This window comes from Apodemus sylvaticus, chromosome 3 (genome assembly GCF_947179515.1).
Source record: "Apodemus sylvaticus chromosome 3, mApoSyl1.1, whole genome shotgun sequence".
Taxonomy (NCBI): Eukaryota; Metazoa; Chordata; class Mammalia; order Rodentia; family Muridae; genus Apodemus; species Apodemus sylvaticus.
In genome coordinates this window covers 52,560,449-52,632,537 of record NC_067474.1, presented here as the reverse complement: position 1 = coordinate 52,632,537, position 72,089 = coordinate 52,560,449, and positions in this window count along the sequence as shown.

Sequence of the window (72,089 nt, the reverse complement as noted above, 5' to 3'; positions counted from 1 at the left end):
CAGATGTCCATCAAATGAGAATTCATAAAACACGTTTATTATGCATAGTAATAAGTTCTATAAATTAAAGCAACACATATGAAACTAAAAATAATAGTGAAGTTGTACCATGAAAATTACCTAACAAGTAAATTGAAGGTAAATATGTACAATAATTATATTTTTGTAATTTAAAATTAATGATGGTAAGCAAGTGGTTATCAAAATTGTAAGTGTCCAAAAAATAAGCATCGCGATGTTTGTGAGAGTGCTCAATTTTGTAAAAGTTGGGGAAAACCTGTGGAGGAAGAACTGAGAGGGGTCATAACATGGAGTGAAAACTTGCTATTTTTGGAGGTGGGAACAGAAATACTACTCTTTTAATGTATTTGAAGTGTCCCTCTGGATTTTACTTTTTGTTTTCAAAATGAAATGTAATAGATTGAAGAAACTACATTGATACTACAGACTAAAGCAAATTTTATTCATAAGAGTAAAGTGTGGAGGACAAAAGTCACATACACATAAATGTCATTAATAAATAATCTTATTTTTGTCAACATATTTTACAGATGTCAGCATATAATATTAGCTGAATTGTTTCTGTCAGTCTTCTTGGCAATGTTTAGATTCCAGGATGGATCATGTAAACTTCCTCTTGTGCTCTTCCCTAATGTATTCCGAGTCCACAATATCTTGTCTAATAAACCAAAATTATGTAGATTAATATATAATACATGAAAACTGAATTATAAGTAAGAGGCATAATATGTTAAGTTCTATCTCCTTTTGTTGAAACTTGTACCTTATTATAGGGATATTTTTTCCATTAAACAAAGATATGTGTGAAAAAAAAGCTTGAATGGAACTCCTTCAACAAAATGTAAGCCACAATAACAAAGTCAAACATATTAAAGGGATAAGGCAGAAGTTACAAGCTTAGTTTGCTGACTTTTACAGCTGCATTTCATAGTTCTCTTTGAATTATAGCACAATTTAAGGAAGGCATTAGACTCCTGCAATGTCTGCAAAAATGTCTTTCTGCCATAAAACATTAAAACATCCCATATTTTCCTGTGGGAAATATTATTTCTCAATTTGTTATTGCAATAACAGAGACCATAGCTGCAAGTGATAATATCAGAATTGGGAATAAAATTATGGGTAGTTTTTTCTTGTAATGATAAATGGCTTGCCAAGAGAGGGATTTTGTCCCTTTGCAACAGTAGTACCAACTCATTGCACTGCTTATCTCTGTCAGAAGTATTCTAATGGTTTCTGAAAATATAGTATGATTTCTGCTTAGAAGCCCAGTAAAGAACTCGGTACTATGTTCAGTTGTAGCAATAATTTACGAGCAATTAGAGACTCTCAAAAATGCAATCTCACAATCCGTTCTCTAGTTTATTTTATTAAATGCCTATTCACTCATTCATTCTTTTAGAGAGAAGAAAGAAAGGACAGAAGGAAGGACAGAAGGAATGAAAGAAGAAAGCAAGGAAGGAAAGAATGAAGGAAGGAAAGAATGAAGGAAGGAAGGAAAGAAGGAAGGAAGGAAGGAAGGAAAAGCAGCCACTGCTTGATATGATTTCCATACTCCTTAATGTTATAGCTAACTATGATTTTAGACCCTCTGTTTAGACTATTAAAGAATGTAAAGTTTCTTGTCGTGGTCATGATAACAGAATTTTAACACAGAAATTAACATGGCTCTGTTGTGCTAATTGTGCACCAAATATACTAAAGAGGTTATGGTTCACTATTTAATTAAAAAAACAAAACAAAACAAAACAATATTATGATCTAGGAGGTATCCTTGTTTCATACACTTAGAGCTACTTATGTTTCCTCCTTTTCCCTGCTGCCATCCACCCTTGTTCCCTTCCCTATGTCATCTTTCTGTCTTCAGCAGTCCTTCATGCACTTTCCAGTCCCTTGCACTATCCTACCTTCCCTCATGATCTTGACATCCCCCTTATGATTTTAACTTCTGGGAGTTTCTTTTTAAATCTCTCTCATCAGGGCTCATTTCTATATACTCATGTATATGAAAACCTTATAACCTAAGTATTTTTGAGAGAGGACACGTTTATCTTTATTAGTCTTGGTTGTCCTTCAAGATAAAAGCATAAGTAATGATATTCTGGTTGGGATAGTAATATCTTGGAAAATAAAGAGAAGACATAAAATTAAAAAAAATAAAAACAATGAAAATACATTTGCAAAACAAAGAAAACAATCATAGGAATCAACCAAAAAAAAATAGGAGGAAAGTCTTTCCAATCATTCAAGTTCCCATGAGAAGAAATAAAAATGACATTACTTCAGTTTAAACTATTAAAGATGTGGAAGAGTGGGCTGTATTTGATATCTTATTAAAGTTAAATAAATGTTTTTCTCTCTAAATGATTTGTGACTTGAAGTAAATATATAATTTTCTTTTTACTTTACAAACTTTGAAATTTTATTTTATTGAATGTCTTTTAATCATGCACAAATGTAAGAAATGCATAAATTGCCTGAGACCTCTGGCAGGAGCCTTCAGATCTCCGCTGCGGGATCCAGAACAGCCTGGGCTGCAACACCATATCTCCAGATCATGCAGGAGGTCAGAGGGACACCTGGAGGCCGGTTGGCGGGGGGGAAGTCAGTGTGCTCTGGTGAGTCCAGCAGGCCCCTGCAGGAGCATTCAGGTGTCTACTTCTGGATCTGAATGGCCTGGGTCACAGCACTCGGTCTCCAGGAGGTACAGGAGGACTGGTGTGCACCCAGAGGTAGACTGGGAGTGCACGGCTTGTTCCAGCTGCTCAGAGCTTAGGTTCCAGTCCTGAGACCTCTGGCTGGAGCCTTCAAATCTCCACTTTGGGATCCAGAGCAGCCTGGGCCACAGCACTCGGTCTCCAGGAAGTGCAAGAGGCCTGGTGTGGACCCAGAGGCAGACTGGGAGCACCCAGCTTGCTTAGGCAGCACGGAGCTTAGGTTCCAGTCCTGATATCTCTGGCAGGAGCCTTCAGATCTCCGCTTTGGGATCCAGAGCAGCCTGGGCTGCAACACCACATCTCCAGATCCTGCAAGAGGTCAGAGGGGCACCCGGAAGGCTGGCTGGGAGGAGTCAGTGTGCTCTGGTGAGTCCAGCAGGCCCCAGCTGGAGCCTTCAGGTGTCTGCTTCAGGATCTGAACAGCCTGAGCCACAGCACCCTGTCTCCAGGCAGTACAGGAGATCAGCTGTGCACCAGAGGCCACCTGGGAAGAGGCAGCTTGCACTGGTGAGTCCAGCATTGACAAGACCAACTAACACCAGTGAGAACTAGATGGCAAAAGGCAAATGCAGGAATGTCACTAACAGAAATCAAGGCAATATGGCAGCATCTGAACACAACTCTCCTTTAACAGCATGTCCTGGACACCCCATCACTCCAGAAAAATAAGATTTGGATTTAAAATCACTGGTCATGATGCTGGTAGAGGAATGCATGAAGGACATACTTAAAGAAATTCAGGAGAAAATGGATAAAAGTTAGACGCCCTTACAAGGAAAAGACAAAAATCATTGAAAGAAATTCAGGAGAATACAAAAGCCAATAAGGAAGAAACGCAAAAATCACTTAAAGAATTACATGAGCTCTTTGGTCAACAGGCTGAGGTCATGAAAGAGGAAACACAAAAATATCTTAAAGAATTACAGGAAAGCACAAACAAGCAAGTGATAGAGCTAAGCAAAACCATCCAGGATCTAAAATCAAAAGTAGAAACAACTAAGAAAACTCAAAGGGAGACAACTTTGGAGATAGAAAACCTTGGGAAGAAATCAGGGGCCATAGATGCAAATATCCACAACAGAATACAAGAGATAGAAGAAAGAATCTCAGATGCTGAAGATACCATAGAAACCATAGACTCAACAGTTAAAGAAAGTGCAAAATGCAAAAAGCTTGTAACCCAAAACATCCAGGAACTCTAGTACACAATGAGAAGACCAAACCTAAGGATTATAGGCATAGATGAGAGTGAAGATTTACATATTAAAGGGCCAGCAAATATCTTCAACAAAATTATGGAAGAAAACTTCCCTAACCTAAAGAGAGAGATGCCCATGAATATACAAGAAGCCTACAGAACTCCAAACAGACTGGACCAGAACAGAACTACCTCCCATCACATAATAATCAAAACACCAAATGTACTAAACAAACAAAGACTATTAAAGGCAGTAAGAGAAAAAGGCCAAGTAACATAAAGGAAGACCTATCAGAATCACATCAGACTTCTCACCTGAGACTGTGAAAGCTATAAGATCCTGGGCAGATCTCATGCAAACTCTAAGAGAACACAAATGCCAGCCAAAACTATGATACCCAGCAAAACTCTCAACCATAGATGGAGAAAATAAGATATTCCATGACAAAACCAAGTTTACCCAATATCTATCCACAAACCCAGCCCTACAAAGGATAATAGGAGGGAAACAGTAATACAAGGATGGAAACTTCACCCTGGAAAAAGCAAGATAGTAACCTTCTTTCATCAAACCCAAAATATCTTCAACAAAATTATGGAAGAAAACTTAACCTAAAGAGAGAGATGCCCATGAATATTCAAGAAGCCTACAGAACTCCAAACAGACTGGACCAGAACAGAACTACCTCCCATCACATAATAATCAAAACACCAAATGTACTAAACAAACAAAGAATATTAAAGGCAGTAAGAGAAAAAGGCCAAGTAACATAAAGGAAGACCTATCAGAATCACACCAGACTTCTCACCTGAGACTGTGAAAGCTATAAGATCCTGGGCAGATCTCATGCAAACTCTAAGAGAACACAAATGCCAGCCAAAACTACGATACCCAGCAAAACTCTCAATCACCATAGATGGAGAAACTAAGATATTCCATGACAAAACCAAGTTTACCCAATATCTATCCACAAACCCAGCCCTACAAAGGATAATAGGAGGGAAACAGTAATACAAGGAGAAAAACTTCACTCTGGAAAAAGCAAGATAGTAACCTTCTTTCATCAAACCCAAAAGAAGTTAAACAATCAAATTTAAAAAATAACATCAAAAATGACAAGAAATAATAATCAGTATTCCTTAATATCTCTTAACGTCAATGGACTCAATGCCCCAATAAAAAGACATAGACTAACCGAATGGATACGTAAACAGGATGCTACATTTTGCTGCATTCAGGAAACACACCTCAGGGTCAAAGACAAACACGACCTTAGAGTAAAAGGCTGGAAGACAATTTTACAAGCAAATGGTCTCAGGAAACAAGCTGGAGTAGCCATTCTAATATCAGATAAAATTGACTTTCAACCCAAAGTCATCAAAAGAGACTCTGAGGGACACTTCTTGCTGGTCAAAGGAAAAATACAACAAGAAGAACTGGCAATCCTGAACATCTATGCTCCAAATGCAAAGGCACCCTCATTCATAAAAGAAACGTTATTAAACTTCAAAGCACACATTGCACCTAACACAATAATTGTGGGTGACTTCAACACTGCACTTTTCTCAATGGACTGATCAGCAAAACAGAAACTGAACAGGGACACAGTGAAACTAACTGAAGCTTTGGACCAATTAGATTTAACATATATATATATATAGCATTTTATCCTAAAGCAAAAGAATATACCTTTTTCTCAGCACCTCATGGTACCTTCTCCAAAATCGACCATATAATTGGTCACAAGACAGACGTGAACAAATTTAAGAAGATTGAACTAATCCGATGCTTCCTATCAGATCACTATGGAGTAAAAGTGGTCTTCAATAGCAACAAAAACAACAAAAATCCCACATACACGTGGAAACTGAAAACTATTCTACTCAATGATACCTTGGTCAAGGAAGAAATAAAGAAAGAAATTAAAGACTTTTTAGAACACAATGAAAATGAAGACACAACATACCCAAATCTATGGGACACAATGAAAGCAGTGCTAAGAGGAAAACTCATAGCCCTGAGTGTCTCCAAATAGAAAATGGAGAGAGCATACACTAACAGCTTAATGACACACCTGAAAGCCCTAGAACAAAAAGAAGCTTTCACCCAGGAGGAGTAGAAGGCAGGAAATCATCAAACTCAGGGCTGTAATCAATCAAGTAGAAACAAAGAGAACCATAGGAAGAATCAACAAAACCAGGAGCTGTTTCTTTGAAAAAATCAACAAGATAGATAAACCCTTAGCCAGACTAACCAAAGGGCACAGAGACAGTATCCAGATTAGCAAATTTCGAAATGAAAAGGGAGATATCACAACAGAAACTGAGGAAATTCAGAAAATCATTAGATCCTACTACAAAAGCCTATACTCAACACAACTGGAGAATCTGGAAGAAATGGACAGTTTCCTAGACAGATATCTGACACCAAAACTAAATCAGGATCAAATAGATCATCTAAACAGTCCCATAACACCCAAAGAAATAAAAAGGGTCATAGAAAAGTCTCCCAACCAAAAAAAGCACGGGACCAGATGGCTTTAGTGCAGAATTCTATCAGACCTTCATAGAAGATCTAACACCAATACTCTTCAAACTATTCCACAAAATAGAAACAGAAGGAACACTACCCAACTCGTTCTATGAAGCCACAATTAGGCTGATACCAAAACCACACAAAGATCCAACAAAGAAAGAACTTCAGGCCAATTTCTCTTATGAATATTGAAGCTAAAATTACTTAATAAAATTTTTGCCAACCGAATCCAAGAACACATCAAAATAGTCATCCACCATGATCAAGTAGGCTTCATCCCAGGGATGCAGGGATGGTTCGACATAAGGAAATCTATCAATGCTATCCACTACATAAACAAACTCAAAGCAAAAAACCATATGATCATCTAATTAGATGCAGAAAAAGCATTTTACAAGATTCAGCATCCTTTCATGCTAATAGTCTTGGAAAGAACAGGAATTCAAGGCCCATACCTAATCATCGTTAAAACAATTTACAGCAAACCGGTAGCCAACATCAAACTAAACAGAGAGAAACTTGAAGCAATCCCACTAAAACCAGGGACTAGACAAGACTGTCCTCTCTTTCCATATCTTTTCAATATAGTACTTGAAATTCTGGCTAGAGCAATTAGACAACATAAGGAGGTCAAGGGGATACAAATTGGAAAGAAAGAAGTCAAATTATCACTATTTGCAGATGACACGATAGTCTACTTAAGTGACCCTAAAACCTCCACCAGAGAATTCCTACAGGTGATAAACAACTTCAGCAAAGTGGCTAGTTATAAAATCAACTCAAGCAAATCAGTTGCCTTCCTAAACTCAAAGGATAAGCAGGCCAAGAAAGAAGTTAGGGAAATTACACCCTTCACAATAGCCACAAACAATATAAAGTATCTTGGTGTGACTCTAACCAAACAAGTGAAAGATCTATAAGACATGAACTTCAGGTCTCTGAAGAAGGAAATCGAAGAAGTCTTCAGAAAATGGAAAAATCTGCCATGCTCATGGATCGGCAGGATTAATATAGTTAAAATGGCCATCTTGCCAAAAGTGATCTACAGATTCAACACAATCCCCATCAAAATCCCAACTCAGTTCTTCACAGAGTTAGAAAAAGCAATTCTCAAAATCATCTGGAATAACAAAAAACCCAGGATTGCTAAAACTATTCTCAACAACAAAAGAAATTCTGTGGGAATCAGTATCCCTGACTTCAAGCAATGCTACAGAGCAGTAGTGTTAAAAACTGCATTGTATTGGCACAGTGATAGACAAGTGGACTAATGGAATAGAATTGAAGATCCAGAAATGAATCCACACCCCTAAGATCACTTGATCTTCAACAAAGGAGCTGAAAACATCCAGTGGAAAAAAAGATAGCCTTTTCAACAAACAGTGCTCGTTCAATTGGAGGTCAGCATGCAGAAGAATGCAAATTGATCCATTCTTATCTCCATGTACGAAACTTCACTCTAAGTGGATCAAGGACCTCCATGTAAAACCAGACATACTGAAACTAATAGAAAAGAAACTGTGGAAGACCCTTGAGAACATGGGCACAGGGGAAAAGTTCCTGAACAGATCACCAATAGCTTATGCTCTAAGATTAAAAATTGACAAAAGGGACTTCATAAAATTATAAAGTTTCTGTAAGGCAAAGGATACTGTTAGAAGAACAAAACAAGAACCATCAAATTGGGAAAGGATATTCACCAACCCTACATCTGATAGAGGGCTAATATCCAATATATACAAAGAACTCAAGAAGTTAGACCCCAGGGAACCAAATAATCCTATTAAAAAATGGGGTACAGATCTAAACAAAGAATTTTCACCTGAAGAAATTTGGATGGCTGAGAGGCACATTAAGAAGTGCTCAACATCATTAGTCATCAGGGAAATGCAAATCAAAACAACCCTGAGATTTCACCTCACACCAGTCAGAATGGCTAAGGTCAAAAACTCAGGAGATAGCAGTTGTTGGCGAGGATGTGGAGAAAGAGGAACACTCTTCCACTGCTGGTGGGGCTGTAAGATGGTACAACCACTTTGGAAATCAGTCTGGCAGATAGTGTTAAAAAACTGCATGGTATTGGTACAGTGACAGGCAGGCGGATCAACAGAATAGGATTGAAAACCCAGAAATGAACCCACACACCTATGGTCACTTGATCTTCGACAAAGGAGCTGAAAACATCCAGTGGAAAAAAAAGATAGCCTTTTCAACAAATGGTGTTGGTTCAACTGGAGGTTAGCATGCAGAAGAATGCGAATTGATCCATCCTTATGTCCTTGTACTAAGCTCAACTCCAAATGGATCAAGGACCTCCACATAAAGCCAGACACTCTGAAGCTAATAGAAAAGAAATTGGGGAAGGCCCTTGAGGACATCAGTACAGGGGGACAGTTCCTGAACAGAAGACCAATAGTATATGCTCTAAGATCAAGAATAGACAAATGGGACCTCATAAAATTACAAAGTTTCTGTAATGCAAAGGACACCATCAAAAGGACAAACCGGCAACCAACAAATTGGGAAAAATTCTTCACCAACCCTACATCAGATAGAGGGCTAATATCCAATATATACAAAGAACTCAAGAAGTTAGACCCCAGAAAGCCATATAACCCTATTAAAAGTGGGGTACACAGTTAAACAATGAATTTTCACCAGAAGAACTTTGGATGGCTGAGAATCATCTTAAAAATGCTCAACTTCATTAGAAGTTAGGGAAATGCAAATCAAAACAACCCTGAGATTTCACCTTACACCAGTCAGAATGGCTAAGATTAAAAATTCAGGAGATAGCAGATTTTGGCGAGGGTGTGGAGAAGGAGGAACACTCCTCCACTGCTGGTGGGGTTGCAAATTGGTACAACCACTCTGGAAATCAGTCTGGTGTTTCCTCAGAAAACTGGGCATGTCACTTCCGGAGGATCCTGCTATACCACTCCTGGGCATATACCCAGAGGATTCCCCAGCAGGTAATAAGGATACATGCTCCACTATGTTCATAGAAGCCCTATTTATAATAGCCAGAATCTGGAAAGAATGCAGGTATCCCTCAACTGAAGAATGGATGTAAATAATGTGGTATGTATACACAATGGAGTACTACTATTCAGCCATTAGAAACAATGAATACATAAAATTCTTAGACAAATGGATGGAGCTGGAGAACACCATACTTATTGAGGTAACCCAGTCTCAAAAGATGATTCATGGTATGGACTCATTAATAAGTGGATATTAGTCTAGAGAATTGGAATACCCAAAACATAATCCAAACATCAAATGATATACCAGAAGAACAGAGGAGTGGCCTGGTTCTGGAAAGATTCAGTGTAGCAGTATAGTGCAAAACCAGAATAGGGAAGTGGGAAGGGGTGGATGGGAGAAGAGGGGTAGGGAAGAGGGCTTTTTGGACTGTTGGGGAGTGGGAGCCAGAAAAGGAGAAATAATTTGCAATGTAAATAAAAAATATATCAAATAAAAAAAAACAATTACTTTGTATGCTAATTGAAAGTAAGCCCAAATAAAAATAGAAATATAAAAATAAAAATAAAAATAAAAAAATAAAAAAAAATACGGTGGAGCTGTGGGTAGATGAGAAGGTATGGCCCCCAAGCAGACTGTAACTTATGAGAGCAAATGAAGTCTTAACATTGGCCACATTCTAAGCATATTGGACACTTTAGGATAAGACCTGACTCTAGAAGTAGAGGGACATTGTGGGGTATTTGACTTCTTATGAGTTTTCCTGGTATTTTTTAACTGGAGTTCTCTTAGAAGCTGGAGATCTTCTGAGTTATCATTGGTCTTTGGCTTTGAGAGAGGGAATGTCTTGAGGGAATGGTGAGACTCAAAATTCCTACTTCCTGCACATGGTGAGATTTTACTCTACTCCCTGGAAACAGAATCTTCCCTAGTGAAAAGTATCTCTGATCTCATCAAGTCAGGAAACCGGGCCCTGTACATGAAATGGACACATGCTCAGTGGCGTCCTGGAAAATATTGTGGAGTTTTGAGCTTGGTTTCTTACTCCCAATCTTGTGCCAGAGAATCTTTGTATTATGGAAGATGTGGAGCCGTGTGTCCACATCTTCAGAGGAATTCTTTTCTCATTACTGTGAAATAAAATATGTCTCTGTATGTACTTTTTATCCAAAAAAGAATATAGTAAATAATAAAAATAAAGAAAAAAAGAAAAAATCTTCATTGCCATAACCCAAAAATAAATATTTACAAATTTACAGAAAAGCTTCAGAACATTTCTTTAAAGCATAAAAAATTTCTAAATCCAATTAAATCCCATCTTCGTGACCTGACTTTTAATTTTCTTTTCTTTTCATATGTTAATGATGTACCCTGATTATTCACACAGTTTTCTTTACCTAGGTGATTCATTCTTTATTGTTTCTGTTTTTTGATGTGATGGCATTTCCAGTTAGGGGAAAATTACTGAGTACAAGCATAGCAGGCCAGAAATTAGGATATGTTCATACCACAGCTGTACTACCATTATACAAATGAGAAGAAAGTATAAGATTTTCTCTTCCTCTGATCATTATGAGTTATAATCCACATCAGCTCAGAAGGTTTCTAGGGAATGACCAGGGTTGTGTAAAATGCAATGCATACATCTCATGGCACAGTAAATTTCTTCCTGTTACTTTCCTCTCTGGCTTCCCACTCTCATCAGTCAGTGATAATATCTCAAGTGAAATATTTGTACAAATTTTTGTCTGATCTTCTATCACTAGACTATCCCATATTATGATGGAGGGTGAGAAATATTTTGTTTTTCTTATGCATTTTATACTGATTCTTTTATTCTAAGGTAATATGCAACAGTCATGCTGTTATTTGGTATTCTGAAGCTTTTCAGGAAAAAAGGAATATGTGACAAAGTATAATCTATGTTGTGAGCATCATGAATTAGTATACTTGTTTGTAAAAGAGTACATAGCTCTTCATCTTTACCAACACAAACTCTTCTTGTTTTTATATCTAGCTCCTGACCATGCTTCCCCATAACTAAATTGTGGGCCTTGTTACTTTAGATTTGCAAAAGTCACTCTGTGAAAACAACCACAAATTCAATTGGTTTGCTAAAAGGATATGCTTGTTGGTGTGTGTGTGTGTGTGTGTGTGTGTGTGTGTGTGTGTGTTTACTACTTGTCCAGCTTCCTTTAAATAGTTGCTATATCTTCACATTCATCCCCAGAGAGGTACAAATGGGAATTGCAAGGAAAAGCTACTCTTAGCTCTCCAAGAGCAGGTTTTCAGGATTAGTTTATAGAGTAGATCTGTCATATACTAAGCATAAACTCAAAACCAAAGTTTTTGTTTATGTCACTTTTTATAATTTTGTACTTTTACCAATACTTTTTGTTTGTTTTTCTGTATATATGATCTTCAAATTCTCAGGAGGACTAGCTCTGGTCACATTCTATCATATGCACACAGACTTTCAAAGGAGTTGAGTGTTTCCCTTCAAAAAGTACATATTACAATAAAAACCAATAGCCATAGTAATTAATAATAATAATAATAATAATAATAATAATAACAATAACATTATACAGGTTTTGTAAGAGAAGTATCAATTATTTTCCATTGACTTGCTGTTACAAGTTTATCACAGAACCAACAACATTCCACTCAAATAATTTAGTCATGCCTCTGGCACTAGAAAACTAATTACAATTTTTCTAATACTTAATAAGTCTCATAAATCATAATGTTTAATTTTTAGCACAATATTTCATCTTATACTCAATAAACAAAAGTACGCATAGTTTCTCTTAGCACAAAAGTATTGTACCAGAAATGTTAGTAAATTAAAAGTCACTACTGTATAGAGCCACACTATCAAATTCTTTCATTTCCTTGGTGACTTGCGGTTACTGTGTATATTCTCCTCTACATCTTTCTTTGAAGCTAAAGTTCTTTATTGAAACTAGGATGTAACTAGAATTCACAAGTGGAACTGTAGGAAAATTTAAGACAGCTACCCCCATTTTAGCTGAGCAGTTCTGTGTGTGTTTGTCTCTGTAGGCTCGTTGATGAATTTTAAAGTAAGGCAACCAAAGTCCTTTAAAACACAGCTTTGAGAAAGAGAGAGGCAGCAAGCTTTTAAAGCCCACATTGAAGATATTTGAGTGTATAGGGAGTGACTGCTTGGGATTTGTGTGGGTTTGAAGTATTCACAACTGTAAAATTTTTGAGATAATTCAGAATAGTTTTAGTATAAGTCCACTAATAATTTGATTTATGCTGCCTTTTATTATTGCACATATTAAACATTTAAAGCTACTATTTATATATTGACAAATACGTTTATTCTTGAGCTTAAGGAAAGTATGAATTGCTATATTTCTTATTTAATTATAAAGAATCTATAGCCTTCAGACCTAATGCACACCATTACTTGCTTCAGTGAAGAATTAAGGGACCAAAACCAAATGACCCCACCCTGTGTTAACCATGCTTACCACAGTGACAGCAGTGAGTGATAGCTTCTAAGATGAATCAATCCACAAAACCTACAAAATCAGTCATTTGGTTACTACAAGAACGTCTTCACTGAATCATGGTTCATTCAGTCACACTTAGTATGCATGGATAGAATTGTATAAAGTCAGTCTATAAAGTGAGAAACCTGGACTTCAATTAATTTTAACACTTTTCTTACAATTTCAAAATGGTAACTCCATGACTCAACTTGATGAGGAATTGTTTTAAACTTCATATTTTTTCACCTTCAAAAGCACAAAATTTGTCTAGTACAGCCATGCCATTAGAACACCTATCCTTGTCATCATATATATATAGGTCCTAGTAACCAGTGTCTGTTTTATTTAGAATTAGAAAAATCAAAGGCCAAATATAACTAAGATATAAACTGATCTGATTGATATGCCTTATTTATATAGAAGAGTTATTGCATTTCATTAGTCAATGGATGCTGTCCAAGTGTTTCCACTGACTCTGAATTTATGATTCCTCAACATCAAATATGCCAACTCAGCTTTTGTAAGTTTGTCTGTAACAGCCAATGAAACATTTTTTAGAGTGAATTATTGTCATCTGTATTATTACCATTCTGATTATAATTGTCTTTTTTTCATAAAGCATGATCTCCATGAGAAAAATTCGTGAAACATTTATTTGTTTGCATCTACCCAATTTTTAATTCTACATTTCCTATTAGTGTATTAATGATAAAGAATTAAAATTATGAATGTGGAAGGTATACTTTATAGATGAAGGAGAATGATTAACTTATAATGACATACAGAAAATAATAAATGATTTATTGAGAACATTAAATTTTAAATACACATTGAAGAGAAAAATGACAATTTCATTCTTCTTATTATTATTATCCTTACTATTAAACATATAAAACTCAATTTTCCCTCCCTCCTTTCTCCCAACCCCTCTCCCTACTCTTCTCTGCTCACCCCTTCCCCATCAATTCCTCTGTTTCTCTTCAGAAAAGGGCAGGCTTCCCATGAATGTAATCCAAACATTACATATCAATTTGCAGTAAGACGAGGCACTTCTACTTGATTTAAGGCTGCTCAAGGCATCCTAATATGAGGAAAAGGGTCTCAACTGCTAGTAAAAGAGTTAGAGATAGCCCCTCCACCCACAGTTAGGAGTCTCATAAGAAGACAAAGTTATACAACTGTAACATATATGTCAAGGACATAGATTAGTCCCATGAAGGCTGAAGACATTTTTGTTGTTGGTTCAGTCTCTGTAAGATCCGATGAGGACAAGTTAGTTGATTCTATGGATTTTCTTGTGGTGTTCTTGACTCCTGTTTTTCCGCAATTCTTTCTTACCTTATTCCTTAGGATTTACAAACTCTACTTAATCTTGACTGGGGCCTCTGAATCTACTCCAATAAATTGCTGGATGAAACTTCATTGATGTCAATTATGTTAGCCTCTAGCCTATGGCTCTAACAAAGTATCGTTAGGAATTATTTCATTGATATTTTACTATTTTTATTTTTGCCTATTTGGTTCCCTCATATGTGTTTGAGTTGTGTAGCTTCAAGCTCTTGGCCCTCCAGCCAAGTTCAGAGTTGAGCACCCGCTCATGTCATGGGTCTCAAGTTAAACCAGTCAATGCTGGGTCACTCCCACAATTTATGCATTACCTTTACCCCAGAATATCTTTTAGGCAGAAAAAATTTTAGGTTGAATGTTATTTGGCTAGATTGGTGTCCCAGTCCTTCCATTGGAAGACAAATCTGGTCACAGGAGATGACCTACTCCATATTCCTTACTACTAGGAGTCATAGTTAGGGTCACTTTCATATATTTCTGAGAGTTTCCATTACACTAGGTTTCTAGCTTATTCCTGAAATCCTATCTTACACCTGTCAGAATGCTATGACAGAAAACAAAAGTGACAGTTTTTAACGGTGTGGACATGGAGCAAGTAGAATGATCCTTCATTGCTTGTGGGAGTACAAATTGTACAGCCACATTGGAAATCAATATGGAATTTTCTCAGAAAACTTGTAATTGATCTATATCAAGACACAGCTATACTATTCCTTGGCAAATCTACCCATAGGATACCCTATGATGCTGCAAATATACTTGTTTAACTATGTTCATAGAAGCTTGATTCATAATATCCAGAAATTAGGAAGAGTGTAGATGTTACTCAAACAAGAATGGATAGCGAAAAATTGTTATATTACACAATGAAGTAGTACTCAGCTATTAAAAGCAATGACATCATTAAATTTGAGAGTAAATGGATGGAACTGGAAAACTTGATCCTGAGTGAGGTAACAAGGACCAAGAAAGATAAAAATAATAAATCCTAGGCATAAGTGGTTACTAGCTGTAAAATAATTGATAACCATTCTGCAATCAACAGACCCAGAGAATCTAAGTAAGAAGGATGACACAAGGGGGATGCTTAAATCTTCCTGGGAAGAGGAAATGGAATAGACATCAAGGGTGGAGAGGGTAGAGGGGGACAAGGGGGTACTGATGGGGGTGAGCATGGAAAAAAGGACAATTTCAAAGTAGAAAGCAAAGATGTGATTTGAGTGAGAAACTTAGAATCAGAAAAGCCTCATGTGCACACAGAAAGACTGGGAATGATGCAGGAAATAGAAACAGAAGAACATTATTCAGTTTAAGAGAGGTGGGAATTAAAGACTAAATTAAAGCAGGAGGAGGAATACAAAGTGAAAGACACATTGTAAATGCACTTTCATACTTTATAATCTTATTTCTAAAGGATCAGTAAGTCACAAGTATATTTTAAATAGTGAACTGAAATGATTTAATTTTTAAATAAATTAACAAAATTCAGTCTAGTCATTTTGAGACTAGCCTGGAGACAGAGATTGCTTAGACCTGAGAAAGAGGATGCTAGAAATTGAAAGCACACAAAAGAAAAGGTGGAAGAACTAAAAGATCAGGTGTGGAGAACATTTGATTTGTGAAATTGCCTTTAAACAAAGTAGACCCTGTAGTTCATTACATTGGAGAAGTATCTTTTCAGATGTGCTTCCTACCTAGTCCTATGAGACAGATTTTAGGGAGCCTAATCATCAATGGTCCCTTCTCTCTTCTCTACTACTCCAGGACCTGTATTCTGATGGTTCATAAGCCTTTTGATTTAGACTTTACACATCCCTAACTAGGTATTAGTAGGCTGTATTGTGTGTCTCATAATATTAAGCATTCTAAGCCGCTGTTGAGATTCAACAAATGAATTAATAAAAGACTAGCAATAATTTTGTCAAATATGAGATATAGGTTTGTTAGTATAAGTAGTATGGTTACTGTGTTGAATTCTTTTCAGATTAATTGCTTTACTTATGTTTTTCTGTAATGATTTGCTATGATGCTGTTTTTCATGATTACTTTTCACAATTAATTATTAATTTTTATTTAATAAGGAACATATTGTCTTTTAAGTGCTACATCAGCAAAGCCTGATACAGATTCAGCTATGAAAATTTAATTAACTTTCTCTCATAAAGTTGTCTCTAACTCTTGTATGGAAGGTCACTGTTACAGGACAGATTGTAATAAAGCAGCGTTCAAAATCACAGTCAATTTGATACCAAAAGACAAAATGGAATTTTAGGAAGATATTGCTTGTGCCATTATGCAATAAGCATGTGAAAAATTCATAACTTATGAACAACGAGCAAATACAATGTTATAGATAGCATTTAGGAAATACCATGAAAGAGTGCAGGAATAATTGTGAATTATGGAAGAATAAAAATATACATATACAAAACAAATTGTAAATACTAACAAAGGCATCTTACTTGTAGACAAGTAGAACTATTGGGAAAAATAAAATGATACCATGTAATATATACCTACTGAAAATATATTGAATCTCATTTTTTACAATTTTGAAGAAAAAGAAGAAAACCTGAAATTGAAATTGTGATACTCCATGAGTGTTAAAAATGTATAATATAAATACTGTTTTATATTAAATAAAATTTGATACACAACAGTGAAAATTCATGACATTTCACATATTTTAAACATTCCCAAGGGAAAAACATATCAACTTATTGGAATATTAAGTTTTAAAATCTTTATGTCAGCCAAGAGACAGGAAGATATTAGAAAATCAACTGTGGTTATTTGCATTTATTGTTCATTGCACCTTTTAAATTGTGACCCTCATCTTCCTTAAGCATAAGTACATAGACTTTTTGAAGTTTAACCATGGTGGATATTTCAATGTGGAATTAAACTTCATTGTTGACAAATTGAACACTGGTTTCATGCATCATCTCATTTTATTTTTTCCCTCCTTTTAGACACAAACATGTTTTGGTCCACATATAAAAGTTTAACCATTGACACATGGCACCATCTTCAGTACAGCCTTCTCATAACCCTGAAAGCCCAAGTCACCATTCTATGATGCCTTGGAAAACTCAGGATTCACTGATTGGTGCTGCAAAAGTCTATGTAGAAGTCCTGTATCTGAACAATAGCTCATCTCATATATTCTTGCTGCATCACACTTTTTGACCTCTAAATTTTGTTTAAGATGACAGTCATTCAGATTTGGCTAAAGGACAGTAAAATAAGGAAAGTACATATATGCGGCAGTAAACATTAGTAGTCAGTGGAAATAAACTACTTGGATGAGTCATTCTTAAAGATTTCCTCAAAGAAATTTATTGGCATTTGATGTTTTCTGGCAATTGATAAGCAAGTCAAGTCCTTTTAGAAACCAGATTTAAACATAATTGTACATGGAGTATATATAAAGATCTTTCATGGACCTTTAATATTCTGCTGCACATATATTGCTACAGCATATAATACAATATTTTTAAAATTAATTGTTTTATAAGATTTATACTCATTTGAAAATATAACTTTCTATTATTAGCTTAATTTTGTTATAACAATCTTTATTCTGAGTGTAGTGGTGTGTATTTATATTCTACTTCCTTTTAATCATAATACATATCACACACATACATACATGTATATGTGTTTGTGTGTCTGTGTGTGTGTGTGAAAGAGAGAGAGAGAGAGAGAGAGAGAGAGAGAGAGAGAGAGAGAGAGAGAGAGAGAGGAGAGAAAAAGTGGTGGATCAAATGTGTCATATAAAACTGAAATACCCATCACATGTTCTTCAGGTATTAACAATCATGTCTTTACCGTCTTAGGTTAGAGAATATCTTGGTGCAGTAACCATGACAACAAATTGGTTATTCATAGCGAAGCAATACTCCCTAGGTCTATTTAAATCATAATATAAATATTGATATCTCCAGTAGAATGGGAAGGACACACTCTATCTCTGCCTCTTTTCAAGTGATTTTTAGGAATGTATAAAAACTAGAATCAGGATTCATGATGCAGTTTTAGTGAGGTCTTTCATTACAGGCTTGGATTTTTTTGGTCCTTAAAACTATTCTGCAATCATCCAGACACTGGTAATAATCCCTCATACAGAAAGGCATTTCTTTCATACTAATATAAAAGAAAATCTAATTAACTAAGTAGCTAGCCAAGTTGTACTTTGATGTAATCATTAGCTTGCTCTGTGGTGAGTGTCCAAATATTTACTTTGACTCTCTGGGGCAAGTAGGTGCTTGTTTACTTTGCACCAGTAGAAATAATGCCAGAATAAAGTATACATATGTACCTTTTCCACCAATAGCCAGTTCAAAATTAATTCATTTAAGTGTATAATATATGGTTATATATGATATATAAATGTGCACATATATACACACATGTATGAAGTTTATCTGGAATTATATTCATTTGACTGATGGTTAAATAAATGTTTATCAAATTTCAAGAAAAACTGTATTTATGATTATTCATCGTACATATGAATTTCCTTAAACACAATAGTTTTCTCACACAATAATTTCCTCAACCAGAAAAGGCTTAGTTGTAGATAATTATGCTTGCTATAAATTGAAATAGTCCATTTGACAATTTCTAGCTACTTTCACTTTCTTAGAGTTCCAAAATAAATATCCTTTCAAAGCAGACTTTCTAATGTGCCTGTAACTGGCACTTTATACTAGACAGGGGACTTATAATCTGAGAAAATAACATTGTCCAACATAATGATGGTGGATAGCCTCTTAATGAATTGAAACGCTCTGCTACATTGCAGACCTTGAGAGATTTCAAAATATGCAACTTTTCACAGAAACACTAAGTTCCACAAAGGCCTTTCTTTCTCAATGACCCCACAGTGCCACATCAAAATGTGCAGTAACATGCAGAAATGCTGTTTGAATTGCTTTGGGATGTTTGTTTCACACAGTTCCTACATAATGACCTCATTTCCTCCTCCTTAAGTCACTTGCTAGTGAAGATTAAGGGACCACAGTTTCCCCAGTCCACATTCTCTTTTCATTTGCAGGATATGTCTGAAAGATATTTACAAGAATCCTTGGCTATTTTATTTAATCAGTGGATGCCACTTAATCAAATTTTGGAAGATGGAGAAAAATAAAAACCAACATCTTTCTGCTTTGGCTAAGACAAATAGATAATTCATAGCTTCAGCAATTCCTTTTGTTGAGTTTGGAGTCATTTTCAGTTATTTTGTGACCATGGGTCTGACATAAAGCAACTAAATAAAAGAAAGGCCTACTTGAGTCGTGTTTTAGAGAGCATAGTACATCATGACTAGGAAGACATGTCACAGCATAAGCTCCTGTTAGTGCCCATAGGAAGCAGCTTGCTCATGTTTCTGTAGGTCAAGATTCAGGGAAAGCTGGTCCGCTCTTGGATTTCTTATTTGTTCCATTTTATTCTGTCTAGGAAGCTGGCCCAGAGGATGGTACTGTTCATAGACAGTGCAAGGTCTTTCCCTTGGAAGTTACCTCACTCATACCTCATTAACCTCATTAATAGTCCCTGTGTGCTTTAATTCAACTAAATTGACAATAGAAGTTAACTGTCATGCGTTCCACTGAGAAGTACTTATTCTAGACAGGCCGCTGAAACTCCATACACCCTCATCAGTCAAAACTGATGATTACCTGCACTCTGAAGGATTTTTTTGTTTGTTTGCTTTTGCTTCTGCATGTGTTTTGTTTTCTTTTGTTTTGTAAAATCTTTCATGATTTAGAGATTTGAGTTTACTGACGCAGAAATGTGGGTAATTCCAACTTTGATATTTTTTAAAAGCATTCTCCTGACATTTTCTCTTCCCAACCCCAAAGTTGTATGGATATATCTTTTTTTGTACATACAAAATCATTTTCTCCTTCCAATGTTCTTTTGTGATCAAACTGTGGCTGATACTATCAGTTGTGCCCTAATTGGGAAATAAAATGAACTTCCTATCTGAATTTTGATCTCATGACACTAATAGCATCCTATTTACCTTCACTTTCTTCCAAGATTACTCTTTTAGTCAGTTTCCATTGTCAATGCAAAACTAATTAAATAAAATAACTTTAAAAAGGAAGAGATTGATATGACTTGTGATGCTCAAAGTTTTAATTCTTCCTGAATAAATGTCTTGTTTCTAGGTTTTGCTGATGAGGAATATGGTGGCAGATGGATGTGGTAAAGTAAAATTGTTTCTCCACAAGCAAGAAGCAAACCACAGCTAGAGAAGATAGATTTCTCTTAGAGAGGGCAAGCTGAATCATCCACTTTTTTCCTTTACCTCTCCAGCCTGACTTCTTATTGTGGCCCACACTCCTTGCAGACCTTATCCCCTCAGATGCTCCTTAGGTGTTGCTATTAATCCCTGGAGATTCCATTATACACACAATAAGACTTGTGCTTCTCTAAATCTTTAGGTAGGTCTTAATCCAGTCAAATTCACAATCAGGATTAACCATCAAATTATGAACTCTTGAAGCTGGAAAGAACCCAGGTGTCCTTCAACGGAGGAATGGATACAAAAAATGTGGTATATTTGCACAATGGAGTACTATTCAGCCATTAAAAACAATGAATTCATGAAATTCTTAGACAAATGGATGGAGCTGGAGAACATCATACTAAGTGAGGTAACACAGTCTCAAGAGATCAATCATGGTATGCACCCACTGATAAGTGGATATTAGCCTACAAACTTTGAATACTCAAGACATAATCCACAAATTAAATGATGTCCAAAAAGAATGGAGGAGTGGCCCCTGATTCTGGAAAGCCTCAGTGCAAGAGTATAGGGGAATTCCAGAACAGGGAAGCGGGAAGGGGTAGATAGAGGAACAGGGGGAGGGAAGAGGGCTTATGGGACTTGTGAGGAGTGGGTACGCAGAAAAGGGGAAATCATTTGAAATGCAAATAAAAATATATCAATAAATAAAAAAATTTATGCACTCTTCTGGGTGTTCAACTCTTCATGTGTCATGTAACTTGCTAATTTCATGAATTAGAGTAAGTTTATTGAATATTTGTTTGTTTACTCCACATGTATATGATCCCTGAAATGAATAATAGGCTTCTATTTTTCTCTATATGGAATTAGATACTTATTAGATACTTAGGTTTACTAACATGTTTCTTTAAACATATTTTAATAAAAAGAATAAAACCATTATTTTGGCTAAATATTTCAGTTACTTGGATTTAAATTATTGTCTTTTTATTAGAAATAAACAATATATAACTTTTTATACTCAATATAATACTAAACCAAGTCAATGGACATTACATACAAGTGACATTTACAGAATATAATTTATAATAAAATGTGATTTTTCTTTATATTCAGAAACATTAGAATAGCCTTATCTGATATTTTAAATAAAAAAGTAAGGGAGATAGATTTTCTTTAATTTTTCTAGTTAAAAATTTGTTTTCCCACAGTTATTAATTCACCATCTGTAGAAGGACATGCCCACATGTGCAGTGCTGGTTGCATAGCTGTATTGCCAAATATAAGTATACAACAAGAATTAACACAGCATAGTTTATTGTGAGGCTCTAAAAATGTCATAGTCAAAATTGAAATATTATTTTAATACTAAAGTATAAATCAGTAAAAGTCATTAAAAGCATTTTCTGTTTTTCTGGACAGCATAACTTCAATATGCAGTAATACTTTTAAAAATTAGAAGTACTGACCTTAATAATTCTAAGTAATATGGATATATTCGTATTTAATGAATTTTTATGTCCTGTAGATTATGAAAAAATACTATTAAACATCACAATTTAAATGAAAATTACATCTAAAATATTTTAAACTTTTTACTCTGATAAAAGAAGCTATTATTAAACAAGACAATCAGTTTGATTATTCTATTGACTCACTTAATTATTTTTTAGCAATTTTCTCTGTAAGGCTCAAACATCATTAGATTGGGACTCTGCAGTGCTGGGCTACAGGTTCTTGGAATTCAAGTTCTTGTCCATACTTGGCAGGTAACTGAGCCACTATGCCAGGCCCAAAGTGTGTTCTTCTTAAGCAGTACATTGCTACAGCAGGAAGTCTCTGTAATTAGCACCTTTGCCACTTATGTGATGATCTATTAAATGCAAAGGCTAATGCTATAATGGACTTGGATAATGAAACGGCAGATGCATAAATGGATTCTAAGTTGAATAAATGATAAAATTAGGGAAAATTGCTATCAAGTCAACATTTGTTGAAAAATATTTTTAGTGTACATCTGTGTAAAGAAGAGTATTTAAATGAGTATAATTATGCCTGATTGAGTGCTTTATTGCCTTTTGCTTAACCAAATATTGTCAAGTCTATAAAATATGTCCAAGGCCTTAAGGGATTCATTAGCCTAATCATCTTTGTACAGTGGTATAGCAAACAGTGCTCAAAATTATTCTATCTTATCACTGGTCTATAAACCTTCCTTATATTTGTGTGTTTGTACACACACATGTTTGTTTGTGTTTGTGTGTGTGTGTGTGTGTGTGTGTGTTATTTGGCTAGTTTTATTAGCGTTTGAAGACAGAATTCTTTTTTTTATTATTATTAGATAAATTCTTTTTTTGTCTTTTTTTTATTTGATATATTTTTTATTTACATTTCAAATGATTTCCCCTTTTCTAGCCCCCCACTCCCCGAAAGTCCCATAAGCCTCCTTTTCTCCCCCTGTCCTCCCACCCACCCCTTCCCACTTCCCCGTTCTAGTTTTGCCCTATACTTCTTCACTGAGTCTTTCTAGAACAAGGGGCCACTCCTCCTTTCTTCTTGTACCTCATTTGATGTATGGATTATGCTTGGGGTATTCCAGTTTTCTAGGTTAATATCCACTTATTAGTGAGTGCATACCATGAGTCACCTTTTGAGTCTGGGTTACCTCACTTAGTATGATGTTTTCTAGCTCCATCCATTTGCCTAAGAATTTCATGAATTCATTGTTTCTAATGGCTGAATAGTACTCCATTGTGTAGATATACCACATTTTTTGCATCCACTCATCTGTTGAGTGATACCTGGGTTCTTTCCAGCATCTGGAAATTATAAATAGGGCTGCTATGAACATAGTAGAGCATGTATCCTTATTACATGGTGGGGAATCCTCTGGGTATATGCCCAGGAGTGGTATAGCAGGATCTTCTGGAAGTGAGGTGCCCAGTTTTCGGAGGAACCGCCAGACTGATTTCCAGAGTGGTTGTACCAATTTGCAACCCCACCAGCAGTGGAGGAGTGTTCCTCTTTCTCCACACCCTCTCCAACACCTGCTGTCTCCTGAATTTTTAATCTTAGCCATTCTGACTGGTGTAAGGTGAAATCTCAGGGTTGTTTTGATTTGCATTTCCCTAATGACTAATGAAGTTGAGCAAGGACACCATCAAAAGGACAAATCGGCAACCAACAAATTGGGAAAAGATCTTCACCAATCCTACATCAGATAGAGGGCTAATATCCAATATATATAAAGAACTTAAGAAGTTAGACTCCAACAAAAAACCCAGGATAGCTAAAACTATTCTCAGCAACAAAAGAAAGTCTGGGGGAATCAGTATCCCTGACCTCAAGCAATACTACAGAGCAATAGTGTTAAAAACTGCATGGTATTGGTACAGTGACAGGCAGGAGGATCAATGGAACAGGATTGAAGATCCAGAAATGAACCCACACACCTATGGCCACTTGATCCTCGACAAAGAGGCTGAAAACATCCAATGGAAAAAAGATAGCCTTTTCAACAAATGGTGCTGGTTCAACTGGAGGTCAGCATGCAGAAGAATGCGAATTGATTCATCCTTGTCTCCTTGTACTAAGCTCAAATCCAAATGGATCAAGGACCTCCACATAAAGCCAGACACTCTGAAGCTAATAGAAAGAAACTGGGGAAGACCCTTGAGGACATCGGTACAGGGAGAAAGTTTCTGAACAGAACACCAATAGCGTATGCTCTAAGAGCAAGAATTGACAAATGGGACCTCATAAGGTTACAGAGTTTCTGTAAGGCAAAGGACACCATCAAGAGGACAGATCGGCAACCAACAAATTGTGAAAAGATCTTCACCAATCCTACATCAGATAGAGGGCTAATATCCAATATATATAAAGAACTCAAGAAGTTAGACTCCAGAAAACCAAACAACCCTATTAAAAAATGGGGTACAGAGTTAAACAAAGAATTCTCACCTGAAGAACTTCAGATGGCGGAGAAGCATCTTAAAAAATGCTCAACTTCATTAGTCATTAGGGAAATGCAAATCAAAACAACCCTAAGATTTCATCTTACACCAGTCAAAATGGCTAAGATTAAAAATTCAGGAGACAGCAGGTGTTGGAGAGGGTGTGGAGAAAGAGGAACACTCCTCCACTGCTGGTGGGGTTGCAAATTGGTACAACCACTCTGGAAATCAGTCTGGCGGTTCCTCCGAAAACTGGGCACCTCACTTCCAGAAGATCCTGCTATACCACTCCTGGGCATATACCCAGAGGATTCCCCACCATGTAATAAGGATACATGTTCTACTATGTTCATAGCAGCCCTATTTATAATTGCCAGATGCTGGAAAGAACCCAGGTATCCCTCAACAGAAGAGTGGATGCAAAAAATGTGGTATATCTACACAATGGAGTACTATTCAGCCATTAGAAACAATGAATTCATGAAATTCTTAGGCAAATGGATGGAGCTAGAGAACATCATACTAAGTGAGGTAACCCAGACTCAAAAGGTGAATCATGCTATGCACTCACTAATAAGTGGATATTAACCTAGAAAACTGGAATACCCAAAACATAATCCACACATCAAATGAGATACAAGAAGAAAGGAGGAGTGGTCCCTGGTTCTGGAAAGACTCAGTGAAACAGTATTTGGCAAAACCAGAACGGGGAACTGGGAAGGGGTGGAAGGGAGGGGAGGACAGGGGAAGAGAAGGGGGCTTACGGGACTTTCAGCGAGTGGGGGGGCTAGAAAAGGGGAAATCATTTGAAATGTAAATAAATTATATCGAATAAAAAAATTTAAAAAAAAAAGAAGTTAGACTCCAGAAAACCAAACAACCTTATTAAAAAATGGGGTACAGAGTTAAACAGGGAATTCTCACCTGAAGAACTTCGGATGGCGGAGAAGACAGAATTCTTGTTTGAGATATTTAGTGGCAGGAGAAATAGATCAAAAAGGAAGAGTATGTAGTGCTCTTTCAAGGATAACAAGGTTTCGTTCCCAAGACACACATGCTGTGGCTTACACCAGAGGGTGGCTTCAGATCTGCACATCTGATTCTTGGGCTGCCAAAGGAGCTTGCTCACATTCGATGCACATAAACTTGTACAGACATATGCACTCCAAGTTTAGTTTTTAAAAAAAGATTGATTGTCTGAAGTAAATGACTCCTGTTGTCTCTGTGCTTCTTAAAGAGAATGTGGAGTCCTCAGGCAGATATAGCATTAGCAGATGGAAAGAAGTGTAGTGGATTTGGACTAATCCTGCTTGAGTTCTAATGTTAATTTGAGTCCCCAAAACTGGAAGTAGCTTCAGGAATCCTGTCTCCAGTTGGTTCTGATTGGTAAATAAAAATGCCAACAGCTGGGAAGGACAGAAAGGTGGGGCAGGTATTGGGGGTTGGAATTTCCCAGTTTGGGACAGGGAAATTGAGGAAGAAGGAGAGTTACCATGCTTGGAGAGTGTGGAGGAGGGGAGAGACACCATGCCTTAGAAGAATGCAGAACAGACATGGCCATCATGTGAAGGAGGCAGGAGAGCTCAGCCCAGAATCCAGCCCATTCAGAACAGCCAAATTAGAATAAAGTTTAGTAAGAAATATCTCAGGATTATTGGCAGGGGGGAGATTAACCACTCAGAGATTAGGCAGTGGCCCAGCTATTGTGCTGTTAAAGGCATTCAAAATATGAAGGTTATCAGCGTATCTTTCATGGATCCTAAACAATCGAGGCAAGAAGCAAATCCACCACCAGGATTTATTATATATTTAATCCTACAGAGAACCTACATCATGAAGGATCCTGAAGATAGACTTCTTTTAAACCCAAATTGAATTTCAGAAAATGGGAAGTACATTTCTATTGTTTGAAATGACAGGATGGAGGTCATATTTCCATGGCAATTGAACATATTTTTATGCATATTTAAAACATTACTTTTTTAAAAATGTATGCCTTCTTTGTTTACATTCCAAATGATTTCCCCCTTTCCCTGTTTCCCCCTCCCCGTAAGTCCCATAAGCTCTCTTCTCTCTGCCCATTTCCCTATCATCCCTCTCCCACATCTCTTTTCTGGTAATCCCCTATATTGTTACATCAAGCCTTTCCAGGACCAGGGCCCTCACCTTCCTTCTTCTTGGGAATCATTTGATTTGTGAATTGTGTCTTGGGTATTCAGAGCTTCTGGGCTAATAGCCACTTAACAGTGACTGCATTCCATGTGTGTTCTTTTGTGAATGGGTTGCCTCATGTAGGGTGATATTTTTTAGTTCCAACCATTTGCCTAAGAATTTCATGAATTCATTGCTTTTAATAGCTGAGTAGTATTCCATTGTGTAAATATTCCACATTTTCTGTATCCAAAAGGGACATCTGGATTCTTTCCAGCTTCTGGCTATTATAAATAAGGCTGCTATGAACATAGTGCAGCATGTGTCCTTATTACATGCCAGGGAATCCTCTGGGTATATACACAGGAGTGGAATAACAAGGTCCTCAGGAAGTGTCATGCCTAGATTTCTGAGGAACTGCCAGACTGATTTCCAGAGTGATTGTGCCAGCTTGCAATTCCACAAGCAGTGGAGGAGTGTAAAATGTCATTTCTTAGATTTAGGCCAGTAATTCATAAAAAAAATGTAATTTAACTGTGTTCTCCATTTTTTAATAGGGTTATTTGGTTCTCTTGAATCTTACTTCTTGAGCTCTTAAAATATATTGGATATTAGCCCTTTATTGGATATAGGATTGGTAAAGATCTTTTAATCTGTTGGCTGTCTCCTGAAAAGTTGTGCCAGAGCCTGACAAATACAGAGGCAGATGCTTGCAGCCAACCATTGGACTGCGCGCATGGGGTCCCCAATGGATGGAGGAGTTGACTCCAGCCATCAGCTGCTATTAGCAGTAAGCAAATGTTCTCTATTAACATTATCAAACATGAATTGAGAGGATGACCAGAATATTGCCTTTATCCTGTTAACCCCCACATCACATTGGTTGTCACAATTCCACAAATTCTGGGTCATTCTTTATTCTCTGTGTGGACCCCACCTGACTGTGCCAGACAATCCTGGGAATGTATTTCTGATCTTGGTTTGGTAGCATTTTGTTAATAACATTTGCATTAATGAACATCTGAATAACTACTTTAGTGTTTAACTTTCATGACAATTTCCTGAAAACACTAAAAGAATTATAAAAGTTTTTAACTACACAAAAAAGAACACTGATTTAATGAACATTTTAAATAGGAAAATTAGTCATTTTAAAAAGCATTCAAACTTCAAAATATATGTAATACATTAAAATTTCATGAAATTATGTCAATTTAGAAAAAATAAGAAGAATTATCAATTAAAAAGTGGTTTGCACGTGCTTGGGACTTATTATTTTGTGAAAAGTTAATTACAAATGCAGCAGGTTTTTAATGTTTTGAGTTGAAATAGAATTTTTTCTATTTCACTAGTTTCAATCATGTACATGAACACACGTATATAAACACATACATTTTTGTTGGTGGTGTGTATGTGGTTTCAAGGCACATACAAAGATTTTCATTCTGCATTGGGAAACCATAATGGAGGAAGATAATTCTCACAGAATTCATTAATTGTCTGTGCTTCTTAGTCTAGTGGTGGTAAAAATATTCCCCTTCTATGTTATCATGTCCATTGATATTAATATGGTTTTATACAGTCAATTCTAGGAGGAATTTGTATTCTGGATCTTACAATCTTTAGACTCCCTCTTCTTGAGAGGTCACCTGAGCAGTAATATGGGAAATGACTGTAGTTATATTCTTTGGAGCTGAGCTCCCCATGGTCTATTCCTCTCTTTTTGAATGTCTTGTTGTTTGCTATCTATACCAGTGATATAAGTATAAGATTTAGAATGTGCTAATCCAGAACTGTGGTATTTTATTTTATTTTATTTTATTATTACATTGCAAATGATTTCCCCTTTTCTGGGTCCGACTCCCCGCAAGTCCCATAAGCCCTCTTCCGTCCCCCCTATTCTTCCATTCACCCCTTCCCACATTCCTGTTCTGGAATTCCCCTATATTCTTGCACTGAGTCTTTCCAGAACGAGGGGGCACTCCTCCATTCTTTTTGGACATCATTTAATTTGTGGATTATGTCCTGGGTATTCAAAGTTTCTAGGCTAATATCCACTTATCAGTGAGTGCATACCATGATTGATCTTTTGAGACTGGATGTCCTTCAACGGAGGAATGGATACCAAAAATGTGGTATATTTACACAATGGAGTACTATTCAGCCATTAGAAACAATGAATTCATGAAATTCTTAGACAAATCAATAGAGCTGGAGAACATCATACTAAGTGAGGTAACCCAGCACTGTGGTATTAAGTAGATTCTTTTCTAAGTTACAGAATGCCACCAGACCCAGAAAGTCTGACTAGATTTCCTGTAACAGACATGATTTTCTTCCTACTGAGTGAACACTGAGCCAAACTGGACAGCTTGCAGTTGCAGTTGTATGTATATCTTGACATGGTACTAATTGCCCTGGTTCATAGGTGTTGCAGCAGGATAGGATTATTTAACAGCTTCTTTCTCTTGACAGCTTGTTTTGTATTTTCTGGAACCATAGAAGGTAGACTACAGGAAGGAGGCTTTCAGATCATATCCAGATGGCATCTTTTGAGACAGGTTCTAAATGGTTGGTTTCCTTATCAACAGGGACCTACCTTTAATACCTGAGAGACAGTCAAGGACTAAATGAGTTATCCATATTGTTTTGAAACCACTTGGATTAATCTATCAACCCTAAAAGAGAGGTTACTCATGTCTGATACAGGACTTTCTGTTAGTGTACTGTTCTTGTAGTAAACATTGTTAGCCAACAAGAATTTTTTGTAAGATGCATATGTGTGTTTCAGTGTGTTTGCTTCATATAATTAATACTAATTCTTGAGTTTTTGCAGCATCATTCTGGCCAGCAGGGAGCCTACATTTCTGGCCACCAGAGGCCCATGATTCATGAGTTGATCAACCTTACTCTGGGCTAGTACATTCTGGTGGGTAGTGCCTACCTTCCCAGTGGGGACTGTCAGTTCCTGGCCCCATGGCATGCCTGATGCTGCTCTTGGCATTAATATAAGATTGTAGTGATTTGGCTCTTTCATGAAGGTGTTGAAGGTATGACTTCAGGCTACTAGGCTGGTGGTGATGCTGAATCAGAAGCTGCCCCAAGCCCAGGTAGTGTAGAGAGTACTGTCAGAACCTGTTCTGGCACTTGGAAAGCACCTGCTGTTTATGACCATCATCTATAGTGACATTTCAAGTCCTTCTCTCTGTGTTACTTTCAGAGACCTGCTGGTATGCTGGTCTTTCTTTTCTGTGAGTTTAGTATTTGAACTGTTTTCTGGAACTCTTGCAGCACCCTTCTTTTCATTGTCCCAGTTCTTCTTGGATCCAAGCTTAGGTATTTACTTAACAACTGTTTATCCAATTGGCTTTGCTTTGTCTTGCCCTTATGGAAAAGCTGACTGAGACAATGTATGATTTAAACATCAGTCTTGTTTTCTTCAATCATTGCTTCAGCAAATTATTTTTGGGCAATTTCACATCTAGAAAATGGATGTTTCAGAAAACTGAGTTTAAGGGAATTGACCTGCTAAGTTTTTTTCTCTTTCTACCACTAATGACCATCATTGACAAACAGAGAATTGATAAAACATAACTAAATTTCTCTAGTTACCTGATTTTATATAACCAATTTCAATTATCACAGCTAATTTACATATAATTTAGGAGCATGTCAGGTGGAAAAAGGTAGAGAGGAGTCCACATGCTTACACTCATTCACTTAGAAGCCATAATTTTATTGTTTGACAGATCTATATCTCAAGGGTTTGAAAGGAATGTTGAACATATTTGAAAAATCCAACATAAAACAAAAAACAGCCACCATCATTTTCACATGATGATGATGATGATGATGACAGTAAAAGCATCACTTAGCAAATAGCATAAATACCATAATGGCAAAACATTTAATCTATCCTGACATTGACATTCTTGAGATCCTGGTGTAACTAAACACTTGGGATCATGAGATCCTGGCATATTAGTAGTGGAGCTTCCTCTTCATGTTTTGTACTGGCTGTGGAATTTGTGCCCAAGTTCTGTACAGGGCACTGGCCCAGACCAGAAGGGAACTGTGCCACTGGTTAGGCAGTGTTCCTTTGCACCTGGGTCTAGGTGGTCCCAGTTACTTCTGGTGTTAGGACAGATGTTGTGTCCTATGATCCTGGGAATGTTAGAGAGCCTGTGAGTAGAGCATCCTCTGGATATTGTAGGACTGGCTGCAGGGTTTGCACCAAGGTCTGCTCAGGGCGCAGGAATCAATTTTATACTGTGCCTAATTTTTCATAGTAAGAAACGTGGGTTCTTACCTATAACCTATATTCTTTCTAGTCAAAATTTATTGGCGGCAATATCAGGGTCAGATATGGGTTTTAATTTGTCTAATAGAGCTTAACTTCAATCATAACCTGGCTAGTTATGTTGATAATGCCTGTGTCACTATTGCACCAAAAGACATTTCTTGCCAGGCCAGTCATCCATTGCAGATTGATTTGTTTGTTCACAAATGCGTAAGAGATGTTATTGCTTTTCACAAAAATGTACAGCAATAGCAAAAAACAAAAACAAAACAAAACAAACAAACAAACAAACAAAACAAAACAAAAAAAACAGTTGACTTCTAAAGGACACATAGCAAAACATAAAATTGTTGCATATTCTTAAATAAAAATTTTGGCATAAGCTGCTTTGTCCCTGTTGTCTATCCACTATAATTCTGTCAGGTATTAGTCAGGGTGTTGGGGTGAAGAAAGTTAGTAAGGGTCTTTTCCTATTGTGTATCTGTGTGCTAGAAATAATCAATGATATGTACATATGGTGATTTAAATGAGAAATGCTATTCATAGACTCAGGCAGTTGAACATTTCAACAGCTGGTGGAACTTTTTATGAAAGTTTGTGAAAAGTTTAAATGGTGTAGAGGTGCTAGAGGAAGAATGCAGTTGTGGATACCTTGTAGAGCTGAAAGGTTCAAAGGATTTCTAGTTTGCTCTTTCTACTTTGTACTTGATATAATTAAAGCTTATGAGTACTCAACTTCCTGTTCTGCTGCCATGTCTTCTGCCATATCATCTTACCATTATGACTGTAAATCTTAGCCACTGTAATCTAAAATGAACTCTTTCTTCTATAAGTTGCCTTGATCATTGTGATTTATTACAGGACTAGAAAAGTTAATGTAATGACGGCAGGCCATGGCCATGCATGCAATATTGGTAGGAATGTTAAAGGAGTAACTGTTTTCAGACTGGATTTCACGCTTGCTCCACAAGAAAAAAGTCATGGCATATAATGTAAATTTGGGCAAGTGTCTATGGTTGAGAGCTCATAGGTATTCATGATTTATATTTGACTATCTTTCTGCTACTTGGGAATATTATCAATATTCCCTTTAAATTTATATATTTCTAGATAAGTTTAGTTAAGGTTTTAAACCCAATCAAAGCAATTTTCTTGTACTATAGATAGTCATTAGCATAGAAGCTCACAACTGGACAGTGTGCAAATAACAAGTGTTAGTGAATAGCTCCATCAGTAATAGGACATCAATCAAATAGTTCTTCAGCATGGGTCAAGGACAATAGCAATAGAGGTGGCAGAAATATATTAAGAGGCAGAAATTGTGGTGTATTGGAACAAAACTGAATCTTATGGACATGACCAGACCATCCTACTTAGGAACTCACAGAATCTGTGGTTATCTGCATAATACTTGCCTAAGATCAAACTAGGCAATAGTATAGCATGGAGTAGAGATGTGTCCATGAGATTTTAACCAATACAGACGAGTTATAAACCACAAATTACTTCTAGGGGAAGGAGAAGCAGTTTCATCATCACTGGTTCCTAATGGACTGACAATATTTGAGTAGATGGAGTAATACTCAGAAATTTATATGAAGCTCAGAATAGAGCCAATGACTAATAAAGAAGGAGGGGAAGGAGCATGGGAAGAGGAAAAGGAGGAGGAAAAGGAAGAGGAGGTGGAGGGAGAAGAAGAAAAAGAAGAAGAAGGAGGAGGAGGAGGAAGAGGAAGAAGAAGTAGTAGTAGTAGAAGAAGAAGAAGAAGAAGAAGAAGAAGAAGAAGAAGAAGAAGAAGAAGAAGAAGAAGAAGAAAAGTACATGAAGTTTTGAGGGTAAGCTGGAAATTAATCCTATAGAGGTCTGTTAATGGAGTTTGTGAATTTGATCATAATTTATCATATGACTTTCTTGAAGAATCAATGCAAACATTTTTGAAATAAAATTGAAAGTTCAGATATGATTCAGGCACTTGGCCAAAATCAATATCCTTTTCCTAAGATGTCTGACACTCCATTTACCATGGAGTGGCCCATGATTCCTGTCAGGAATCAGACTGAATTCTGTGCTCCTGGTGTATGGGGATCAAAAGTATACTCAGATGATATATCATCCATTACTTGTTTCAATGGGCACAATTATTTCAAATTCTAAAACTAATTAAACAATTTGCCCATTTCAGAATGCAAATCAATGTGCAGTAGCTTTAATATTCCTTGTTCTTGACCTCTATGTGATATTAGTTCAGAGAAAGAGTTGGGAGGGGATTTTCCATCATAAATATAAAATAAATATGCTCTTAAATAAGTATTTCTTATTATAATAATAGCCTTTGAATTGGTGTGGTAGCTCAGTTCTCAGTGTCTGCCACACAAGGATGAGAACACAAATTCAGATGCCCAGCACCTACATAAATCTTTTGTATGTTAGTATGTGTCTAAAACACTATCACTAAGGAAGCAGAGATAAATTGATCCTCACTGGATAATCCACTATAGCTAATAGGCAAACTCTGGTTCATTGAGAGAATATATTTTGAAAAAAAGGCATAAACAAATAAACAAAAAACAAAGTAAAACTTAAGATATCTAAAGTAAAAATTTTGCCTTCATAAACATGTCCTCAAATATGTTTACACAAGAACACACATACACTACATACACTACACTAAAGTATAACAAACACACATACACACACATAAAGATAATAAAAAAATGAAAAAGAAAAGCTGTCTTCAAGTCTTCAACCAAATTAACAAACTAAAATTCCAATTGAGCTAATAGGAAATAATAGAGCTTTTTAACATATTATTTCTTGAAATATTGCTTTATCCAGGAAAAGGGGCTGAGACAGGGACCTGCCTGTTTTTCTCATGTTGTTCTCTCCTTATATTATTATTTTTATTATTACTATTATTATTATATAATGTGACCATATAATTTCTTGGAAAACTTTCTCCACATATATTCTAAATGACAAAGTGTAAATCAAAGCAGAAGCTACATGAATTATACAGTCTAATACCCTGAGGAAATGAATATATATAATAATTAAGGATGTTGACAGCCTTGTCCCATACACTTTTACATTCTGCTATGAACCTTAAACCATCAACTCTGTACTCAGTGCAAGGGGAGAGCAACATGACTCAGAAAGTGAGGTCCCCTTGGGAGTGAGCAAAGACTTCCATGGTCATATCTCAGAATGCCTTTGGGCTGAATTTCTCTGAACAAACCATATCACAGAAGAAATCAAAGTGGAGCCAAGTAGAAGGTGGTCAAAGCTGTTTTTACAGGGCGTAACTTTGTTTCATACAAGGTGCTTCCACTGTCTCAAGCCTCTGCACTTCTTTTCACTTCCTTATTCTCTTTGAAAGTTTGAAAGTATGTGTTCTGTTTACAAAAACAAAACAAAACAAAACAAATCTCGAATTGCTGAAGCACAGTTAGAATTCTCTTTACTGATCAGAGCCTTGCTCTCTGGACACTTGACTTTATAGTCGGTTCTTGGTCTTAACCACAGCTTTTTCATAACAATGTATTACCTATTCTCTTAAAGGTAGAACACATCCTTAAAACATTATTTAGTATACATACATTTGTTTCATGAAATATGCAAAATGGTATATTAACTCAGAAAAAAATCCTCCTACTTAAGTTGCTGTTATATTACAAGAAGAAATTATGCTAAGTATAGTACAAAAATTGTGGGACAATTTCTGTCATCAAAAATATATATTAGTACTATATTTAAATGATTATAAAATGAAATGAATTTGTAAAATAAATAAATATTTCAAAATAAAAAGTTATCAGCTATAATAATAATAAGAAATGACATCTTTTTTGAAACTTGGTGAAATGTAGTGAATTTGAGGACATCAACCTTCATTCTCTGCACATAATGAATATCCCTGTAAACTCTACCAAGATGTACAATTAAATATGATAGAAATAAAATGAACTACAAAAATTATCACTAGAATTCTGTTCAATGTTATACCTAGAAAATTAAAACCTATATAATGCAATATATTTATAATTATCATATGAGGATTACTAATTTTTTACATACATGCCCAAAAGAGGCTTTAATGAGATAGAACATTAATCTCTAGAAGATTATGAGAAAGCCTGCTGAGGATTCATTACATGTTTTTGTTTTGTTTTGTTTTGTTGTTTTTGTTTTTTCCTGTTCTCTTCCTCTTAAAAGAGCAGAGGTACAGCAAATTTTTTTTTTCTAACTGGATTCTCATTAAAGTTATAGCATTAACAACCTGGCTTTGTATATGTTACAGATACTCCTTTCCTTATATGACAAGCTCCCAGATGTATATGATCACCAAATGCCTGTATCATGTTCTGGATCATTGCCCATCAACAACAGTTCTCAACCTTTCTAAAGCTGCAGAACTTTAGTAGAGTTTCTCTTGTCATGATGCCCCTAAAATAAAATTATTTTTATTGATAATTCATAACTGTAATGGGGCTAATTTTATGAATTATAACAAATATTTGTGTTTTTCAATGGTCTTATTCAACCCCAATGAAAGGGTAGCAATCTACAGTTTTAGAACTACTAAATTAGGTTTTATCATAGTCTTTTAGATAGACACTTTGGAGGCACCTTGACTGCTGTTCCTCCATCTTTGAACCTTTCTCAGATCAAAGCGAAAATGATGACTTCATGGAAGGTTATGGAGCTTTAGTAGCAGGGGGAGGCGGGGACGAGTGCTGAGAGACCAAGAGTTAGACAGACTCGTTGGTAAGCAAACAGATAGGGAGAAGGGCCATGTTAGGTAATAAGGGTACTCACCTTCTTGACCTAATATAGAAACCTAGAAGCTTACAATTTAAGGTCTTCTAAAGCCGTTATCTACAATCAGCAGGATAGAGTGGCTCAACAAGTTCATGGTCAGATCTGGACAGGACAGGTTACATACTAGTAGTATGTCAATAAATCAGCCTGTTTTTCTTCAAACTGATCAACTATAGACTAAGGCAGGAAAATTTTATTGAAACCATAAAGCCCATTTCTGATATGAGGTTATATTTATACGGTATTTAATTTTGAAGTTCCTTACACATTATGTTTATTAACTCCTTGACTGAAGGGTAGTCACTGATTATTTGAATCCTATTATGTAATCTATCAAACTACTAGTAGTTTCCTTTACTGTGTTGTAACATTTTAATTTTATGAAATATCAGATGTTATTTTTTGTGTCTATTTTGTCCTATGTTATTAGAGCCTTCTTACGAACACCTCAACCTTTATATAAATATTGAATATGTGCTTTTATTTTTCCTTCAGCAGTTTCAATTTTCAAGTTTTAAATTAACTTATATGAACACAAGTGATTTATTTTGTTTGTGTCCATGGTAAACAATATAAATTGAGTTTCATTCTTATACAGTTCTTCAACAAGATTTTTGTAAAATCTTTTCTTTTTCAGTGTATACTTTTTACACTTCTGTAAAAATGTAGATGTTGTTAGTACTTGAGTTTATTTCCTGGTGCCCTAAATTGTTCGATTAATATATATGTCTGTTTATGTTGAGGTGTCATGCTGAGTGTTCCCTATAGCTCTGTAGTATAATTTGGAATTGAATTCTATGACACACTTGCAAAAGATTGGTAGAGTTATTCAGTCTTTTACATTTCCAAATGGTATTTGTTTCCTTCAGTGAAGAATGTAATTGGGATTTTATAAGGGTTACATTGAAAATGGCTATTACTTTTATTAATAGACACATTTTCAATATATCAACTCAGCCCAGGCACAGCATTTTGTTTAATATCCTTTTTGCGAAATCATAAAATTGTTAGTATGTAACTTTTATATAGCTTTCATTTTTCTAGTTAACTTCATTTCTAGACACTTTATAATTTTTGAAGAACTCTTTATATTTCTTCTAATATCTTTCTTAACACATTCATTTATGAAAGCTATTGATTTTATACATCGATTGTTTTATGGATTTTATATCCAGAAGCTTCATTGTATATATTCATTTAATCTAAGAGTTTTCTGGTGGAGTCTGCCAAGACTTTTAAGTGAAGCAATATGACATCAGAGAATAAAAGTAATTTCCATTATTCTTTTACTTTTTTGATATCTTTATATTGTCCAATTTTTAATGTAATTCTTTGAACACTCTAGTGAATAATAGTAAAAACAGTAGAAATCCTTTTCTCATTTTGTCATAACAAATGCTATTCTAGAAAATAGAAAGGAAGAAAACACTAACAGAATCATCTTATAAAGTCACCCTCATATTGATAACAAAATAGATACAAAGCAAAACAAAATATTACCAACCAATCGCTTTGATAGACATAATAAACTCTCACTAAAGCCACAAAAACTGAATGAATACACAAACTAAGAGTATCGTTATGCCATACTGAACTTTATCAAGGGATGAAGGCTTCATCTACATATGCAAAATCATCAATTTACTAGATTATTTGAACATAAAGATATAATTCAGATGATCATTATGATAGATGTACAAACAGAATTTGTCAAATTTTAACATGTATTTATGATAAAAACCTACAAGATATCATTTAATAATCTGAACACATCTCAAAATATTTCAAAAATAATAATACTCATGCTTCATAACCTTACAAACAATGTTATATAAAATGTGGAAAATCTCCCAGTTTTGTGATAAATGCAAACAAATGCAGAAAGATAGGGAAGCAGGCTGTTCAACCACATATTTGTAAAATAAATAGCTAATCACATAAAACATTATCAAATGTGAAAAAGTAATCAAATTATTTTATTTTTAAATTTTCTGTACTGTATGTTTTTTATATGTACTAACTTGAAGTTTTATTTTGAAAACCTTTTATATAAATGATTTTGTATAAATTTTGGATAAATGTTACATGTATAAATATACAGACAGCTACATCTAAGTAAACATCATCAAAAAGGAGCAAAGCCACTAATGCTTTTAGTAGAGAAAGCATTAGTGGTTTCTCTACTTGAGTAGAATAGAGACTTGAGTAGAGAAAAATTTTAGATGTAATTTTGCCTTTGATTTTTTTCAGTTAAAATAGCATAATTCTTTCCTCTGAGCATGGAGTAAGCAAATGGTGTTATTGAAAATAAATCCATGAATTGGCAGACAATATTGTACAACTATGGAACAAGGAAAAACCACTGTTTGCAATTAGAGAACATATAATTTTTAGTAAAGAGAAATTAAAAGTTATTTTAGAATGCATAGTTAGAACAATAACACCACTAAATCTTAATATTTAAGTTTAGCAGGGCAAATAACTTTTACATTTGTTTTCTAGTTTATTTTTAGTTCATTAAAAAATAGAATGATTTTTTTTCTGTATATATTTACAAAGATAGCTAGGTTATCTTAGCTATGTACAAGGTTATGTACAAGAACTTTCTCATGTGATTTTCATGGTAGTAGTTTAAATAAGAATAAGAAAGTACAGAAGATAATGAAGAAGACAAGAGGGAGTGTTGTAAGGGAAATTTATTTTTTACACAGTCTTACCTATTTAAGCTTCTTGCTTATTGCTATGACATTATATCACAATATATTTGACCTTTCTACTCTGTTTGTGTTCTGGCACTTTATCCTTCTAATCTTTTTTAATTGTGGCATTTTTTAAAACAAAGCTTCATTCTGTGTTTGTTAGCATATGTTTCTTGTTTAATTTCTTTCCAATCTGTCTCTTTATATGTGAAATGAGGTCACTTTCCTCACACCTATGCAATCATAGTGTTCACCCTCAATATTTGTACTTTAATATAAATGGAAAAGAGCTTTCAATGAAATAAATGTAAATAATACCACACAGAGAGAAAAACTGATATGTTAGTCCTTCATTAAATAGCAATTTATCTGGCTGGCAACATTTTCCTCATGAGGTATTAAACAATTTCTAAGACAGGTACGAAAATAATATATAATAATAACTTCTGGGTATATGTAAGAGTCATTAATTTATTTTTCTTCAATACATTTATTGCACACCTTAATGGGTCAATAATTTTAAAGTTAGAGAAACAAGTGGCTATATAATGTTCTGTGCTTCAAAATGTACACACACCAAGAACCAGACACCCAACACAGACAACATGTGATTAAAACAACAGAATAATTATTTCATGCAAACTGTCAAAACAAAAGAAACAGTTAAATCTTAGTGACAAATTAGCCTATAGCAAAGAAGAAAAGACTAAATATTAGTTGGACAGTGATCATTCTTATTGTGTTTTACACTTATATTACTAAGGTATGATTATAATTATGTGAGTTAATGTTGCTTAACAAAGGTTCCTTAAGTGTCTTTAAGACATATGTGTTTTTTTAAACATAATATTTTTTATTTGATGTATTCTTTATTTACATATCAAATGATTTCCCCTTTTCTGGGTCCCCACTCCCCGCAAATCCCTCTTCCCTCCCCCTCTTCCCTCCCCCTGTTCCTCCATCTACTCCTTCCCACTTCCCTGTTCTGGTATTCCCCTATACTGTTGCATTGAGTCTTTCTAGAACCAGGGGCCACTCCTCTGTTCTTTTTGGAGATCATTTAATATGTGGATTATTTCTTGGGTACTCAAAGTTTCTAGGTTAATATCCACTTATCAGTGAGTGCATACCATGATTAATCTTTTGAGACTGGGTTACCTCACTTAGTATGATGTTCTCCAGCTCCATCCATTTGTCTATGAATTTCATGAATTCATTGTTTCTAATGGCTGAATAGAACTCCAATGCGTAAATATACCACATTTTTTGTATCCATTTCTCCGTTGAGGGATACCTGGGTTCTTTACAGCTTCTGGCTACTACAAATAGGGCTGCTATAAACATAGTGGAGCATGTATCCTTATTACAGGCTGGGGAATGCTCCGGGTATATGCCTAGGAGTGGTATAGCAAGGTCCTCTGGAAGTGCCATGCCCAGTTTTCTGAGGAACCTCCAGACTGATTTCCAAAGTGATTGTACCATCTTACAATCCCATCAGCAGTGGAGCAGTGTTCCTCTTTCAAGACATATGTATTTATTTTACTAAATGGAAAAACATAATTATTTTCTGTAGGTTGTCTACATTTGCTCCATTTGTTGCCAGAGGAAGCCTCTCTGATTATGAGTGGACAAGGCAGGCATCTATGACTATAGGAAAATGTAAGTAGGAATCCCTATAATTGTTTTATTTTTTTGTTTTGGTTTGTTTGTTTCCACCCATGTTTGGTTCTACTGTAGTTCTCAGAGCTATCCATGCTCTGGTTCCTTGCAATTCAGGCAGTGTAGGACATTTCCTCTGCCTTGAGATGTGGACCACAAGTTGAAACAAATATTGCTTGGCCAGACCTTCAAGTTTTGTGCCATTATTGCCACATCTTGCAGCTAGGACAGATTGTGATAAATGGATACTCAACCCTGATACACAATGTTATACTTGTTTAGATGACACAAAAAGAAAAAAAAACAAAACAGTTCATAGATAATGAAGTATTTGAGTGGCCTAGAAAGATGGCCTTTGGAATACTTGTTGCTCTGGAGAAGCCTGGGTCCTGCTACCAGCAATAATCCGGTGGGTCACAACAAGCTGTACTCTAAATTCCAGGGGATCTAATCATCCCTTCTGTCTTTTGTGAACACTGCATTCAAATTGCATACACACACACACACACACACACACACACACACACACACACACATGCACACACACTTAAAAACATAGGCAAATTCTCATAAACATGGAATACAATAAATAAAATCTAATAAATAAATAAAGCAAGCCAGAGATTAATAGCACTGTGAATATTAAATTAACCAAAGTTTGAAAGAGTATACTGATGCTGTCATTGATTATCTGAGTATTTCATGCCAGTGTATTTTCTACTTTGGAGTCCTTCATACACAACTGCATACTCTTTATACTCAAAATTATTTTACTGCATTCATGGATGTTTTAATTGAACATAACATGTGATCATATTTATGATGTAGGCTGTTTTACATTTTTTATTTCTTTGTTTTTTATTATATATATTCTTTATATACATTTCAAATGATTTTCCCTTTTCTGGCTCACCCCACCAGAAAGTCCCATAAACCATCTCCTCTTCCCCATTCCCCAATGAACCCCCTCCTGCTTCCCTGTCCTGGTATTCCCCTACACTGCTGCATCGAGACTTTCCAGGAGCAGGAGACTCTCCTCCTTTCGATGTCCAACAAGGCCATCCTCCACTGCTTATGTGTCTGTGTGTTCTTTTCTGATTGGGTTACCTCACTCAGGATGATATTTTCCAGTTCCATTCATTTGTCTAAGAATTTCATGAATTCATTTTTTAATAGCTGAACAGTACTCCATTGTGTATATATACCACATTTTCTGTATCCATTCCTCTATTGAGGGACATCTGGCTTCTTTCCAGGTTCTGGCTATTATAAATAGGGTTACTATGAGCAGAATGGAGCATGTGTCCTTATTACATTCTGGAGAATCCTTTGGTTATATGCCCAGGAGTGGTATAACAGGGCCTTCCAGTAGTATTATGCCCATTTTTCTGAGGAATCCCCAAACTGATTTCCAGAGCAATTGTACCAGCTTGCAATTCCACCAGCAGTGGAGAATTGTTCCACTGTCTCCATATCCTTGCCAGCACCTGCTGTCTCCTGAGTTTTTGATCTTAGCCATTCTGACTGGTGGGGATGAAATCTCAGGACTGTTTTGATTTGCATTTCCCTGATGACTAAGGATGCGGAACATTTCTTTAGGTGATTCTCAGCCATTTGATATTCCTCAGGTGAAAATTCTTTGTTTAGCTCTGTACCCCATTTTTAATAGGGTTATTTGGTTTTCTGGAGTCTAAGTTCTTGAGTTCTTTATATATCTTGGATATCAGTCCTCTGTTTAATGTAGGGTTCATAAAGATCTTTCCAAATTTGTTGTTTTCTGTTTTGTCCTATGGACAGTGTCCTTTGCCTTACAGAACCTTTTTAATTTTATTATGTCCCATTTGTCAATTTTTGATCTTAGAGCATAAGCTATTGGTGTTCTGTTCAGGAAATTTTCTCCTGTGTGCAGGTGCTCAAGGGTCTTCCCCAGTTTCTTTTCTATTAGTTTCAGTGTGTCTGGTTTTATGTGGAGGTCCTTGATCCACTTGGACTTAAACTTAGTACAAGGAGATAAGAATGGATCAATTTGCATTCTGCTGCATGTTAGGTGCCAGTTAAGCCAGCACCATTTGTTGAAAAGTCTATCTTTTTTTTCCCCCCACTGGATGGTTTTATCTTCTTTGTCAAAGATCAAGTGACCATAGATGTGTGGATTCATTTCTGAGTCTTCAACTCTATTCCATTGATCTACCTGTCTGTCAGTGTACCAATACCATGCAGTTTTTAACTCTATTACTCTGTAGTACTGCATGAGGTCTGGGATACTGATTGCCCCAGAAGTTCCTTTACTGCTGAGAATATTTTTAGTTATCCTTGGCTTTTTGTTATTCCAGATGGATTTGATAATTGCTCTTTCTAACTCTATGAAGTATTGAGTTAGGATTCTGATGGGGACTACATTGAATCTCTATATTGCTTTCAGCAAGATGGCCATTTTTACTATATTAATCCTGCCAAGTCACGAGCATGGGAGATCTTTCCATCTCCTGAGGTATTCTTTCATTTCTTTCTTCAGAGAGTTGAAGTTCTTGTCACACAGATCTTTCAATTGTTTGGTTAAAGTCACACCAAAATACTTCACCTTGCTTGTGACTATTGTGAAGGGTGCCATTCCCCTTCTTTCTTTCTCAGTCTGCTTATCCTTTTGAGAATATGAAGGCTACTGGTTTGTTTGAGTAAATTTTATATCCAGCCACTTTGCTGAAGTTGTTTATCATGTTTAGGAGTTCTCTGGTGGAGTTTTGGGGGTCAGTTATGTCCCTTCTCCCACAGCATTGAGCTGGGCTTCTCAGCCCATTCCATCAGTCTGCCTGGTCACCACCACCAGCCTTTTGCTTGTGTTATCCCTGGCCTTTGTTCTTCTGAGAACCATACAGCTGTTTTCACCTGGAAATCAAGGCTGCCTCAGGGCAGTCTCACCTGGAAACATCCTGGGACCTGTAAGACATGAAGTACTTTAATCCCAGCAGGTGCAGGTGACCCCCTAAGAAGAGGAGCAAAGGATTTCTCAGTTATCTCCTTGAGTCTGGGAGGAAGGGTTTGCCCAAACTGTTAAAAGGTCTGACCTACATTAAAGTTCAGGTCTTGATCAGTGAAACATTGTCCTGGCCTTTTTTCTTTTTGCCCCTTCCCTATCTATCCCTAAGCTTCTGTTCCAGCAACCCAGTTCGTAATAGCTACAGGCAGCTATGGAATCCAACACAGTTAAATATAGTGTAAGCAAGCCACTACTGGTCAGTTAAGACCACAGAAATGACTTGGAAGCTGAACTACAACTATGAAGAGAAATTTACCTAGCTTATTGAAACATGATAACACAAAGCAAGGGGTAGTTGGGTAGTTGTAGCATTATTCAATCATATTTTGACATCAGGGTTTAAGCAAGAGAGTTTTCCCTTATCCAGTTTGCCAAGGATCAGCCTGGGCTTTGGAGGGAGTTTCTGAGGAAGGGATGTTCAAGGGCAGCAAGTAAAATAGAACAAATTAAAATCAAATTATGTGTTTCCAAGCTCATGATGATATTCTGCTCAAGAAAGCTGCCTGGACATCTCTCTCCAGACAGTTCTCTTACAATTCTAAAAGCTCTCTGGATACTTCATTGGATCCTTGGATTTATTTACATATCAATTTAATCATTTATTTCAACTTTCCTATGGATTATTACATTAATGAGCATTCCATGACCCCAGCTCCTTGATTTTTAAAGGAATAGCAAGCACAGATTTTTTAAACACACTGCAAATAAATTTAGAGATATGCCTGTCTTTTTAAAGACAATAAAGTAGCTGCATGGGATCTCACCCTGACATTGCCATTCCTATCACAATGTATCTAACATTGCTCTGTCCCAGGCTGACCTTGAACTCAGGAATCTATGTGCCTTTGTATATATCTTCTGCTTTTTCTGCATCTTTCTGACAAGCTGGCTCATAGTACAGCTTTTTCTCTTCTTTTAGGTTCCTGAAGTCCCCATATAATCCTTATTGCATCCTTATATTTTACATAGTAGAGACATTTTGTAATTTTGAACTCATATTTTCATAGTTCCTTTTCAAAGCCTTAATAGCTGTCCTAACGATCTAAGTGTTTATTAATTTGCTGAGACAGTAGCCACATCTTCCTCTACCTGACTCATGCTTCTGACTTTCTTAGAGTCATTAACCTTGGCAGAGAGGACATTCCTCAAAGGACGAACATAAAAACATGTGTGCCATTATACAAAGACACTTTTGATGCCTACAGCAATCATCAACATGAGTAGAGGCCCATGCCCTGCTGGCTCTGTTTCAGGGGTGGTAACCATGTCACATTGTCCCTTGTATATTCAGCTCAGAATTGACACAGGTTAAGTTCCTGGACCTATGAACATGAACTTAGATTGACCCTTTCAGCAAGATGGAGAGGTAATCTTTGATATATCTGTACTTAGACATCTGTTTCCTTATAATAGGCATTGTTTAGCTATTGAGAAGTTCTTAGCTCCTCTAAGGCCTGAGACCTTGAATTTAGTATGAATTTAGTATCTCTGTGATTAAATGGAGACTGAAAACAAAATGGGAGCACTTAGAATAAGTTTCTTTTACAGGTTTGCCAAAAGCTATATTTAGCATTGAATGATTATTAATTTGTCTCATATGATTTTCTGAGTGTAACACACTGAATTAAAATTTCAAAATCAATAAAAAAACAGAATTAGGTTTCGTAATTGGTAGCAAGTATAACAAATGAATTATTGACAACTGTGCCAAACTACTTAATACCCACAAATATTTTGCTATCCTATAATTTTCTTATTCAGATTTATAGTAGCAACATTCTATATTTGATAAGGCAGCCAAACCATTTTCTTTATTATTTCTGTAGTGAAGAAAGAATAGATTTATTTGGGAAAATTATTAAATAAAATGTTATTTATGCTATTTATAATGCTTCTGTTTCAAATATCTCTCCGACTGCTAAAAAACATAAAGAAAAATGTATCTTTCTTTTAATTATTTCAAGATAACTGAGGAATGAAAATCATTCTTTTTCAACAAATGTGATAAATTAGCCACCAATCACTGGAAGGCAGGATTTTTGTCTCTCTAAATTGCCTAGATCAAAAGATAGTGCTGTTCATATTGACTCATGATTCTACTTTTGTTAATCATTCTTGACTGAGTACTGCTGAAGTATTGCTGAACTAGAAAGGAAAAATCAAAATACTAACAATATAATGTGTTTCACTACAACTGTTTACCTTGACTCTTTTTGATCAAGTAATTATTATATCAGCAAGATAGTGCAGTATGGATATTGATTATTAAAGTTTAACCTTAAATAAATTAGGAAATTACAAAGTCACTACATGTCTCTTGCCTAGTTTAGAGCTGGAATTAATAAATCAGTGTTTGATCTATAAAGCAAGCTAAACCCTGCTAATGTCCTCCTGGAAGTTGATTTTAGAGTACACATCTTTCACTCCTAGACCAATTAATCTAGCCACTGGACTAGCTCTAGGCCTGTAAGAGACTCAGTCTTAAAAGTAAAAATCTGAAGAATGATACCCATGGCTGATTTTTGCCCTGTATATATGTGAATGTGCATCCGTATACACATATGCTCAGAGACACATATACACCCAACAATACATAAACATAAATGCTTACAAAAAGTATATGAACAAGCCTATTTTGCTAGTGCCAAATCTATTCTTTCAGAATAACATTTAGCATGTGATGAAAAGTCTTCTTTCCATAAGTTAAACGACTTTAGGAGCTCCCATATTTATCTTCAGAAATATCACAGAGAATTATATTTACTTGGTTCTCTTGATTGAAGAGTGTTTCTAGACATACAGAAAAGATATTGATCCAATTTCTAGAATAAAAAATTTCTCAAGGCAAATTAATGTACTTAGAAGATCACAAGCAATTTTATTTTATTTTACTTATTTATTTATTTTGAATTTTTAATATTGTTGTTTTTTCTTTTTTTTGAAAACACTTTATGATAAAATTAAAGATTTACATGGAAAATATTTCAGATAAAATAGAAGAGATACATAGAAAAACATGTTAAAATTGACAATTTTCATGGAAAATTAAAGAGTAAAGTGGTAGACATGTAAATCATTGTTTAATTAATTGAAATATGAAATAGAAACATTTTATGGTAAAGTCAAAGATTGACATGGAAAATATTTCTGATAAAATTGTAGAAAAACTTAGATGCTAAAATTTTAAGCATGTTAGAATTGAAGATTATCATGGAAAATTTTATATAGATGTAATAATGGTAGGCATAAAAGTATTCCTAAGTTGATTGAAAGTGTAATTATAAACATTTTCTGATAAACTTAAAGATTTACATAGAAAATATTTCTGATACATTTGAAGTATATAGAAAAACATGTTGAGTCAGGAGAGACTCACCTCCATCTTGATGTCGGACTCCAGAGATCGGACAGACTGAGGTACACAAACATAATCCGAGGCCAACATCGCAGGGGTCTGAGCCCGACGGGCGTTGGCCTGCACCCAGGCCCTGGGCTGTTCGGGTGGCCATCGGGGTGCCAACCCAGGCAGGAGGTTTTTTTTGCCCTGGCCAGCGCACGCGCCGCCATTTTGCCTACAGGACCCAGAGTGCTCGGGAGGGCAGAGACGGCTAACAAGCGTAGCCTGAGGCTAACAAAACAGGGGTCTAGGCCCCAAAAGGCACAGGACTGACCCCAAGAACTGGGCGGCTTGGTGGGCCATCTGTGTGTCAACCCGCCCAGGAGGTTGTTAGCACAACAGACTCTCCCGGTGCTTTCGGGAAGCGTGGACGCGCACACCGGCCATCCGGGTCACCTGGCGGACCCAATTAACAGTCATAGCCCTAGGGGAACTTTGCTCGGACCTTGGCCTCCCAGGCTTTTGCCTGGACTCAGGGCCTGAGCGACCAGGCTAACCTTGTGTGCGCCAGCCCGGTTGAGGAATCGGCTACCCAGCGGAGTGAGCGGAACACAGGGGAGGTCACAGCAGCATACACCTTCGGCGCTCCCTGGGTGTGCACACGGGCTCCATCTGGTCCACAGACACAATCGGGGGCAAGGCCTCAGGCAGAAGCCCTCAGCTCAACTCTCCTCTTCAGATCAGCCTGGGCGGCCTCACCACATCTCCAGGTCCCTCAAGAGGCTAGCTGGGGCTTCCGGGCGGCCAGCTGGGAGAAGTCAGTGTGCTCCGGTAAATCCTGCGGGCCCCAGAGGGAGCCTTCAGGTGCCTGCTTCGGGATCTGAACAGCCTGGGCAGCAGCACCCTGTCTACAGGCAGTGCAGGGTGTAAGCTGTGCACCAGAGGCCAACGGGGAAGGGGCAGCTTGCACTGGTGAGTCCAGCACTGACAAGACCAAGTAACACTAGCGAGAGCTAGATGGCAAAAGGCAAACGCAGGAACATCACTAACAGAAATCAAGGCAATATGGCAACATCTGAACCCAATTCTCCTCTACCAGCATGTCCTGGATACACCATCACACCAGTAAAACAAGATTTGGATTTAAAATCACTGGTCATGATGCTGGTACAGGAACACATGAAGGACATACTTAAAGAAATTCAGGAGAAAATGGATCAAAAGTTAGAAGCCCTTGCAAGGGAAACACAAAAATCATTGAAAGAAATCCAGGAGAATACAAAAGCCAACAAGGAGGAAATGCAAAAAACACTTAAAGAAATACAGGAGAACTTTGGTCAACAGGCTGAGGTCATGAAAGACGAAACACAAAAATCTCTTAAAGAAATACAGGAGAACTTTGGTCAACAGGCTGAAGTCATGAAAGAGAAAACACAAAAATCTCTTAAAGAATTACAGGAAAGCACAAACAAGCAAGTGAAGGAGCTAAGCAAAACCATCTAGGATCTAAAATCAGAAGTAGAAGCAACTAAGAAAACTCAAAAGGAGACAACTTTGGAGATAGAAAGCTTTGGGAAGAAATCAGGGGACAGAGATGCAAATATCAACCTCAGAATACAAGACATAGAAGAAAGAATCTCAGATGCTGAAGATTCCATAGAAACCATGGACTCAACAGTTAAAGAAAATGCAAAATGCAAAAAGCTTGTAACCCAAAATATCCAGGAAATCCAGGACGCAATGAGAAGACCAAACCTAAGGATTATAGGCATAGATGAGAGTGAAGATTTACAACTTAAAGGGCCAGCAAATATCTTCAATAAAATTATGGAAGAAAACTTCCCTAACCTAAAGAGAGAGATGCCCATGAATATACATGAAGCCTACAGAACTCCAAACAGACTGGACCAGAACAGAAATACTTCCCGTCACATAATAATCAAAACACCAAATGTTCTAAACAAAGAAAGAATATTAAAGGCAATAAGAGAAAAAGGCCAAGTAACATATAAAGGAAGACCTTTCAGAATCACAGCACACTTTTCACCTGAGACTATGAAGGCTAGAAGGTCCTGGGCAGATCTCATGCAGACTCTAAGAGAACACAAATGCCAACCAAAACTACTATATCCAGCAAAACTCTCAATCACCATAGATGGAGAAACTAAGATATTTCACGACAAAACCAAGTTTACCCAATATCTATCCACAAACTCAGCCCTAAAAAGGATAATAGGAGGACAACACCAATACAAGTAGGGAAACTTCACCCTGGAAAAAGCAAGATAGTAACCTTTCATCAAACCCAAAAGAAGTTAAGCAATCAAATTTAAAAAATAACGTCAAAAATGAGAGGAAGTAACAATCACTATTCCTTAATATCTCTTAACATCAATGGACTTAATGCCCCAATAAAAAGACACAGACTGACTGGATACGTAAACAGGACCCTAAATTTTGCTGCTTACAGGAAACACACCTCAGGGTCAAAGACAAACACTACCTTAGAGTAAAAGGCTGGAAGACAATTTTACAAGCCAATGGTCTCAGGAAACAAGCTGGAGAAGCCATTTTAATATCAGATAAAATTGACTTTGAACCCAAAGTCATCAAAAGAGACTCTGAGGGACACTTCTTGCTGGTCAAAGGAAAAATACAACAAGAAGAACTCTCAATCCTGAACATCTATGCTCCAAATGCAAGGGCACCCTCTTTCGTAAAAGAAACTTTATTAAAACTCAAAGCACACATTGCACCTAACACAATAATTGTGGGTGACTTCAACACTGCACTTTCCTCAATGGACCGATCAGGAAAACAGAAACTAAACAAGGACACAATGAAACTAATTGAAGCTTTGGACCAATTAGATTTAACAGATATATATAGAACATTCTATCCTAAAACAAAAGAATATACCTTTTTTTCAGCACCTCATGGTACCTTCTCCAAAATCGACCATATAATTGGTCACAAGACAGACCTCAACAAATATAAGAAGATCGAACTAATCCCATGCCTCCTATCTGATCACTATGGAGTAAAAGTGGTCTTCAATAGCAACAGAAACAATAGAAAACCCACATACACGTGGAAATTGAACAATACTCTATTCAATGATACCTTGGTCAAGGAAGAAATAAAGAAAGAAATTAAAGACTTTTTAGAACACAATGAAAATGAAAACACAATGTACCCAAATCTATGGGACACAATGAAAGCAGTGCTAAGAGGAAAACTCATAGCCCTGAGTGCCTCGAAAAAGAAAATGGAGAGAGCATATATTACCAGCTTAATGACACACCTGAAAGTCCTAGAACAAAAGGAAGCTATTTCACCCAGGAGGAATAGAAGGCAGGAAATCATCAAACTCAGGGCCGAAATCAATCAAGTAGAAACAAAGAGAACCATACAAAAAATCAACAAAACCAGGAGCTGGTTCTTTGAGAAAATCAACAAGATAGATAAACCCTTAGCCAGACTGACCAAAGGGCACAGAGAAAGTATCCAAATTAACAAACTTAGAAATGAAAAGGGAGACATAACAACGGAAACTGAGGAAATCCAAAAAATCATCAGATCCTACTACAAGAGCCTGTACTCAACACAACTGGAGAATCTGGAGGAATTGGACAATTTCCTTGACAGATACCAAATACCAAAATTAAATCAGGACCAACTAGACCATCTAAACAGTCCCATAAAGCCTAAAGAAATAGAAGGAGTCATAGAAAGTCTTCCAACCAAAAAAAGCACAGGACCAGATGGTTTAAGTGTAGAATTCTACCAGACCTTCAAAGAAGAGTTAACACCAATACTCTTCAAACTATTCCAAAAAATAGAAACAGAAGGAACACTACCCAATTCCTTCTACGAAGCCACAATTACGCTGATACCAAAGCCACACAAAGATCCAACAAAGAAAGAGACCAATTTCCCTTATGAACATCGATGCAAAAATATTCAATAAAATTCTTGCCAACCGAATCCAAGAACACATCAAAACGATCATCCACCATTATCAAGTAGGCTTTATCCCGGGAATGCAGGGTTGGTTCAATATACGGAAATCCATCAATACAACCACTGCATAAACAAACTCAAAGAAAAAAACCACATGGTCATTTCATTGGATGCTGAAAAAGCATTTGACAAAATTCAGCATCCTTTCATGCTTAAAGTCTTGGAGAGAACAGGAATTCAAGGCCCATACCTAAACATAGTAAAAGCAATATACAGCAAACCGGTAGCCAGCATCAAACTAAATGGAGAGAATCTTGAAGCAATCCCACTGAAATCAGGGACCAGACAAGGCTGTCCCCTTTCTCCTTATCTTTTCAATATTGTACTTGAGGTACTAGCTCGAGCAATTCGACAACATAAGGAGGTCAAAGGGATACAAATTGGAAAGGAGGAAGTCAAACTATCATTATTTACAGACGACATGATAGTCTACCTAAGTGACCCAAAAAACTCCACTAGAGAGCTCCTACAGCTGATAAACAACTTCAGCAAAGTGGCAGGTTATAAAATCAACTCAAGCAAATCAGTGGCCTTCCTATACTCAAAGGATAAGCAGGCTGAGAAAGAAATTAGGGAAATGACCCCCTTCACAATAGTCACAAACAGTATAAAGTATCTTGGGGTGACTCTTACCAAACATGTGAAAGATCTTTATGACAAGAACTTCAAGACTCTGAAGAAGGAAATGGAAGAAGCCCTCAAAAAATGGGAAAACCTCCCATGCTCATGGATCGGCATAATCAATATAGTTAAAATGGCCATTTTGCCAAAAGCAATATACAGATTCAGTGAAATAACCATCAAAATCCCAACTCATTTCTTCACAGAGTTAGAAAGAGCAATTATCAAATTCATCTGGAATAACAAAAAACCCAGGATAGCTAAAACTATTATCAGCAACAAAAGAAACTCTGGGGGAATCAGTATCACTGACCTCAAGCAATACTACAGACCAATAGTGTTAAAAACTGCATGGTATTGGTACAGTGACAGGCAGGAGGATCAATGGAACAGGATTGAAGATTCAGAAATGAACCCACACACCTATGGCCACTTGATCCTCGACAAAGAGGCTGAAAACATCCAATGGAAAAAAGATAGCCTTTTCAACAAATGGTGCTGGTTCAACTGGAGGTCAGCATGCAGAAGAATGCGAATTGATCCATCCTTGTCTCCTTGTACTAAGCTCAAATCCAAATGGATCAAGGACCTCCACATAAAGCCAGACACTCTGAAGCTAATAGAAAAGAAACTGGGGAAGACCCTTGAGGACATCGGTACAGGGAGAAAGTTTCTGAACAGAACACCAATAGCGTATGCTCTAAGAGCAAGAATTGACAAATGGGACCTCATAAGGTTACAGAGTTTCTGTAAGGCAAAGGACACCATCAAGGGGACAGATCGGCAACCAACAAATTGTGAAAAGATCTTCACCAATCCTACATCAGATAGAGGGCTAATATCCAATATATATAAAGAACTCAAGAAGTTAGACTCCAGAAAACCGAACACCCCTATTAAAAAGTGGGGAACAGAGTTAAACAAAGAATTCTCACCTGAATAACTTCAGATGGCGGAGAAGCATCTTAAAAAATGCTCAACTTCATTAGTCATTAGGGAAATGCAAATCAAAACAACCCTAAGATTTCATCTTACACCAGTCAGAATGGCTAAGATTAAAAATTCAGGAGACAGCAGGTGTTGGAGAGGGTGTGGAGAAAGAGGAACACTCCTCCACTGCTGGAGGGGTTGCAAATTGGTACAACCACTCTGGATATCAGTCTGGTGGTTCCTCCAAAAACTGGGCACCTCACTTCCAGAAGATCCTGCTATACCACTCCTGGGCATATACCCAGAGGATTCCCCACCATGTAATAAGGATACATGCTCTACTATGTTCATAGCAGCCCTATTTATAATTGCCAGATGCTAGAAAGAACCCAGGTATCCCTCAACAGAAGAGTGGATGCAAAAAATGTGGTATATCTACACAATGGAGTACTATTCAGCCATTAGAAACAATGAATTCATGAAATTCTTAGTCAAATGGATGGAGCTAGAGAACATCATACTAAGCGAGGTAACCCAGACTCAAAAGGTGAATCATGGTATGCACTCACTAATAAGTGGTTATTAACCTAGAAACCTGGAATACCCAAAATATAATCCACACATCAAATGAGATACAATAAGAAAGGAGGAGTGGTCCCTGGTTCTGGAAAGACTCAGTGAAACAGTATTCGGCAAAACCAGAACGGGGAACGGGGTGGGAGGGAGGACAGGGGAAGAGAAGGGGGCTTACGGGACTTTCGGGGAATTCCTTCCAAGGCTTTCTATCTCCAGAGATGTCTCACTTTGTGATTTCTTTATAGTTCCTACTTCCTCTTTTAGATCCTGGATGGATTTGTTCAGTTCCTTCATTTGATTGTTTGTGCTTTCCTGTAATTCTTTGAGGGATATTTGTGTTTCTTCTTTAAGGCTTCTGCCTATTGACCCATGATCTCCTGTATTTCTTTAAGGGATTTTTGTGCTTCCTCTTTAATGGCTTTCACCTGTTGACCCATGTTCTCCTGTATTTCTTTTGCTGTTTTTTAAATTTGTATTTTCTACATTCTTTGTTTACATTCCAAATGATTTCCCTTTTCCTTGTTCCAACCTCCCATGAGCGCAATAAGCCCTCTTCCCTCTGTCCATTTCCTGATCAAACCCCTTTCACTTCTCCTGGTAATCCTCTGCATTACTGCATCAAGGCTTTCCAGGACCAAGGTCCTCTCCTTCCTTCTTCTAGAAGCTTTGAATACCTGACACAATTAACATGCCAAATGAATCTCCTGTATTTCTTTAAGTGAGTTATTTAAGTCTTTCTTGAAGCCCTTTATCAGCATCATGAGATACGATTTTAAATCCAACTCTTACTTTTCTGGTGTGTTGGGGTATTTGGGACTTGATGTGGTGGGAGAACTGGGTTCTGATGTTGCGATGAAGCCTTGGTTTCTATTGGTAGCGTTCTTGTGCTTTCCTTTTGCCATCTGGTTATCTCTGGTAATAGTTGGTATTGTCGTCTCTGGCTGGAGTTTTTCCTCCTGTGGACCTGTACGCCTGTGTCCTCTGAGCTCAGAAGTGGAAGCACTGCTGGGAGATAACTCTCTCCTTGTGGCTGTGCATAAAAGGCTATGGAGTCTCCAGGCTCCATGGTGCCTATGGTGGCAGGAAGACTTCTGTCCCAGCTACTCCACTGATCTGAGTACCTGTGTGCTCCTAGCTGTTCTCCTCCAGAGAGAAGGTGGAGATCTCACCTCTGTGCTCAGAAGTGAAAGCATTGCTGTGAGATCACTCTCTCCTGATGGGCTGTGCACAGAAGGCTGTGGAGTCTCCTTGCTCCTGGTGCAAATGAGAGCAGGAAGCGCACATTGGATTTTAAAGTACGCTTTAAAGTTTGGCAATTTCAACTCATTATTTTATGAAATAATACTCTATGATTATAATCATTACTCATGTATTAAATAAAATAATGCTAAACTAATTATAGTATCAAATGTATCTTTTTAATTATATCTTTTAAAACTTAATTCTCTCCACATAAAATGAAGTATTATATTGAAAGAGCAATCATAGCATGTGACTATAAGTATTACTACCTATTTTAGTTTAAATACACTTCAAATATATACTTGTTTCATTTTGAATAAATAAATTTAAGATTTTCTATTAATTGTATATGTACTTAATATTGTCCCCACTATATATTTTGTCTATTCTAACGTAAATGTAGATGTAGTACATGACAGTATGGTATCAACAATTTATTAATGATCAATAGTTTCATATTTCTAGTCCATTAATATTTCATTCTAGCATCATTTTGAGTGAGACTGAAGAGCATTCCCATCTTGTAGCTTGTGGGACATGCGACTTGTCTGTGATTTTCTTTTTCCTGTCATGATAAAATATGAAAGTTTTGGAGAGGAAATTCAAGTTACCAATTTTACTTTTTGCTTCATTCCAATTACCCATGCCCATTGCAGTAGTCTACTGTACTTCTGAAGATTTGTTTTTCTGGCTTATTTACTCAATTCAGATTAACATTACACCTTTCAAACATCTTTGAAGCCTCTTAATTTCTACACACATTATATGTGTGATATATATTTTGGTCAGGATTTCTGAGAGATGAGAAAATTCTGGTTATTCTTTCTTCCCTCCATCTCTCTGAAACACTCCTATTCTTCCATTTGGATTTATCATCTGTTACCCCTTTTCCCTTCTATTCTTCTCTCTCCTCTGTCTATTGTCTAATTATTTAAATGTGTATGGAATCTGCTACTAAGAATTCAGCAAAATGGGAAGCAGTTTAGACAACTATGTAAGCATGTATGTTGCAGGAAATGTACCTTAAATTTAAGTACAAGCTCCAGTTGAATTTTTTCATTACCATAGACTCCCACATACTTGACTTTGTATTTGGTAGCCTGTTACTGATCAGAAATGTATTTCATATTACAGAAACATCATTTGCTACTTCAAATTCTTTTATTTTAAGTTTAATCCTATTTTAAATAATTTCCCATTTATATTGAAAATTATGCATGTATCTAGAAGTGTAGTGGCTTAGCCAAGATGACACACAAATTAGCCATCACAGAGGTTTGGGATTTTACTTAATCACTAGAATTTCTATCTTTTTATATAGTTTATTTATTTGTCAATTTTAGTAATATTTAGGGAAGAAAAATTAAAGGATAAAGACTATTTTATGAGTATATTAGAATGAAACTGTCAGTTTATACATTACACTACTCATTTAGAGTTTTTATACATAATTAAAATTCTAACGAAAATAATCACCTATTATATAAATTAAATACTTGTATTATTTATGAATTCTTAATCATCTTAGTATTTTTGATGAGTAAATGAACTGTACACCCATAAGCTTTAGTGTTTGAACACTTAGCCCTCAAATTATGGGACTAACTTACAAAAAACAGAGCCATTAGAATGTGTTCCCTCAGCGGAGGAATGGTGGTGTCCCTAAGTCCAGCTCTTAAGGCTTTAATAGACATCCCTGATATGTCTTCTCAAATACATCCATTCTTTTGTCCTTCCTTCATTTCTCCCACCTTCTTTCCTTCCACCCTCCCTTCCTCTCTCTCCCTCCTTTCCCCATGTCCTTCCTCCAATCAGTCCCTTTCTTCCTTTCTTCCTTCCTTCCTTCCTTCCTTCCTTCCTTCCTTCCTTCCTTCCTTCCTTCCTTCCTTCCTTCCTTTCTACTTTCCTTCCTTCCATTCCATCCTTCCTTCCTTCCTTCCTTCCTTCCTTCCTTTCCTTCCTTCCTTCCTTTCCTTCCTTTCCTTCCTTCCTTCCTTTCCTTCCTTTCCTTCCTTCCTTCCTTTCCTTCCTTCCTTTCCTTCCTTCCTTCCTTCCTTCCTTCCTTCCTTCCTCCCTCCCTCCCTCCCTCCCTTCCTTCCTTCCTTCCTTCCTTCCTTCCTTCCTTCCTTCCTTCCTTCCTTCCTTCCTTCCTTCCTTCCTTCCTTCCTTCCTTCCTTGTATTTTCCCCTTTCTTATTTTAGGTATATGAGTATCATGCTACCTTGTTTGTTTATGTACCATGAAATGCCAGGTGTCTGAAGAATCAAGAAGAGGACATTAAATATCTTGGAACTGGAGTTATAGATGGTTTTGAGCATCTATGTGTGTACTGGGAATTTAACCTGTGTGCTCTGGAAAGGCAGCCTATGCTCTTAACTACTGTGTTCTCTCTTTAGCTTCTATCCATGTGTATCACTTTTATTCCCATTCTGTTTCTTTATTGCCAGTGACATATGGTTTGCTTCCTTCTATCTTCTTTTTCTACCCTTTCCAGGTCCTCTATGATTTCTCCCATTATTGAGTAATGATTCCCTCAAGTTGTAATCCAGGACAAAGCTTGTCTTTTAAACTTAACATTATTGCATTTCTTGTTATTGTTGTTGGTTTTTTGTCTTCTTTTATCTATCATTACAACAGTGAAAAGAACTATTCTAGAAAATCAGTTCTAGAAAGCCAGAACCATAGTTCTTAAATATTTGGAACTGTTTTGTTTAAGGACATGGAAAAGTTTGGGAGTTTGGGACTTTTTTCTAGAAAATCATTTGAATTACCTAAAGATATCTTACTGGGATATTTTGATGGGCAGTTGGGAAGACCAGAATGTTAAGGGAAATGTTGGTAGTGGAGTCTTAGGATGTGAGATTTCAGAGGGGAGCAAGAGTTCTCTGGAAGACCATTGGGTTATATACTGCCAAACAATCATCTTGAATTTTGCCTAAAGTTGTTGTGAAGCTGAATTTAACACAGGTTAAATTCCCAGTAAATAGAATAGTACATATAATGAACTATTCTATTTTGTAGCGTAAATGTTTGTGTAGTGCAGCATCCAGTCTGCATCAAGAATATTAATCATCACACTTATTCTACAGTAAAAGAGAACATCATATGGCACAAAAAGACATGAAATAAATGGATAGTTTTAGATGAAAATAACTCAAAGAGGTTCATAGTTACAGCTAAATAAGTAACCTAGTAGAAACATATCTCAAATTTTTATATTGTGACATATTACCTGTTTAATCTCGGCTTTCTGAATACCAGTGAAAGGTATCCAGCTCCTTCAAATACATGTCTTCCCTGGCATCATGAGAGAATGGTAGCCTATGCTATAGTCTTAAATGTATCCTTACTTTAGATTTGAAATTACCAGCTGTTGTAATTGTCTTTATCTAAATTATCTATTAAAGGTTCTCAGTTATGTCCATAGTTTCTAATCAGAATGTCAGACTTTAAGATAATATATCATTATCTTCAGGTTAGTGCAAAATATAAAATATCTTCATTCAGGTCAAATGAGATGAATATTATTAACCAACAAAAGCAAATAATATGTTATAAAGCCATAATAAAAACAAACTTTTATGGCTTCAATGTCCATTTCTTTGGGAATGTTGTAGGAGCTCTTGGTTTCATAAGCCTTTGACAAATATTTTTTTCATTAATCTTATTATTTATTCACTTTACCTCTCAATATCCAAAACCCTTCCTCCTAGCTCCTCTCAGAGCTGAATTCCCCATACAGCTCCTCTCTCCTTCCCAGTCCCATTCTTCTCTCAATAATAGAAGAATTGCATGAATATCACTCAGTCATGACAAATCAAGTCACTGAGGACTGATTGCATCCTCTACTACTGAGGCCAGGCAAGGCATCTCTGTTATGGGAACTCGTTCCAGAGTTTGCCAGCAGGTTCAAGAATAGCCTTTCTTAATAAATCACAAGCCGCTTGAGCTGCATCAAAATGTAGAGGCTCTGCTTTTTCTAAATTAATATTTTCTTGGTGTAATTTTAATAAGTCCAAAGACAAATTTGCATAATTCCAAATACCTTGAAAGTGTGATTGTACATTCTCCCAACTATATATAGCACCATTAAAAATTTTTATCATTACATTAATCCATTGATCATTTGCATGCCATCTAAATCTAGTATTCCTGTTTGTAAATACATGTGCTGCATCCCTATATTTTTTTATTTAATGTCCAGATTTTATTCCCCTCCTGGTCCACTCTCTGACTGTTACACATCATATATCTCCTCTCTACTCCCCTGTCTCCATGAGGGGACATGTCCCGACCCCCACCCCCATACCACCAGACCTCTAAACTCTGTGGAACCTCCAGGCTTTTGAGTGTTAGCTTCCTCTTCTTTGACATAACCCAGACCCAGCAGCCCTCTGATATATATCTGTTTGGGGCCTCATATCAGCTGGAGTATGTTGCCTGTTCCAGTATCTGAGAAAACTCAGGGGTCAAGGTTAATTGAGACTACTGGTCCTCCTAGAGGGTTTTCCTCCTCAGCTTCTTCCAGCTTTCCCCTAATTCAAACACAGGGGTCAGCAGCTTCTGTCCAATGCTTGGTGCAAATATCCACATATGACTCTTTCAGCTGTTTGTTGGGTCTTTCAGAGAGCAGTCTTGATAGGTCCCTTTTTGTGAGTACTCCATAGCCTCCTTAACAGTGTCAGGTCTTGCGGCCACCACTTGATCTGGATCCTATTTTGGGAATGTCGCTCGCTGGATTTTCTTTTACTCAGGCTCCTATCTGGCAGTTCTTTTAGACAGGAACAATTATGGTTCAGAGGGTTTTTTTTTTCTTCTGGTTGTTGTTGTTCTTGATCATGTTTGCTTTTTTTTTTTTTTTTTTTTTTTTTTTAGGACAGTTGCACGGTTAGTTTTCTCCTAGCCTGCACTACTATAACAGAGCATTGCTGTTGTTTTTATACTTGGTATAGTATTGCTCCTCTGTTTACTGCTGCCATGTGTCCTTCAGTATACATTATTACATTTTTTATATCTGAAGAGTCGGATACATAGCTTCCATGTAAAATCATCGTCCTCTCTAGTTTGACTAAATATGACCAATGATGAATAAGAGGGTTCTTGAGCTCCTCTCAACCCAAGACAGAACATACATTAATGCTATATATGATGGGTAAGAAGAAACAATACAGACACCAACCTAAGACAGGTATATTCGGCTAGAGCATCCTTTATTAAATAAAATAAAACAAGGGCAACTATGGAGATCCAGAGTGCTGCTGTGAGAGCAGTGTGTATAGGCAAGTTCAGAGCATAGTGAGTGCAGCCAGGAGGAACTCTTATCTATATTTAGTCTGTTGAGGAACTTTCTCAAGAATAGCTTTGTTTGCTGAAATGCCTGTAAGCTGGAGCTACAGGAATAAAATTTGAGTCTTGAACGGGGTCACACAGGAAAGAATAGCCTCTCCTCCGGTTGTAGGCAGACTTGCATGAAGATCAAAGTGCACATCTATTAAAAATATTCGTGGGTCTTAGGTCCAGGCCATGCTCACTGGTTGTTAGTTCAGTGTCTGGGACTCCCCAAAGGCACATGTGAGTTGTCTCTGTCCATCTTTCTGTGGAGGCCTTATAGTCTTCGTGCTGTTCAATCCTTCTCGCATGACTTCCACAAGACTCTTTTAGCTCCATCTCATATTTGGCTGAGGGTCTCTGACTCTGTTTCCATTGGCTCTTAGGCTAAGCTACTCTGAGAACAGGTAGGCTAGGCTCATGTCAGCAAACATAGAAAAATGTCAGTAATATTGTTTGTGATTGGTTCTTGCCCATGGGATATTTCTCAATTTGGGTTAGTCATGGGTTGGCCATTTCCTCGGTCTCTGCTCCATCTTTGTCCATGCACATTTTTGGTCAAAGGTTTTGTGTGTGAGTTGCTGTCCTTATTCCTCAACTGGAAGACCTTCCTGGATATAGGCAATGGCCATATTGCATTCCATAGAAAATACTGCTAGGAGTCTTTTCTAGACTTCCTGTGGCCTCCCCAAGTTCCAGATCTCTGGCACATCCTAGAGACATTTCTCCTTGATTCTATTCTCTCTCCCCTTCTTTTTTTATAACTTATTCCCTACCCTGTTCCCTGTTCAATTCTCTATTTAACTAAGATTCCATGTTCCATCCACCTCTGATATCTATTTTATTTGCTCTTTAAAAAAGGTCTAATCATTCTTCCTAAAGCATTCCTTGTTATTTGACTCCTTTGTATTTTATGATTACTGTCAAATTATAAGTAAGTACATACCATATATGTCTTTTTGGATATATGTTACCACACTCATAATAATATTCTCAAGTTCCATCCATTTGCTTGAAAAATACATGATGTTCTTGTTTTTGATAGGTAAGAAGTATTCCTGTATGAAAATGAACCACATTTTCTTCATCCATTCTTCAGTTGAGGGATATCTGGGTTTCTTCCAGTTTGTGGTTGTTACCAATAAAGCTGCTATGTATAAAGTGGAGTAAGTGTTCTTGTGTGATGGTGGAGAATTTTTTAGGTATATGCCAAAGGACTGTATACCTGAGTCTTAGGTAGAACTACTTCCAATTTTCTGAGAAATCTCCATATATATTTCCATAGTAGTTGTACAAGTTTGAACTCTCACCAGCAATCAGGAGTGTTCTTCTTGCTTCACATCTTCTACAGCATGTGCTATCACTTAAGTTTTTTGTTTTTTTTTAAATTTATTGATATATTTATTTACATTTCAAATGATTTCCCCTTTTCTGGACCCCCACTCCCCGAAAGTCCCATCAATCCCCTTCCCTCCCCCTGTTTTCCCACCCAACCCTCCCCACTTACCTGTTCTAATTTTGTTCTATACTGCTTCACTGAGTCTTTCCACAACAAGGGGCCACTCCTCCGTTCTTCTTGTACCTCATTTGATGTGTGGATTATGTTTTGGGTATTCCAGTTTTCTAGGTTAATATCCATTTATTAGCGAGTGCATACCATGATTCATCTTTTGAGTCTGGGTTACCTCACTTAGTATGATGTTCTCCAGCTCCATCCATTTGCCTAAGAATTTCATGAATTCATTGTTTCTAATGGCTGAATAGTACTCCATTGTGTAGATATACCACATTTTTTGCATCCACTCTTCTGTTGAGGGATACCTGGGTTCTTTCCAGCATCTGGCAATTATAAATAGGGCTGCTATGAACTTAGTAGAACATGTATCCTTATTATATGCTGGGTAATCGTTTGGGTATATGCCCAGGAGTGGTATAGCAGGATCTTCTGGAAGTGAGGTGCCCAGTTTTCAGAGGAACAACCAGACTGATTTCCAGAGTGGTTGTACCAATTTGCAAACCCACCAGCAGTGGAGGAGTGTTCCTCTTTCTCCACATCCTCTCCAACACCTGCAGTCTCCTGAATTTTTAATCTTAGTCATTCTGACTGGTGTAAGGTGAAATCTCAGGGTTGTTTTGATTTGCATTTCCCTAATGACTAATGAAGTTGAGCATTTTTTTAAGTTGTTTCTCCACCATCCGAAATTCTTCAGGTGAGAATTCTTTGTTTAACTCTGTACCCCATTTTTTAATAGGGTTGTTTGGTTTTCTGGAGTCTAACTTCTTATGTTCTTTATATATATTGGATATTAGCCCTCTATCTGATGTAGGATTGGTGAAGATCTTTTCCCAATTTGTTGGTTGCTGATTTGTCCTCTTGATGGTGTCCTTTGCCTTACAGAAACTTTGTAATTTTATGAGGTCCCATTTGTCAATTCTTGATCTTAGAGCATACGCTATTGGTGTTCTGTTCAGAAACTTTCTCCCTGTACTGATGTCTTCAAGGGTCTTCCCCAGTTTCTTTTCTATTAGCTTCAGAGTGTCTGGCTTTATGTTGAGGTCCTTGATCCATTTGAATTTGAGCTTAGTACAAGGAGACAAGGATGGATCAATTCACATTCTTCTGCATGCTGACCTCCAGTTGAACCAGCACTATTTGTTGAAAAGGCTATCTTTTTTCCATTGGATGTTTTCAGCTTCTTTGTTGAGGATCAAGTGGCCATAGATGTGTGGGTTCATTTCCGGATTTTCAATCCTGTTCCACTGATCTGCCTGCCTGTCACTGTACCAATACCATGCAGTTTTTAACACTATTGCTCTGTAATATTGCTTGAGGTCAGGGATACTGATTCCCCCAGAATTTCTTTTGTTGCTGAGAATAGTTTTAGCTATCCTGAGTTTTTTGTTGTTCCAGATGAATTTGATAATTGCTCTTTCTAACTCTGTGAAGAATTGAGTTGGGATTTTGATGGGTATTGCATTGAATCTGTATATTGCTTTTGGCAAAATGGCCATTTTAATTATATTGATCCTGCCGATCCATGAGCATGGGAGGTTTTCCCATTTTTTGAGGTCTTCTTCCATTTCCTTCTTCAGGGTCTTGAAGTTCTTGTCATACAGATCTTTCACATGTTTGGTAAGAGTCACCCCAAGATACTTTATACTGTTTGTGGCTATTGTGAAGGGGGTCATTTCCCTAATTTCTTTCTCAGTCTGCTTATCCTTTGAATATAGGAAGGCCACTGATTTGCTTGAGTTGATTTTATAACCTGCCACTTTGCTGAAGTTGTTTATCAGCTCTTTGACAATCTGATGGTTTTAAGGTAAGATAGAATCTCAGAGCCATTTTGGTTTGACTTTCCCTGTTCACTAAGAATGTTGAACAATTATTTATGTTTTTCCTGCCACTAGAGACTCTTCTATTGAAATGCAGACATCCGGTTATACTAGCACATTTTTTTCAAGGCTCTCCCCATTTTTCCTATGTATAGTTTTTCATTTTTTTTGTAAAAAGCCAATCTGCGTATAATTTTCTGTATTTATTTTTGGGTCACAGATTCAATTCCATTGATGAATCTGTTTCTACACCAATACCATGTGGTTTTTATTTTTATTACTCTGTAATACACCTTGAAGGCAGAGATAGTGATACTTCCAGAATTTCTTTTATTGCACAGATTTTTCTTAAATATTCTGGTTCTTTTTGTTTTTACTTGTGAAGGTGATCATTGTTCTTTCAAGATCTGTAAAAAATTTGTGTTGGCATTTTCATGGAGATTGCATTGAATTTGCAAATTGCTTTTGGTAAGATGGCCATTTTCACTATGATTATTGTTCTAGTCCATGATAATGGGAGTTCTTGCCATCTGCTGATATTGTCTTCAGTTTCCTTCTTCAGAATTTTGAAGTTCTTTTCATACAAGACTTCCCCTTGCTTGGTCAGAATTACAAAAGATATTTACATCTGTAAATAGTGTTACTTTGACTTCCTTTCAAATTTGAACCTCCTTCATCTCCTTTAGCTGTCTTCTTGCTCTAACTAAAACGTAAAATATGATATTGAAGAAAGTGGATTATGAGGTTACAGGCATTGTTGCAAAACAAATATTTAATCCTCATCTTAATTTTCTGAGTCCAAAATTGTTTATAAAAGGGAAGCCTCTTATCTCCTAGAGCTTATTTCACCTGTATGGTATTTGTAAATATAGGGATATGAGATTTTATAATGAAGAAATAGTCCTGATCCAGCATTATGCCGGATTCAAAAAAGGGATTAACCTCCAAATCATGATGTCCAGAATTGAATCAATAGTAAATAAATTAAATAAATAATAAATAAATAATTAATAAATGAAATGTCTTACACATATTAAAATCAAATATATGTAATATCTAGTCATATTTATTATAATGGGATGCCATTATATACTAAATATTCCAAACATGAAAGAACACAAATATGATTTAGAGATTAAAATGTACATTTAAAGCAGATTCTCTTTTTAGTTGTGACACTGAATGTACATATGAATATATATTCATATACATATTTATATGAATATGAATATAGGTATATATATATATATATATATATATGATTCTAGAATAAAATATACACACTTTAATAGAGTAGATAATCATCCAATTAACTATATCTCTGTTTCATTGAAAGTACTGGACTTTTCTACAGTCCTTTATATTTTGTCAGTACTGATTTTGTCTTTGTACTCACCAACATGGAAACTCAGTGAGACTGAAGCTTATTAAAAAAAATATTCTAGAAAACAATATCTCACAGTCAATTTTCTGACCTTCTGACTCTTTCAATTTTTCTGTCTCTTCTTACTTGATATTCTCTGACCCTTAGGAGCATCTTGATGTACCCTTAGATGTATCTGTTTTATCCAGATGTATCCAAAAGTTTCATTGATTTTTTTTTTTTATTTTTCATGGTTTTACCAGTTACAGTTTTCTGTGATGCTCTCTCTCTCAATCTCTCTATCTCTCTCTCTCTCTTATTTATATAGAAAAGATGCTGCTTTTATATATGTTGAAAGTTACTTATCTGTGAGTATAAAGCTGATATTTCAAATGCAGCTAAGAATAATGCTGGCTTTATAAATTGGCAGTAGATGGCCCTGCACAAAACTGTATGATCTCACTAACTCTGAAATGTTGGATAGTATGGAGGTTTGAATATTTTTTTTGGTCCACAGGGAGTAGTCTTTATGGTGAAAGTATATCATTATAAGGGAGCATTTGAAGCTTCACCCATTGTATCAGAGACAGTTTTCTCCTGGCTGCAGTCAGTTCAAGATGTAGACTTCTCAGTTTCTCTTGTGCCATGCCTGTCTGGAAACTTCCACTCTCCTGCCTTGAGGATAGTGGTCTGACCTCTGAATCTGTAGCCAACTCTATTCAAATGTCTTTTATAGGAAATGCCATGGTCATCATGTCTTTTCACAGTATTAGAAACCCTAACTAAGAAAGTTAGGTTTCCAGAACCAGGTATGATTTCTCTAATGTTAAGTGAGCCTTATGTTTAATTAGAGAGCTATTACTCACCACTAAGGTATGAGTACTTTACTATACCTTAAGGGATATCTTGTCATGCTTGTCATTGTTGTAGTTCCTACATATCCAACTTCATAATATTGTACCTCAATGATATAGCTGTCTGAACTGGCTTTGATGAACTATAGCAGCAACAGACATATTAACATAGATAAAGTAAATCTCATGCAGTCCCATTATTAGAAAAAGAACTACAGGCTACTAAGGATTTCTTAGAGAGGGAAAATTAGTCATTCCACAAAATGAAGCCCCTAGTTGGTTATCCCGTTTCAAGTAGCTATCCCTTAGAGTATATGCACACAAGCAGCACTAAATGTATGCCAATGGATGTGTGTGTGTGTGTGTGTGTGTGTGTATGTGTGTATGTAAAGCGATAACAATAAAAAAGCAATGAATTTAAGAGAAATGTAGCATCAGTGTATGGAATAGTTTGCTAAGAGGAAAAAACAGAAGGGAAACAATGTAATTATATTTTAATTATAAAAATAAAAAAGATTTTAAAAGATTTTTAATGTCATTATTTGCTCAAATATAATATGTAAGAAAATAAATAATAAAACAACTTTATGAGAAATGTGAGTTTTTACTGTTGATCTTATAATTCTCTAGAAAACAATTTAGCTGGAAACATGTTTTTTCAGTCCTAGCAGTATTAGAAATCAGGCTCCTCCCATGTTAATTACATTTTGTACAAATGAGCTATACACTCCTATGGTAGTCAATACTTATTAAGATAATTAATTGACTAAAATTAAGTCACTTCAAATAGATGGTTGAAAAATATGAAATATATAAATACTTCTTGAAATGGAATAAACTAAATGTACTTAAACTGTAAGATGACATGTCTACGGAGTAAAATGAGAAATTAAAATTCATTACTTCCCTCTGATAGAGATAGAATGAGATATTATGATCTGATTTTCTTAGAAAATATATACAATCAATCAAAAATAAATTGTCATTCTGAAACTGTAGTAACTTTCAATATCATCTGACTTGAAAGATTATAGATAATAATAAACATTAGTAAATATCTCTGAGAGTCAGTAGAAACTCTTTTATATTTACTGGCTTAAAGACAGAGTTTAAATTCAAATTAGAAGATTCAGGAAGGTGTCCATTTTCTATGGCAGCTATTCTACAGATACCCACTTTGTTTTTGATATTTACTGATACACTCAGTGATACATACAAGGGGGAAGAGTAGGTCAACATTGAGGCTCTAAATAATAAAAACTACAATTTTTGCATTTTCCTTAGGAACTTCCTGAATAGATGTTGAACCAAGGGAATCATCTGCATTAACATAATAATTAGCATTTTGGACTTTTTTGATTTGTTTTTTTTTTCTGTCTTTTGTTTTTTCGACAGTTATGGGTAAACAGGTGTGGTAAAAAGCAGAGGGAATTTTTACAAGATAAGTCCATTTTTAGTGAGAAATTAGCAGCAAATGAGTAACTAATAATTCTACATTTTTTTAAACCCTACTGAGATTTCTTTGTTTTAGCTTGCAACATTGTAGGCTTGGTATTTGGATTCTTCAACTACAATGCCAAACATGAAAACCAGTACATTTAGTATGGTTTATTACTTTGCCAACAATATTTTCCAAAATGCCCTCAGGGCTGATCTTCACTCATTTAAATCATAGTTGAAGAAGAACTCTCATCTGTTCCACAATAATCCAAGAATAGGTCTCTAATAATGATGCTGAACTATATGAGTAGAGTATAATTAGCTGGAAGATTTTTTTAAATGCTGCTGTGGATTCTTCATCTTGGCTAATTAATTTAAAATGTCCTAGGAGAGGGAAGACATCTGCTTTTCTAAGAATCATCTTAGGAATTAATATGTGCTTCTAGTTAATATGTAATCTTATGTTGTTTACTTACCATTATAGCCAAAACAGTAAAAACGTGTGAAAAATACAAGTGTGACTGGTTGTTATTGATAGAGAAGGAAAAAATTTAAGGTTATACTTTTTCCATATTTATGTTTATAATTGCCCCAAAATTATACAACAGAGAATTCCTCTAACCTGGTAAGCAAAATAACTTAAATAAAAATGAAGATTCAAGTCCACACAGTATAAAACAATAAAATATGCAGAAGACTCCCCTAAAGAACTTTATAGGGTTCAGATTACCAGTAACTTATAATGAAACTATTTATGATTCAGAAAGCCACTATTATCTCAGAAAGAAAAGACATATCACTGTTAAGCATGACTTGCCTTCTATCAGAATGGGGAAAAAAATTTGTCTCTACAAGCATTAAGTGACACGTGATCTAGTAAAGGGGCAAAGTGATTTTGAAACAGTTTTCTGATTACTGAAGACATTCATTATTTAACAAAATCCATATATGACAATGACAGGACACAATTTTGTTTGTAATATTTGTCATGTTTATTATTAAGATCCAATAGGTAGAGATCAGGAATACTTATAAGTATTCTAGAAGACAAAGGAAGACAAAGCATTTTCTACATTTAAAAGCATCATCCTTTGCACTGAAGTTGTTTAATATATCATAAAAGAAGATCTGAAATAGTCCAAATATTCCCAAAATACATGGAGTTGTCCACTAATATAGGTCAATGATATTATAGTAATAAAAATAGTAATCCCTTAGTATCATAAGATATTCAATTATTAATAACATGCAGCAGAAAAATGGAATTCTCAACCAAAATCAATGAATGGTAAGAGAGATAGTTTTGAATTTTATGATAGTATAAAAAATTAAAACCTAAAATTCTGTCATACACATTTCATTGTCATACTATACCTATTCATATGTCATACACATAGTATGTCATACACATAGTATGTCATACACATGTCATACTATATCTCACATAGTAGTTTAAAATTGTATGAGAATATGTGCTCTTTGGACAACTTAAATCAATGATTAATATTTGGGTTTTATGTCTGAGTAAAATACAAATAGAAATAGTAAAATAAAAAAGCAAACACCATGATTTAAAAACTTTTCCTCCCTAGATTGGTAGTGTGGCCAAATGTTCTAAAATGTTCCTTGCTACAATCCTCTGAGCTATGAATATATCCTGTGTTATTCTTCATGTGTCCTAGCACTATTTGTCTAGTACTGGTTACTCTCTGGATTTCTTCACTTAAGATTTCCTGGCATATAGTTAGCTTGACATCTCCGTCAGGTTTCACAGCTAAGGAAATCCAATATTATCAGATTATCTCTCACTTATTTCCTAAGGTGTTTTTCTCCACTAAATACGAATTGCCTCACCTCTCCAATTTAAGTATGTATACTAGAAATGTATTGGCAAATCACCACCCTTTAGATGGTTCATGGTTTCATTGTAATGTTGTGCGTGTGTATCTTTTCTTTTTTTTTTTCTTTTTTTTTTTCCATTATTTTTTTTCGTTTTTTTTATTTGATATAATTTATTTACATTTCAAATGATTTCCCCTTTTCTAGCCCCCCCCCCACTCCCCGAAAGTCCCTTAAGCCTCCTTCTCTTCCCCTGTCCTCCCTCCCACCCCTTCCCAGTTCCCCGTTCTGGTTTTGCCAAATACTGTTTCACTGAGTCTTTCCAGAACCAGGGACCACTCCTGCTTTCTTCTTGTATCTCATTTGATGTGTGGATTATGTTTTGGGTATTCCAGTTTTCTAGGTTAATATCCACTTATTAGTGAGTGCATACCATGATTCACCTTTTGAGTCTGCGTTACCTCACTTAGTATGATGTTCTCTAGCTCCATCCATTTGCCTAAGAATTTCATGAATTCATTGTTTCTAATGGCTGAATAGTACTCCATTGTGTAGATATACCACATTTTTTGCATCCACTCTTCTGTTGAGGGATACCTGGGTTCTTTCCAGCATCTGGCAATTATAAATAGGGCTGCTATGAACATAGTAGAGCATGTATCCTTATTAAATGGTGGGGAATCCTCTGGGTATATGCCCAGGAGTGGTATAGCAGGATCTTCTGGAAGTGAGGTGCCCAGTTTTCGGAGGAACCGCCAGAATGCTTTCCAGAGTGGTTGTACCAATTTGCAACCCCACCAGCAGTGGAGGAGTGTTCCTCTTTCTCCGCACCCTCTCCAACACCTGCTGTCTCCTGAATTTTTAATCTTAGCCATTCTGACTGGTGTAAGATGAAATCTTAGGGTTGTTTTGATTTGCATTTCCCTAATGACTAATGAAGTTGAGCATTTTTTAAGATGCTTCTCCGCCATCCGAAGTTCTTCAGGTGAGAATTCTTTGTTTAACTCTGTACCCCATTTTTTAATAGGGTTGTTCGGTTTTCTGGAGTCTAACTTCTTGAGTTCTTTATATATATTGGATATTAGCCCTCTATCTGATGTAGGATTGGTGAAGATCTTTTCACAATTTGTTGGTTGCCGATCTGTCCTCTTGATGGTGTCCTTTGCCTTACAGAAACTCTGTAATTTTATGAGGTCCCATTTGTCAATTCTTGATCTTAGAGCATACGCTATTGGTGTTCTGTTCAGAAACTTTCTCCCTGTACCGATGTCCTCAAGGGTCTTCCCCAGTTTCTTTTCTATTAGCTTCAGAGTGTCTGGCTTTATGTGGAGGTCCTTGATCCATTTGGATTTGAGCTTAGTACAAGGAGACAAGAATGGATCAATTCGCATTCTTCTGCATGCTGACCTCCAGTTGAACCAGCACCATTTGTTGAAAAGGCTATCTTTTTTCCATTGGATGTTTTCAGCCTCTTTGTCGAGGATCAAGTGGCCATAGGTGTGTGGGTTCATTTCTGGATCTTCAATCCTGTTCCATTGATCCTCCTGCCTGTCACTGTACCAATACCATGCAGTTTTTAACACTATTGCTCTGTAGTATTGCTTGAGGTCAGGGATACTGATTCCCCCAGATTTTCTTTTGTTGCTGAGAATAGTTTTAGCTATCCTGGGTTTTTTGTTGTTCCAGATGAATTTGATAATTGCTCTTTCTAACTCTGTGAAGAATTGAGTTGGGATTTTGATGGGTATTGCATTGAATCTGTATAGTGCTTTAGGCAAAATGGCCATTTTAACTATATTGATTCTACCGATCCATGAGCATGGGAGGTTTTCCCATTTTTTGAGGTCTTCTTCCATTTCCTTCTTCAGAGTCTTGAAGTTCTTGTCATACAGATCTTTCGCATGTTTGGTAAGAGTCACCCCAAGGTACTTTATACTGTTTGTGGCTATTGTGAAGGGGGTCATTTCCCTAATTTCTTTCTCAGCCTGCTTATCCTTTGAGTATAGGAAGGCCACTGATTTGCTTGAGTTGATTTTATAACCTGCCACTTTGGTGAAGTTGTTTATCAGCTCTACGAGCTCTCTAGTGGAGTTTTTTGGGTCACTTAGGTAGACTATCATGTCGTCTGCAAATAATGATAGTTTGACTTCCTCCTTTCCAATTTGTATCCTTTGACCTCCTTATGTTGTCGAATTGCCCGAGCTAGTACCTCAAGTACAATATTGAAAAGATAAGGAGAAAGGGGGCAGCCTTGTCTTGTCCCTGATTTCAGTGGGATTGCTTCAAGTTTCTCTCCATTTAGTTTGATGCTGGCTACCGGTTTGCTGTATATTGCTTTTACTATGTTTAGGTATGGGCCTTGAATTCCTGTTCTCTCCAAGACTTTAAGCATGAAAGGATGCTGAATTTTGTCAAATGCTTTTTCAGCATCCAATGAAATGACCATGTGGTTTTGTTCTTTGAGTTTGTTTATGTAGTGGATTGTATTGATGGATTTCCGTATATTGAACCAACCCTGCATTCCCGGGATAAAGCCTACTTGATCATGGTGGATGATCGTTTTGATGTGTTCTTAGATTCGGTTGGCAAGAATTTTATTGAGTATTTTTGCATCGATGTTCATAAGGGAAATTGGTCTGAAGTTCTCTTTCTTTGTTGGATCTTTGTGTGGCTTTGGTATCAGCGTAATTGTGGCTTCGTAGAAGGAATTGGGTAGTGTTCCTCCTGTTTCTATTTTGTGGAATAGTTTGAAGAGTATTGGTGTTAACACTTCTTTGAAGGTCTGGTATAATTCTGCACTGAAACCATCTGGTCCTGTGCTTTTTTTGGTTGGAAGACTTTCTATGACTCCTTCTATTTCTTTAGGCTTTATGGGACTGTTCAGATGGTCTAGTTGGTCCTGATTTAATTTTGGTATTTGGTATCTGTCAAGGAAATTGTCCATTTCCTCCAGATTCTCCAGTTGTGTTGAGTACAGGCTCTTGTAGTAGGATCTGATGATTTTTTGGATTTCCTCAGTTTCCGTTGTTATGTCTCCCTTTTCATTTCTAAGTTTGTTAATTTGGATACTTTCTCTGTGCCCTTTGGTCAGTCTGGCTAAGGGTTTATCTATCTTGTTGATTTTCTCAAAGAACCAGCTCCTGGTTTTGTTGATTTTTTGTATGGTTCTCTTTGTTTCTACTTGATTGATTTCGGCCCCGAGTTTGATGATTTCCTGCCTTCTACTCCTCCTGGGTGAAATAGCTTCCTTTTGTTCTAGGGCTTTCAGGTGTGTCATTAAGTTGGTAATGTATGCTCTCTCCATTTCCTTTTTGGAGGCACTCAGGGCTATGAGTTTTCCTCTTAGCACTGCTTTCATTGTGTCCCATAGATTTGGGTATGTTGTGTTGTCATTATCATTGTGTTCTAAAAAGTCTTTAATTTCTTTCTTTATTTCTTCCTTGAACAAGGTATCATTGAGTAGAGTATTGTTCAATTTCCACGTGTATGTGGGTTTTCTGTTGTTTCTGTTGCTATTGAAGACCACTTTTATTCCATAGTGATCAGATAGGAGGCATGGGATTAGTTCTATCTTCTTATATTTGTTGAGGTCTGTCTTGTGACCAATTATATGGTCGATTTTGGAGAAGGTACCATGAGGTGCTGAAAAAAAGGTATATTCTTTTGTTTTAGGATAGAATGTTCTATATATATCAGTTAAATCTAATTGGTCCAAAGCTTCAATTAGTTTCATTGTGTCCTTGTTTAGTTTCTGTTTTCCTGATCGGTCCATTGAGGAAAGTGCAGTGTTGAAGTCACCCACAATTATTGTGTTAGGTGCAATGTGTGCTTTGAGTTTTAATAAAGTTTCTTTTATGAAAGAGGGTGCCCTTTCATTTGGAGCATAGATGTTCAGGATTGAGAGTTCTTCTTGTTGTATTTTTCCTTTGACCAGCAAGAAGTGTCCCTCAGAGTCTCTTTTGATGACTTTGGGTTGAAAGTCAATTTTATCTGATA